Here is a 72,089-nt window from a genome sequence, read left to right as displayed (position 1 = left end):
TGCATGTTAACCCCATCTAGGTTTCTGCTTCTCAGGACTGACCATCAGATGGATTCATTGCCTGAAAATCTATATCATTATATTTCAAGTTCTGATAACAACTAACATTGCACATTTCCTTTAACACATGAAAAGTGATAACCTTGTTACTTGGTCATTTGGACCCTTAAATTCTTCTCCAGATTCAGCTTTTTGAATCGGTTTTCATTCTATGTAAGTGATTTGGGCAATGCTGTAAAATGACATGTTTTGTTTGGTCATAGCTCTCGAAAGCAGAAATTGCATCAAAATGTTATTCATTTGTCAAATCTTGAAAAAGTTTCACATCTTCGGGGTAATTCTGAAGCTTGTTTCAGTTGGCACAGGAATCCGTAAGAAGGTAGAAAGCACCGACTCTTATCTGAAAGGTGTAGGGAAGTAAAACTATTAATAACCAAAGTTCAAGCTTCTTTGGTAGACCTGTTCTTGAGCAAATTTCTCAGTCCCCGTGGAAGATGGTCCTGAGCTTCCTGCTTCCCAAGAGCAGGAAAAACGTCTGGGAAGGGGACATCGTCTACACCATCACAGCTGAATAGCTCCTCACAGTCCTTTGCCCACAGACACACAGGCTCTCATGTGTACCAGGGACCCTCCTGAAGGTCCAGCCTGATCTTTTGATGTAATATAATAGGATATGGATTTACAACACCAAATAAGAAGTAACTTTGCAAAACAGCAATCAAATAAAAAACTAATCAAGTCTCTGGATCTAACAGCTGGTTTATAGAAAATATTGTCAGCAGAACAATAGAAACAGTCACAGGGATTCAACCAGCCAAGTCCAAGATATGAAAATTCTATAAGACCATCTTGTTTCTTCAACACATTAAGTACAAGGACAAAAATTAGAAGGCAGAGCATAAAAATGAAACCAAGCTGTCCAGATCTGAACTGAGCCATGAGCGTGGAATGGAGCAGAGAGAGTGAGCGCCGCTGAGGGAAACAGGTGGGGGCCAGATGGGGAGAAGTGATCCTTTTAAGTCCCCAGACTCTGTGATACCACAAGGAACCCTGAGAAGGGCTGGGCTGCAAGAGGGAGGAGCGTCCCTTTTCCATCCCTCCATGGTCAGCTCCTGACCCTCAACCTGATCCCCCCTCCAACTGTGTGAGGTTTAGGGACAATGGCAAATTCTCCAGACCACACAGTGTGTCCACTGCTGCCGTGTGCATTGTTTGACAAGCATTTTGGGGGCAGCTACTGTGTGCAGAGAATGGGGCTGGGTAGAGGGCGAGGTGTAAGAGCACAAGACAGTTTCTGCCCTCCAGGGCTTTGCAGTCTAGCCGGACCCACAAGATGGTTGTTAGCAGAAAGCGAATAGGCAATGCTTCGGGGTGTGTGGTCAATGAATACGGGGCATGGCCTGGTCAGAGGCCTTCTGTCAAGAAGGCAGGACTTAGCAACAGGAGGGGTGAAGAGTGGGAGGATTTGAAGGAGTCGTCCTAAATCAAGGCTCTGCTTTCCAGAAAGTCCAGAGAGTGAGGGGAGCAGTGTGAGGAAGGATTGCCACTTTGGGGGATAAAAGTCAAAAGTAGAGAGTAGGCTGGGCTCTCCAGGACCTGAGTGGGAACAGCTTCCCTGTTCACCGCCCTGGGAATCCACAAACCCCACTAAAACACATGTGGAAGACAGACAGACAGACACACCTGAACAAAGAAAGAGGCAAAGCCCTACGCATCCGGTTCCCAAGATTTGGAAAAGGATGAAAAGGACCTGAATGGCTTTCTTCACCAAGACAGAAACGTTCCTAGCAGGACCGACGGGACATAGCAGAGCAGGATGATGATGAATTCAGTGAGAGAGAAGAGACTGTGCGCTCCGAGAACCGTCCCACAGCTGTGTTTGCAAGCCGGGGCAATAGCAAGGATGTCATCCAGAGACGCCTGGGTGGCTCAGTGGGTTAAGCATCTGACTGTCGGTGTCAGCTCAGGTTTGGATCTCAGAGTTGTGAGCTGCAGCCCTTCGTTAGGGGCCTACTAAAAAAAAAAAAAAAAAAAAAAAGGAATCTTAAAAAAAAGAATGTGTATCACGTAGGGGTCAGAGACAGGCATTGTGTGACACCAGGCCTGAAGCCATTCCCTCCTCCTGACCCTTGAGGTCTTGCTCCTCGTTGGGGATGGGACCCCCAGGAGCAGAAGCAGGAGGGAAAGAGGGGATTGTGGGCTCGGGACTCACCCTCGTGTTGTATTGGCGAAGCACAGCTTGTGTGGACTTCCGTGGTGACACCATGACCAGGAATTTAACAGTTCCAAATGGCAAAGGCCCTCCCCCCAGATGGTCACATGCAGCTGCTTGAACTGTTTCTGGGCAGTTTGGGACTCTAGGGTTGTCTGTTGGCCTACAGGGTCCAAGGGCTCCAGCCTTTCTCTGCAGGGTTCTCAACTGCCAAGGAGACAAATGCAGATTGAAAAGTGAGCAGGGACACAACGTTCAACCTTGCTCACCCACTGTTTTCTCTTACTTTCACTGTCCAGGGGCAAACTCTTTCCCCAATTCATCATTTAACAGACCCAACCTGGTTCTCCGTTTTCGTAATTGCAGAGAGGACTATCCTGCTCGTCAGTACTTTGGTTCACTCACCGGCAAATCATGGATCTCCTTCCCTATCCCACACACATCTCCATTTATTTTTTTTAAACAGTTGCATAGAATGTCCTATGGTCTGCACTCAACACTTGGAAAATACTTTCTTTTTTTTTTAAGATTTTATTTATTTATTTGATAGAAAGAGATCACAAACAGGCATAAAGGCAGGTAGAGAGAGAGGAAGGAAAGCAGGCTCCCCACTTCACAGAGAGCCCAATGCGGGGCTTGATCTGGACCCCAGGATCATGACTTGAGCTGAAGGCAGAGGCTTTAACCCACTGAGCCACAGAGGCACCCCTGGAAAATACTTTCTTAAGGAGACTGGTTCCCTTTCTCCCTGACTTCATCAGTCTAATTCATTGGAGAAAACGCTGGTATGTAACAAATCCATTCTATGTCATGAATAACTGCTCACCTATGCATTTAATCAGGTTCCTTCTCTGTATCCTCTGTCAGCAGGGACGAAATACTCACTGAGGTCGGTTCCTGTGACCTGTGATTCAGCTGAGGAAATGCACTTGGCACAGAGCCTTGGGCCACATTGAATGAAGAGATGAGGTCAGCAAGGGCTGCCAGTTTTCCCTGCCTGCTGAGTTCCTGTCCTCAGCCCTGCCACACTGCCTAGTAGACACTTAATCAATACATGTATATTCAGTAAATGTCCCTTTTCTGGTCTTTATGAAAAAGGTATTAGTCCAACATCATCAATAGTTGCTAAAATCATGGGCTGAAAGGTTTTTAGGGAACAGGATATTCACATAGAGAATAAATTTTGACCCACATTTAAAAAAAGATTTATTCATTTATTTTAGAAAGAAAGCACACATGGTAGCCTGAGTGAGTAGGTCAGAGGGAGAGGGAGAGAAGCAGACTTCCCAGTGAACACTGAGCCTGACTCAGGGGGCTCCATCCCACAACCCTGAGATCAGGACCTGAGCCAAAACCACGAGTCAGACACTTAATGGACGGAGCTACCCAGGGCCCCTCCACCCACATGTTTAATATGCAAATGTCACACAACTAAACTCAGCTTTTATCACCATCATCGTCATCATTTTTGTGAGTCTTTGTATCTGTTGACATTCTGGAGACTGGCTTGGGACTAACTCAACTGGCTTCCTTTTACCCTGGCTGAACAAAACCTCCACCTCCTTATGTGTGCGGCTGTGAGGTTGCCACAGTCTGCATTTTAAGCTCTCAGTCCAATGGTGGCCATGACCAAGACCGCCTTAATGTTCTAGTTACCAGCCCAATTAACCTTATAATAATCTCCTTCCTGGCTCCAGGGTCCTGATCTCCCTCTTCTTAGAACATTTTATTTATTTTTATTCTTTCATTTTACCTTTTAAGTAGGCCCATGCCCAACAGGGAGTCCAACTCAGGGCTTGAACTCATGACCCTGAGATCAAGTCTTGAGCTGCTATCAGGAGTCAGATCCTTAGCTTCACCAGGATCCCCTAAAAACCTTTTTTTAAAAAAACTTGTAACTGTAAATTCTTTATCCTCTTAACAGCTTTATAACCCATGACTATCTTTCTTAAGGCCCTGGGAGCCATCTTTTTCAAATGTGAACATCAAAGAAGATAGGGTCCTCATCTCCCAGTCTCTGCAGGAGGAAAGGAGGCTTTGTCTGACAAGAAGACCATCAACTGGGAGGCTTAAGCAACAGAAACATTTTCTACTTCCTCTTTTTTTTTTTTTTTGAAAGAAGTTTATTTATTGAAAAGTTTTAGTACAGGATCAGGATTGGATGATCTTAAACTCCTCTGTTCTAAACCAATACAAGCACTGCAAATGATAGACTCCTGAATCTAGTGGGCATCTAAACAGAGGTGAGTTCTAGCAGGAGTATCTGCAAGTTGATTAATGCACTTTCCATTGGAGGATGAGCAACGTTGTTGTATGTGTATTTCTGTGGCTCCCTCTTCTGACTGGATAACACATGAGTCCAGCCCCATTCAGCAGAGTTGGACAGAATTGATAAATCTGGTGGTTTTCCTTAATGTTTGCACACAAGCAGCAAGGGCTACGCATGTTTTAGGATTGGGACTCTCCTGAAGCCACCTTCATCTTTTTGAACTGAAACCATCAAATACTTGAGGTCTACATTGCCACTGTGTGGGGCCAAGTCTAGTAGGATTAGCTAAATATATCAGAACTACCTGAAAATGAAAAGGGAGGCTAAGGGGCACCTGGGTGGCTCAGTGGGTTAAGTCTCTGCCTTCGGCTCGGGTCATGGTCTCAGGGTCCTGGGATCGAGCCCCACATCGGGCTCTCTGCTCGGCAGGGAGCCTGCTTCCCTCTCTCTCTGCCTTTCTCTCTGCCTACTTGTGATCTCTCTCTCTCTCTCTCTCTGTTAAATAAATAAATAAAATATTTTTTATAAAAAAGGAAAGGGAGGCTAAAAGAAACAATCAGTTGTTAATTCAGTAATGATAATGCAGATTTTTATCTGAAGATAATTTTGAAACTACCTCCCTCTCTTAGCCTCAATCTTAAGAAGAAATAATATTATGTTTAAATCAACTTCTCTCAGTCATGTCAACGTGTCTATGCTTGTATGCTGGCGCTGTCTACCTGTGCATGATTGTAACTGCATTTTCATTGGTCTGTGCATAGAAATTCCAAGAAACAGATAACCCTCATTTATGGAAACTAAAAATTACATATATCTGAGTAGGCTCTTTACATGAGCAAATCAGCTGTTCCTAGATAGAGTCAATCTATACGACGTAGTTGACTCTACCAGACTAGAATACCACTGTTTGTCTCAAAAATCATTTTAAGGAACAGGAAAATGCTGGTCTCTACAAAGACCAAAACGAACATTTTCTCCCACTTCTAGAGAATGGACGACCATGATCAAGATGCAGGCTGATTGGTTCTCCTGAAACATGTCTCCTGCTGTGTCCTCACATGGCCTTTCCTCTGTGTGCACCCACTTCTGATGTCCCTTACCCTTCTCAGAAGGCACCAGTCCAACTGGATCAGGACCCCACCCGTATGACCTCATTCATCCTCACTTACCCCTTACAGACCCTGTCTCCAAATACAGTTACCCTGGGGGTTAGGGCTTCAAACTAGGACTCTTCAGGGGACACAGTGGAGTCTGTAATAGTGACTAAGTTTGACGGGAGCCACTAACCACAGAGTGGTCTAATTACAGAGAAGAACATTTACAAGCTCAGGACATAACTCCGTGTGCTCAACATATCCTGTTGCTCAACCTCCAGGACTTTGCCACTAGCTTCCTCACCTCTTAAACACCCCCTGCCCCTTGTTTCAGTGGAGCAGAGTTCAGGCTGAGTACGGGCCTCTCTCCTCTATTACGGCAGCCTTCAAGAAAGTCTTCCTGGTCTGTTCAATGGTGTCTTGTGCACTTTGGCTTTCACAATTGGTATGTACAGATGTAGTCGGGTTCTCTTTCCTACTAACATCCACGGTAAGTTTCTGCATACCTTCCTTCCAAAAGTTACCCTGTTTGTTATGGGTGTCTGTGCTTTATTTAGCAGAAATTACCTTGTTCCTTCAGAGCTGTAAGGGAATTATGTTTTGTTGGTGCCAGAATAATTTTAGTACGTTTTCCCCCAACATTTATAAGATAATTTGAAAAACATACAGAGAAATTGCTAGAATTTTATAGAACACTGTATACTGATCCTCTAAGATGCTACAGTTAACATTGCACTATACATGCTTTATCACAGATTATCAACCCGGTCTTTCTTCCCTTCTTCCTTCAAGGTATCCTATTTTCTGCATCTCAAAGTGGAAATCATTACAAAGTTGTCTCAAATGCTTCAGCCTGCATGTCCACAACTAAAGTTCTTATCTGCCTCTGAATGTGACCAAAAGGAATTAGTGAATCTTATGATAACCAGGTTGTCATAAGTCATTAATATCAACAAGGAACTATGACATACTCACCCTAGTAAAAAATTAGTTAATGCTAGTCTATTCCTTTCCAAGTTCACTGAGATCCTTCTAATTTCATGTTCACAGTGTTTCTGTGTAGATGTAATCCCCTCCTGTTGGCTTCTGAAACATTGGGAGGGGAGGTTGTGTGGAACAAGGCCAGACGTCTGTGCCCCACAGAGAAGGGGAAGGGTAATCCAGGGGAGAACAGCACATCAACACAATTGCACTGTATACCCACGCCTTCCAGTGTGGCCTACTTGCTGATTCCACCCTCGTGCTCATCTTTGCACTGATTCTGGCTCATCTCTTTGTCTAGATTATTTTATTATTTTTTCTGTCTGAACAAGTGGTAAAATTCCTGTAGGGCTCAGATAGTGTCACCTGTGTTTTCCCAAACATTTCTGATGGAATTAATTTCCTCTCTTCTATGTTCTAAGAGTTCTGGCTGCTGTGAGAATACCATCCAGTGTTCTAGGTGCATGGACATCTGGCTGGTTCTCACCCTGGGTTCATTAGTTCTCTTCCTCAGAGAAAATGGAACATTCTTATTGCTTTGACTCTCTAGGGGAAGATCTTAAACATTCTAGATGTTCAGTGAATGTTTAAGGAATTGATGTACTGAATTACTTTGAACATAGCAGGTGCTGAGGATAGCCTCTCCTTGGTGTTAGGGAGTTGACAAAAGCCTTCACTGGATGTCTCTCAAGCCTACAATCCATGGCCCTAACCATGTCTCTGCTCTCCTGAGCACCCGCTCCCCTGCTCACCCTTCCTCACTGAGTCTCCTCTTGATCTGTAACTAACTAGGTATACAAGAGCTCCTGCTCTTTCTTCCGAAATTTCATATCTTGGACAACCTTGGCTCTGAAGGGGAGAGAAGAGCCCTGGTATTTCACTTTTCCTTGGAGTCCCTACTGGCAGTTTCCGCAGATGCGATGAGGCTCCTGTGACAGTTTCTTCAAAGCTCTTCAGGCTTTCCCTGAGTCATATAACAATGTGCTCCAAGTGTCTATCTACTTCCCCTTTGCAAAGCCACCCGCACATTTCATTACACTTTCCGGTACAAAAATCTGTGAATTATGATATTGAATTGCACTGAGACTGTAAATTGTGGCATTCTTTAACTCTGATAATGGGGGCAGGTCTGACATGTGCAGAGACTGGGGAGATCCTAGTCCCAAGTGGAGTTTCCTTAACTGGACCTAAGTGCAGGTTTCTCTCCTGAAGACCTGAGGATCATGTGAAGACCAGAGAGTTCAGCTCAGTCCAGTAATAATCAAAACAATGAGCAGACGGGCTCCTGGGTGGCTCAGTGGATTAAGTATCTACCTTTGGCTCAGGTTATGATCCTGGATTCCAGAGATTGAGTCCTGCATCGGGGTTACTGCTCAACAGGCAGTCTGCTTCTCCCTCTGCCCTTCAACCCACTTGCGCACTCTCTCTCAAATTAATAAATAAAAGCTTAAAAAAATGGGCAGTCATTGTTTCACTTTGTTTCTCTGTTGGACCACAGGGAGCTGTCTCTTAGCTACAACCCTGGCCATTGCCAGCTTTTACAGTGAATATTGAAGGCACTCTCCATTAATCCCCTGTCTTATCCTATTGGTTCCGGGTATATGGAAAAAAATATTTCCTTGTGTTTTCCTCAATCCCAGTGCCATCCAAGTGACTCCTGTTGGAGGCATTCCTTCTGGATTCTGACTCCCACTCCTGTTGTATACTGCCCCCCCCCCCCGCCCCCGTCCACAGGGATAGTCCTGTGAAGACAAGGATGACCCAAGTAAAGGAATGGTGAGAGCCTACCTACAAAATGGCTCCCAGTGATTCTGGCCTCCTGGTACTAATGCCCTGTGTAATCCCCAGCCACACTGAACAGGGATGATGGGTGCAGCTTTCAGCATTGAATGCTTATGCTAAAACATGGCTTTCAAGTCCACATCACAAAAGACATTGATGTTTCTGCCTTTCTCTCTTGGTTCTCCCACTCTGGGAAAAGCCAAGTGTTGTGACTTTTTTTTTTTTTTAAGATTTCATTTATGTGTGGGGCACCTGGGTGGCTCAGTGGGTTAAAGCCTCTGCCTTCGGCTCAGGTCATGATCCTTGGGTCCTGGGATCGAGTCCCGCATTGGGCTCTCTGCTCAGCAGGGAGCCTTCTTCCCTCTCTCTCTCTGCCTGCCTCTTTGCCTGCTTGTGATCTGTCCCTCTGTCAAATAAATAAATAAAATCTTTAAAAATGGATTTTATTTATTTGAGAGAGACAGCAAGAGAGAGAGAGTACCAGCAGGGGGAGGGGCAGAGGGAGAAGGAGAAGCAGACTCCATGCTGAGCAGAGAGCACAACACAGGGCTCCTAGGATCTTGGCCTAAGCCTATGGCAGTCGCTTAACTGACTGAGGCACCCAGGGACCCCCCAACTGTCATTTCCCTGAAGTAGCCCTATAGAGAATTCCTTGTCATGAGAAGCTGAGGTCTCCTGCCAACAGCCATAGAAGGGATCCAGCTTGGAAGCACCATTCAATCTATATGCCCTATATCCCCACCTGTAACCCCAGTCAAACCCTCTGATGAGAGCGACCTCAGTTAACACTTGACTGCAGCCACATGGGGGACTCTGAGCCAGAACCTGCCTGTGCTCCTGCTCCTGAATTCTTGACCCACAGAAACTATGGAGGAGATAATAAATGGTTATTGGTATTCTAAGCCACTAACTTTTGGGGAAATAACAACACATATAAAGAAATGTAATGTAATAGAATAGAATTAATATAAGGATATAATTCTTCCATGTACCCTGAACCAGTAGGATAATACAGGGGATCAATAGAGTGTGCCTTCAATAGAAAAGATCTGGCAATTCCCAGGGTCCCAGCTAAGAGGCAGCTCCCGGTGTTTCAGGAGAGAAAGAAAATGACACAATGACTGCCACATGGTTTGTTTGGGTTTTTAAATAAGATTTTATTTATTTTTTTGAGAGACAGCGAGAGAACAAGAGGGATGAAGGACAGAGGGAGAAATAGACTCCCTACCAAGTAGGTAGCCAGATGCAGGACTCGATCCTGGGACTCCAGGATCATGACCTGAGCCCAAGGCAGATGCTTAACTGAGCCACCCAGGTGCCTGTCTGCTCATTGTTTTGATTACTACTGAGCTGTGCTGAACTCCCTGGTCTTCACATCATTCTGGGGTCTTCAGGAGGGAAATCTGCACTTCTTGAAGGACCTAGGGAAACTCCACTTGGGGCTAGGCTCTCCCCAGTCTCTTCACACCTCAGACCTTCCCCCACTTTCAGAGTTAGAGAATGTCACAATTCACAGTCTCAGTGCAATTCCATATCACAAGCCTCTCCTCGTGGCAATCAGGGTATTTGTCCCTATATATTTTTTCCAAAACAAAACAAAACACCTTAAAATGAATACACTTACTTTGCTTTAGTAGGATGTACTTGGTTCTCCAAAACCTAAAGGAACTAATATTTCTATTGAGGGAGACTGACAGTATCATTTTTTTGACCACACTGGTCAGAGACGTTAAAACACAAAAGAAGCCATGCTTGATTCTCTCCAGGAGGGGAGTGAAGACTATATGGGAGATAAATCCTGGGAATTGATGGGAATTATGGAAATTATAGGAATGGGAATATAATATTTAGCCAGGAGGGACAAGGGGAAAGTGATATCTGGGGAAAGAATGAAGACAAACTAAAAACCTTACAGGCATCTATGAGTGAAAAAATCTTGAATGAGATCTGGATGACTGGACCATGAGTCACTGTGGAAGAAGATCATATAGCAAAGAGAGGTGTCAGGAGAACAGGTGGGAAATATCTGGAGTCATAGATGCTGCACAGAGAAAATCCACAAGATATTCTACCAATAATCCATCCATCCATCCATCCATACATACATACATACAACCATATATTCATTCGTACATCCATCCATACATCCACCCATTCATCCATCTGTCCATCCATCCATCCGTCCATACATCCACACACCCGTTCATCCATCCATCCATCCAGCCAGCCAGGCATCCATCCATCCATACATCCATACATCCAACCACCCATCCATCCATACATACATACATCCTTCCATCCATCCATACACACATCCACACATATATTCATACACCCACACATCCATACATATATACATACATACATACAACCATACACCCATCCATATATCCATTCATCCATCCATCCATCCATCCATTCTACATTTCCTAACATATATTTTCTCTCTCCCCACCCCAAGCACAAAAGGGGTAGTTTGTAGCATTCTTAGCATTCTAGGTCCAGACCAAGAGACTGTTCCATGACACATGCAAGGTGCTGTATGAGCCGCTCTGCCATCGGCATACATTCCAGCAGATTTAATGGTGCCTGAAGTATCAATGGTAGATAGGGATGCTATTGGTTTCTACAGATTTTTTTTTTCATTTCTCACATGGGAACAGGTTTTATTTAGATTGAAAGTTTTTCATTTAAATTTTTAGTTTGAGATAACTATACAATGAATTCATAGACAGTTCTTACAAATACTATAGAGGTGTCTCAGGTATTCTTTACCTAGTTTCTCCTAAGGGTAACAAATTACAAATACTGTAGTGCAATATCACACCCAGGATATTGACATGGATATAATGCACATCTTATTCCAAGTAAAGATGATACTGGAGCCTTTGGCAAGCCTCTAGGGGTAAGGCACAGTGTAGGTCTCTCAGGATGGGGAGCAAGGCCCTGCCATCACCTATGTATAACTACTCTCTTTTTGAAAAACCAGTCTTGGCCTGCCCAAGGCCCTCATGGGTACTGAACACTGACCCTGGGCTGCCGAGTCACCACATGACCTGATCTGCCCCTCATGAGCTGGATGCCTTCTGGCCCATCAGCCTGAGGGTGGGTAAGCACAGCAGCCCTCTATCATCAAATGGAAGCAGTAGGTACATGATCTGGCTTGATCAGGCCCTGGGGCACAAGCAAGTTCCCTGAAGAAGTTGGCTGAATGCTCGTGGTCCCCACTCCTACCCCACAGCTTCCTCTCTCTCAGTCTATATCTATGGCCTCATGGGAAGCTCCCAACTATCAGTGACAAGGGAATAGAGGATAGGGGCCTGGTTTCCAGATACTTCTGTATGATCCGCAGGTCCTGCCTGAAAGGGAAGAGCTTCAGCATCATAGCCCTTCTCCAGACTATTCCCGAAGGACAGTGAGTGAGGGAAATGTTCTCAGTGGGCACAACACTGGGTGGTGCCCCAGGTGGTACACTTGGCTGGGAAGGAGAAATGCACACATATGCAATTCGATGCCCATTTCAATGGTTTGGCTGGATGGCCAGGGACTTGGAAAATCCAATTGGAAACTTGTGACATAGAAATTTGGGGGAGAAGTATGTGGATAGAATTCTCTGAGAATAGAAGGATATTTGTGTCCCACCGGAATGCTCCCCAAAGAGTGACCTCAGAGGAGGATTTTAAGAATCAAATAGCTAGGATGACAATTCTGGGGCTATCAGTCAGCCTGTTTCCCCGGGACAGCCCTCATGGCCTAGTGAGCTCAGAACAAAGGGGCAGGAATGGATGTCAGGCACGGGCTTAGCAGCACAGACCTGTGTTTACCGAGGCTGAGCGGGCCATGCCCTCTGCTGAGTGCCCAGCCTGCCAGCCCCAGAGACCGACGCTGTGCCCTGATGTGGCACCGTTCCCCAGGGTGACCAGCCTGCTGGCAAGTTCATGACCCTGGACCACTTTCATCACAGTAAGGCAGAGCATTCTTCTTTTTGAAATAGATACTTACTGCGGATATTGGATTGTCTTTTTTGCCTGCAATGATTTTGCCAAAACTACCATCCATGAACCTAAATAATTCTTTCCCCACCCTCACTGTCTCCCCTACCCTGCTGCTCTGATCAAGGAACTTGCTTCACAAGAAAAGAAATGTGGCAGTGGGCCCATTGCTCATGGACTTACTGGCCTTCCCATGTTCCTCATCCTTCGGAAGCAGCTGGCTTGGCAGACTGGTGGACAGTCGCAGTGCTGGCTAGGTGGTAATGCGTTGCAGGGGTGAGGCCGAGTTGTCCAGAAAGAAGGCTGTATATGCTGTGAGTGCAGCTCCTTTCCCTGGGATTAAGCCCTGGACCCTCTCCTCTTAGTTCCTGGATGGCCTCCTCCTCCATTTGGCATCTGACAGGGAGCCTGTGCTGTTCTCACCGAAATGGGAGTAATGTCAGCCACAGGTGTGCCTGCCCTCTGCCCTCCCCCACCCTCCTGACCTGGCAAATAATCTGTGTGGAGTCAGGCTGACTTTTCTAAAACTCTCCAGCATGGAGAAGTCTTAAGAAGTCCTTCCCACCAGGCACTCTCCCTCTCCTGCCTTCCTGCTCCCATCCCCTGGCAGTATTTTTTCAAGTTGAAATATCTTGAAAAATCAAGTCCTTTTTCTCAGATGCTAAAGTCACTGAAACAAACAAACAAACAAACAAACAAAACAAACCAAGGCAGAAGCAAGGCTGGGAAAGACTGATGACTAGGCAGGAGCCAACAACAGGGTTTTTTAACTGCTCCCATATGGTTTCCCCCCACCCCTCCACCCCTGCCACAGTCTTAACCCCATCCCCTCTCCCCTCCCTGTTTCTCCCTAACTGCTCCCAGAAGGAATGTGGTAGACACTTTCCTCAGCGATTTGAGGAGGCTGTGAGGAAACCCTGTCACACCCACTCTGGGACCCCAGCCAGCATCAAAGAACCTGCTTACTCCTGCCAGGCCATATTTCCTGAAATACATCAATCTTCTCTCCTGCCCTTCTTTCCTTCTTCACCCCATTCTCCTCCCAACCTCTCTTTTCCATCTTCATTCCCACTTTCCAAATAATCATCCCTTCTTGGGGCCAGAAAGTATAAACTTCCAGTGATAAAATAAACAAGTCATGAGATGTAATGTATAATATGGTGCATAAATATAGCTAATAATATACAAATATTGACTCATGCACACCTCAAAATAATTTGTTATATGTCATTAATATCTCAATAAGAAACTTTGGCGGTAAAGAAAAAAGGGATGATTCTTTTTTTGGTGGAATAGCGGTGGGATGACAGAGTCTATGACTTTTATTATGGGCTGAATTGTGGTCCCCCAAAAGTTATGCTGAAGTCCTAACTCCTGGTCTTGGGAAGTTGATTGTATATGGACATAGGTCCTTTGCAGCTATATCCACATGAAAACGAGGTCATTAGGGTGAAACACCATTGAGTAGGGCTGTTGTCCCTCTAAGAAGGGACCAGAGACAAACATGGAATAAATCACGTGGATTCACAGAGGCAGAGAGGGAAGCCGGCCCTGTGACAACAGAGACAGACATCAGAGGGCAGCCGACCAGAGCCCAAGAATGTCAAGCATGGCAAGAAACACCCAGAAGCCGGGAGACAGAACATGGCTCTGAGGATGCCTTGCTCTCAATGTTCCAGCCTTCAGAACGGGAAGGGAAGAAAATCCTGTTTTGTATTATTTTTTCTTTTTGAATTTATTTTTTATTGAGATATAATTGATATATAGCATTATATTAGTTTCAGATGTACAAGATAATGGTTGGATATTTGTGTATATTGTGAAGTGGTCAGCACAATAAGTCTCGCTTCAAGATCCACTCTCTCAGTGACTTTGAAATATACAACACAGTATCATTAACTACAGTGAACATGTTGTACACTATAACCACATGATGTTTTTAAAAAAGATTTTATTTAGTTATTTATTTAAAGATTTTATTTATTTATTTGACAGACAGAGATCACAAGTAGGCAGAGAGGCAGGCAGAGAGAAAGGAGGAAGCAGGCTCCTTGGTGAGTAGAGAGCCCGATGTGGGGCTGGATCCCAGGACCCTGGGACCATGACATAAGCCGAAGGCAGAGACTTTAACCCACTGAGCCACCCACGTGCCTCATAAAGATTTTATTTACTTACTTGACACACACAGAGAAAGAGATCACAAGTAGGTAGAGCAGCAGGCAGAGAGAGAGGGGGAGGCAGGCTCCCTGCTGAGCAGAGAGCCCTATGTGGGGCTCCATCCCAGGACCCTGAGATCATGACCTGACCCAAAGGCAGAGGCTTAACCCCCTGAGCCACCCAGGCACGCCCCACATGACTTTTTAAGTTCATAACTAGAAGCTTATACCTGTTGGCCACGAGCAGGGAAGATACTGATGGTGGAAATGAAGATGGGAATGATAGGGTGGTCAGGACAATGGGTGAAAGAGGAGCAGACCCCCAGTACCCAAAAGGATTGATATATTCTAGAATATACGGTAGGAGGTGGGCGGGTCCTGGGGCAGAGTCAATTCCAGAAGTCAGAAAACTTCAGAAAGTGTTTGAGTGGTGCTGTGAGGAGCTTCCCAGGGCGAATGGGCTGGACTAGCCTCTCCAGTGTCCGTCCTGGCCTCCTGCTCTGGTTTTTCCTGCCGGTCTGTGCTACAGCAGGCCGCAGCAGTGAGTTCAGAGGCGGAGCCCGGGCGTGACAGCGGGTGTTGGGGGGTGAGCGGTAAGACCGGGGAGCAGAAATAGTGTCCGCGGAGGGGTTCTGGCATCTTTTTCTAACCCGGACTCCTCAGTTATTCTCTGCGGGCCGCTTTCTGCCTGGAGGGTGACTGTGGGCGGTTGTCGCCTGGGCCAGGAGAGGGGCCGAAAACAGAGGCAGCTTCTGGGCACCGGGCGGGCTCAGTGGGTTAAGCGCGGGACTCTTGATTTGGGCTCAGGTCCTGCTCTCAGGGTCCCTAGATGGAGTCTTACCTGGGGCTCTGTGCTCAGTTTGAGCTCTGTGGGAGATTCACTCTCTCCCTCTCCCTCTGCCCCGTCCCTTCACACTTCCTAAAGTAAATCAATGAATCTTTAAATAAAGGTGGGTGGGTGGGGGAGGAGGCAGGGGAAGAGCAAGCTGAGGGATAGTAAGATACCTCAAAAGTTCAGCCAGGCGCTGGGGGCCAGTAGCACAGCTGAGGGAGAGAGGGCCCCGTTGGAAATCTCTGATCCTCCCCAGCCTCTGGAGCCTCCTCTCTGAGCCCAGCCAGACCTGAGTCGCCCTGCCCCTAACTCTGGGCATGACTCAGGGCTTTTCCAGGGAGGGGACTGCCATATGACCCCCTGCCTCAAAGCCATTCCCAGGGTTCTCCTGGTATGAGTCACCTACCCCACTGGGGTGAACCAGTCCAAGTGGGATGGACTTGCCTGCACACTCGGGCAGCGGATTACCCCCTCCCCACTCCCCGTGGGACTCCAGGGGCTCCTTCACCAGCACCTCCCAGCTCAGGGTGCACAGCTCTGATGTCCTCTGGCCAGAGACCTCCTTGCTCCCAGTCCCAGGAGCATACGTGCCCCCAGCCTCTTTGACAGGGTGTGACTTTCCCTCCTGTGTCATTGCCTCCCTGGAACTCTAGGGGTCTCTTCCTGATATTCAAATCAAGATGTCACAAAGGGCACAGAGCCTATTTTCCCACAGGGCTCTGTGGTGTGGATTCTAAGGGTCCTGGGGCCCAAGGAGCTGGTCCAGCGGCACCATCGTCCATGGATTGTCTGTGGCTGTTTGTCGGCTACAACAGCACGATGGGTGGTCACAACAGAGTCCTATGCAATATTCAGTAGACACTGAAAATCTTTTCACCAGGCTGGCATTTCAATGAAAATCAAATAGGGTTAATCACATCCTTACACCCTGAGAGAGGCTTTAAGGTTGGTACTCATCTCTGTCCTTGCATCCAGGATAAGATACTTTTCTATTTATTTATTTTATTTGTAAAGTGCCCTCCAGACCTCTCTGTGAGCATTGTTGCAGAAATGATTTTAGTTTTGTGTTTGGCATTTCTTGCTCTATCTGTTCTGTCACATGCACTTCTCTGAGCTTCTATCTGCCTTGGCAATGCCTGCTGCTCTAGTCTGTGACGTGTGGACCACCCTTTCCAGGCTTTCAAGGCCCATCCTAAGGGCAGGTTATCAGGATCTCCAGGGCCCTGCTGAGTCCTGTGACCCAGGATCCCGACCTCTCCCTCACCTGACTCTGGATTCTGTCCTCACCCTGTCCCCAACCTGCCCCAGCTCCTCAGGAGCGGCCCCCTCCGTGCCCCTCATCTTCCTACAGCACACTGGCCTGTGTCCTGACAGTCCTCTGACATGTAGACCTCTTCGTGCCATAGCCAGGCTGTCCTGTGCCTGCAGTGGGTAGAGACCGAGTGATGCTGGGTGTCAGCCCGGTAGGCGCGGGTTCCTATCTGGGGCTCTGTGACTTCCTGCCAAGCGGAGACATCCTGATCCAATCCCAACAGGGGAAGAGCGCCGGCCTCCAAGGCTACGGGGAACCATATTACAGGGACAGTCCTTACTCTGCCAGCACAGCCCTACAGGGATGCGACTGCTGTCACCTGGATGGCAGTGGGGTGCCTGCTGCTCTTTCTCTTCCAGCCCCAACCTCCACCTGTGTCTTCCCTTCACAGATGTTCTCTTGCTTTCCTACAATTTCTCCATCACATCTCAGCCCGGGCCTGGACAACTGAGGTTTCAGATTCAAGGCCAGGTCAATGGAAATGAGTTTTCTTCTTACTTGTATGGGAGCAAGCGGGTCAAACCCATTGGTCCTTGGGGGATGAAGCTGAAATCACAGCATTCTGGGGGACACAGAGGGAACCTCTGGAAGACCTGGGGGAAGAGCTCAGAAAGAAACTGCTGGACATCAAAGCGGAGATCTTCACTAAGAGCGGTGAGTCTGAAGGTCCAGGGCAGAAGGAGAATACGCTGGCAGGGCTGGGAGCTCTGGTGATCATGTAAAACTTCAAAGGGGTCCCAAACACATGGCCTAGCAGCTGGGATGGGCAAGGAGGCCAGAGCAGGACCAGGAGGGCAGAAGGGGAGCCGAGGAGTGTGCAGCCGGTGGGGAAAAGGATTGGTCAAGACCAGAGACTGACCTGTTTCCCCTGGTGGGGGCGGGGGCAGATTCTCCCAACATGCAGGGCAGGCTCATGTGTGAGTGTGGGGCCGACGGACACACCAGAGGATCCTGACGGTTTGCCTTCAATGGACAGTTAACCCACCTCTTTGACCTGCAGAACAGAAAGTGGAGAGTCGTTCCTCCTGGAGGCCAACAGTTCAAGGGCACAATAGACAATGACGAAGAGCTGACCAAGCTCCTCATGGGGACCGCAAACGGAGACTGTAAGAGCTGGCTCCAGCAAGTATGGGAGCACTGGGATGAAACGCAGGAGACCACAGGTAACTCAGAAGACTGGATGGAGTGCTGGTTCTCTTGACATGACCACGACCTACCCCACAGTGTGGGGTGTGTGTGAATGTGTGTGTGTGTGGACAGAAATTGATCCATCCATGGCAGAACAATGGCTATAGGAATGTTCTAGAATTCTTCCTTTCCCTTCTCACCTCCTGGAATCACTTCCTCACTGCATACACTTTTGTGTTTGGGTATTTCTTGGATTTCTTGCTGGCCCCAAACGGGAGCATCAGCCTGTTTCCAGAGATGGACTTATGTTCCTTTATCTGAGAATTACTGTCTTTTTCATGTCACCTGGTATATTGCCAGAAATCTTTCAGTGCCCCCTGGACTGTCAGCTCCTGAGAGGTGGTCCCGGTCACCATCCTTATCCTGCATCACCTCCTGCCTGTCACAGCAGGAGCGACTTCTTACATTGCAAATCCTGCTTCCCCTTTTGGCTGGAGCAGCCCTAGGGGACAGGGTGCATCCCCTCCTCCCTACCCAACATCAGGACTGGTCACAGCAGCTGCCACAAGGACAGTGATAGACACTGTCTGCCTGGTAGGATGGACCTACAGGAGCTGAGGAATCTTCCCCAAGTTTAGGGTCCCGATTGGGGCTCTGATCCTTGTGTTTTCATTTCAGTGGCACCAGCCACGCGACAAGGTATAGCCCCAGGCAAGGCCACGGCCATTGGACCCTGCACCTGGATCTTCCCCCTGCTCCTCAGCTGTGTGGTCATAATGGGCATCCTTGTCGGAGAGCACTAGATCAACAGGTAGTGAGAGCAGATTGAGAGGGAAGGGAGGGGCAGATGGCCTGGTGTGAGCACAGGGAACGGTGAATTCCCAGCCTCACCCCTGCCCACTGCCTGAAACTTCTTGGAGGGCAGTGGGACTAGATGAATGAGATCTCATATCACGTGTTGGCAACAGCTTGGACAGGCTCAGCTCTGTGCTCTAATGTGGCCTCACTCACTGATAAGGCCACTGGGAAAGGGGAGGGGCCCACACCACTGCTTAAGGCCTATTGGTGCTAAAGGGATTGAGGGAAGTCAGGCCTGGCTCTGACTGGGTTCTCCATTGGAGAAAGTCAATTTGGGCCCAGGGTGGGTGGTGTGGGGACAGTGGGGAAACACAGCATGGGCCGTACTCCCCCTTTGAGACACAGCAGCATGGCAGCTCCATGGGACATCTCAAGGAGAAGGGGACTCCATCTGGGCAGTTACAAGGACAAGGGTCAGGGTCTAATCCCAGGTAGAGGGAGTGGGAAGACCTCTGCAGACCAACTCAAAGGGCTGGACAGTAGTGCCGTGTTCCCCCAGAACGTGGCTTGGGTCTTCACATGTGAGGAAGCAAGTGGGCAGTAGAGACCATGCATGATGGGACTAGAAGGAGGCCAGTTCTCCGTGCAACAGTGGGAACCCTGACTGAGGCTTGTGCCGTCCCTGGCAGCCAGCTTCCTGCAGAGCTCACATCCTGAGCCCCTGAGCAGCCCCTGCTTTGAGCAGAGCTGACCTGGGGGATGGGCTAACTGAACTCCCCTGTGAGCTCCCAGCTGAGTGGACCAGGAATGGGTGGGATGGGGGAAGGATCATCAGACTAAGAACTCTGTGTGCTGACTGCAGGAGGCTAGGAGGGAAAGGAAAAGAAGGATCTTTGCCTATAGGGTTCCCCAAGGTTAGAAGTGTCAAATGCAGGCCCCTGTATTCTGTCAGATCCCCCAGCAGGTCCTTTAGGACCTGCCATGAGAGGGAGCATGGGTACCCGAGTCACGTGAGCACATTGGTTTCTTACTCACTTTGGTCCTGAGCCCAGACCATTGATAACAGGGCCTGGGGCTGACTCTGTGATTTGGTTCAAGAGGGAGGAGGTTTCTAAAGGTGACTGGGCCCAGGGCTGGGACATGGCTTGGGGAAATGCATGCCCCTGGGTGAGGTCTGGGCTCTGGGGTGGGGAGTGCTATTGAAGGGCAGCCCCAGGACAGGGGACCCAGGATTTCCTCAGCCACAGAGACAAACACCTGTTCTGTTCTTAGACTGCCAAGCACCAAGAAGCCCCTCAGCGTGGGGACCAGCTCAGCGACTCTGCCTCTGGGCCAGATGCCTTTGGATGAGCTGCTGTTCATCATTAGACCAACAGCACTTCCAAGTTTACAAATCCAGAGACCTCAGTTCAGCCACCTGGTGCAGGACAGGGAACCTCCCATGTCCCTTCTTGATTTCATGCCTCTCCTGTTCAGCACATTCCACTGGCATATTCTATGCCATTTTCTCTCGGTGCTAAGTGAGGGAATTCCTGCACTGAAGTGTTTAAATACTTGAATGGGGAATCTCTACAAAGAAAACATTTTCCATGTTGTCCTTTGGTTGTGCCATATTGGATTCTTCTCTGTAAGAATCCTTGCAGACAGTATCACCAAAAAGATATTTTTTGAAGCTCTAGAATCTCAGTGATTTTTTTTCTATGTACTGAGAAGTAGGCTCATTGACTTTTAAACAGAATGACGTATTGTGATTGTTTTCTTCAGTAAATTATGTCCAGGTATGTATATTTAAATAAATACTATCTTTATCATACAATATAGTTAATTTGGAATTTTATTATTATTTTTAATTTTTTCAAAGATATTATTTATTTGAGAGAGAGAGAGAGAGAGAGAGAACAAGCTGGGGGAGGGATAGAGGGACAGGGAAAAGCAGACTCCCCGCTGAGCAGGAAGCTGGTTGTGGGACTCCATCCAAGGACCCTGGGATCATGACCTCAGCTGAAGGCAGACATTTAACTGGCTGAGCCGCACAAGTGCCCCTGGAATTTCTTTTATATCCCAAGAGAACTCATGGAATTGTGTTCTTCCTCCACTGTATGGGGAAAATAAAAGTGGTGATTCTGCTAGATCTGTTGTGGAGATAGAGAATTGAAAGATCGCTCAGAAATCCGCTTTCCAGCAGCCAACTGTCAGTCTCAGACATGATCCCGACAGGCCACATACAAACAAATGTTCTGGAAATGAAGCAGTTGAGAATCTTTCTGAGTTTCCTGGATCCCCCACCACTGTCTCTCCTGTCATCCCTCCCCACTGACTCACCTCCTTCAGAGCACAGTGGGTCTTCACAGCAGAAATAGATCTGCTTCTAACAGTTGATTTATTCCCTCATGAGCAAAGGATTGGTATCCAGAATATAGAAAGAGCTCCCGCAAATAAATATGTGTAATTCTGGCTCTCCCAAGATCTGTGCAAGTGCTTAGAGCAAGTCACAGACAGTAAATCAGCCTCAGAAATCACTGAACACATCCCAAGTTATCGAGATAACATGAAGAACAACGGGCTTGCTTTATACATGCATCAAACTAACAAGATTTTTTTTTGATATTTTATTTATTTATTTGACAGAGATCACAAGTAAACAGAGAGGCAGGCAGAGAGAGAGAGGAAGCAGGCTCCCTGCAGAGCAGAAAGCCTGATGCAGGGCTCGATCCCAGGACCCTGGGATCATGACCTGAGCTGAAGGCAGAGGCTTTAACCCACTGAGCCACCCAGGCACCCCAAACTGAAGATTTTAAAGAGATCTATAGCAAGTGGTGGACAGGCAATGGAATGACAAGAGTTCTCTTCTGCGTTGGTAGGAATTTAAATGGAATCCCTCATTTGCCATATAGTTCACCCTATCCAGATGATGGTTGGTGTGTTTATCCTACTGCATGGCAATCCCAGTGTTAATTCGAGGCCGAAAATATATGGGAACCAAAAAGGCAATAGAGATGTACGATTGTTTACTGTGGTGCTATGTGTCATAGCAAAAAATTAGCCATAGGATATCCAAATGAGGTACAATATATACAATGTGTTAGGAGATTTCTGTTTCTCTCTAGTTAAGACTAAATAATCTGAACTCTTGTCAAAATATGACACAAAGGTGAGCCAAAACACAGGATGAACAAAGCTTTCAAATATATATTGAGAACTTCTGGACAACATACTCTCCCAGTGGCCTCCTACATCTGAATCTCTTCACCTGCATTTACAGATTAAGCTAATCCACCAACAAGGCAAATAAAACACTCTAACCCTCATCTTCAGCACATCTAGGAAATGGAAAATGCCCAAGTCTGCCGATCTCTTTGGCTGTATTGGACATTGCTGGAACAATACGAAGCAGAGTCTAAGAACGAGGAGACATTCAGGTACCATGAGACCTACTAGGAGATGATCCTGTGGTGACCCAGGGGAATGTCCTGGTGTAGAGGAAATACATCCTAAAATGTCAACATCAGGGAACATCACCAAAACTGGGAGGACATCAGTGTGACAGCTGAGATACCAGCCAATAGGATCTAGCAGTACATTAGAAGGATTTTTCACCATGACCAGGTGGTTGGTATTCCTGGGCTACAGGGGTGGTTCAACATCCACACACCAAGCAATGTGATACACTACCTTCATAAAATAAGGGACAAGAATCCCATGATCCTCTCAATAGATGCAGCAAAAGCATTTCACAAGGTACAGCATCCTTTCTTGAAGAAAACTCGTCACAGTGTAGGGACAGAGGAAACATACCTCAATACCATAAAAGCCATATATGGAAAGCCCACAGTGAATATCATTTTCAGTGTGCAAAAACTGAGAGCTTTCCCCCTAAGCTCGGGAACAAGGCAAGGATATCCACTCTGACCACTGTTGTTCAACATAGTGCTAGAAGTCGTAGCCTCAGCAATTGGCAATGAAAAGAAATAAGAAGCCATCTGAATCGACAAAGAAAAAGTCAAACTCTTACTCTTCACAGATGACATGATACTCTATATGGAAAACCCAAAAGATTCCACCCCAAAATGGATAGCACTCATACAGGAATTCAACAAACTGGCAGGATATAAAACCAAGGCATAGAAATCAGTTGTATTTCTATGCACTAACAATGAGACAAAGGAAGCAGAAATAAAAAAGGTGATCCCATTTATAGTTGCACATAAAACCCTAAGAAATGTAGGAATAAACCTAATCAAAGAAGCAAACTACAGAACTATAGAAAACTAGGGAACACTCATGAGAGAAATTGAGGGAGACAAAGAGTTGGAAAGACATTCCATGCTCATGGATTGCAAGAACAAATATTGTTAAGTGTCTGTGCTACCCAGAGCACATTCACATACACATTCAGTGCAGTCCCTATGACAATACTATCAACTTTTTCCCCAGAGCTGGAACAAGTAATCCTAAAATTTGTATGGAACCAGGAAAGACTCCAAATAGCCAAAGCAATGTTGGCAAAGAAAATAAAAGCTGGTGGCATCACATTCTGGACTTCAGGCTCTATTACAAAGCTATAATCTTCAACACAGTATGGTACTGCACAAAAACAGACACGTAGATCAATGGAACAGAATAGAGAGCCCAGAAATGGGCCTTCAACTCTATGGTCAACTAATCCTTGACAAAGCAGGAAAGAATATCCTATGGGGGGAAAAAAAGGCAGTCTCTTCAACAAATGGTGTTGGGAATATTGGCCAGTCATGTGCAGAAGAATGAAACTGGACCATTTTCTTTCTTTCTTTTTTTTTTTTTAAGATTTTATTTATTTATTTGACAGAGAGAGATCACAAGTAGGCAGAGAGGCAGGCAGAGAGAAGGGGAGAAGCAGGCTTCCCATTAAGCAGAGAGCCCGGTGCAGGGCTCGATCCCAGGACCCTGAGATCCTGACCTGAGGGGAAGGCAGAGGCTTAACCACTAAGCCAGCCAGGTGCCCCAAAGCTGGACCATTTTCTAACACCCTACACAAAAACAGCCTCAAAATCGATGAAAGACCTAAATGTGAGACAGGAGTCCATCAAAATCCTAGAGGAGAACATAGATAGCAAGCTCTATGAGCTCGCCCGCAACAACTTCTTATAAGACATGTCTCCAGAGGCAAGGGAATCAAAGGCCAATCTGATCTACTGGGACTTCATCAAGATAAAAAGCTCTAGGTTTTGTTGTTATTGTTGTTTTAAAGATTGTATTTATTTATTTCAGAGAGAGAGCACAAGCAGGGAGGAGGGACAGAGAGAGAGGGAAGAACATCCTCCCCGTTGAGCAGGGAGCCCCATGCAGGCCTCGAACTCAGGACCCTTGGATTATTACCTGAGTAGAAGGCAGACACTTAACCAACTAACCCACCAGGTACCCCATAAAAAGCTTTTGGATAGCAAAGGATCAGTCAACAAAACCAAAAGACCACTACAGAATGGGAGGAGATATTGTAAATGACAGATAAAGGGCCAGAATCCAAAATCTATAAAGAACTTACCACCTCAACACCCCAAAACAAACAATCTAATCAACAAATGAGCAGAAGACATGAACAGACATGTCTCCAGAGAAGACATCCAAATGGCCAACAGATGAAAAAATGCTCCACATCACTCAGCATCAAGGAAATACAAATCAAAACCACCATGAGATACCACCTCACACCAGTCAGAATGGCTAAAATTAACAAGTCAGGAAAGGACAGATGTTGGTGACAACGTGGAGAAAGAGGAACCCTCTTACACCGTTGGTGGGAATGCAAGCTGGTGCAGCTTCTTGGGAAAACCATATGGAGGTTCCTCAGAAAGTTGAAAATAGGGCTACCCTATGACCCTGCAATTGCACTAGTGGGGATTTACCCCAAAGATACAAATGTAGTGAACCGACAGGGCGAGTTCACCCCAGTGTTTATGGCAACAATGTCCACAATAGCCAAATTATGGAAAGAGCACAGATGTCCATCGACAGGTGAATGGATAACGAAGATGTGGTATAATACTCTCAGCCATCAAAAGAAATGGAATCTTGACATTTACAACAACAAGCATGGAACTAGAGGGTGTTCTGCTAAGCGAAGTAAGTCAGTCAGAGAAGACAAGTATCATATGGTCTTACTCATATGTGGAATTTAAGAAGGAAAACAGAGGATCATGGAAGAAGGGAGGGAGAAATAAACAAGATGAAACCAGAGAGGGAGATAAACCATAAGAGACTCTTAATCACAGAAAACAAACTGAAGGCTGCTGGAGGGGAGAGGGGGAGCAGGATGGACAAACTAGGTGGTGGACACTGTGGGGGAGGAGGGCACGTGGTGTAGTCAGCACTGTGTGTTATGTGAGACATGAACCGCTAGCCTCTACCTTGGAAGCTAGGAATACATTATATGTCATTTAATTGAGTTTACATTTTAAAAAATAGGAAAAAGAAAACAATATTAGTGATTTCTCCTCAACAGGGAAAGTATTACTACAATTCACACAGTGTAGGTATATTCTTTAAATGTCTTTTAAACTATTTAAAATTATTCATTAAGCTTCTATACTAGAATTGTTAACCCTTAAAAATTGAGAAGTAAACGGTAGTTCACTCTTATCCTAGCATTCCTAGCTGACTGGCAGATTTTAAATTCTCTTCACAATTTTTAGAAACACGTGATTTCTCATAGTACCTTTTCCAGTTTGACACAGGACATGCTTACCAACAGACCCACATATCTTGAGTTCCTCTGTAAAAGGAAACCAAAAGTAGATAAATCTATATTCCATGAATACATAAATAAATAAATGTAGGCTAGAACAGTTCATCCAGCTTCTGTTAGAGCCCTACACATATCGGGTCACATCTGATTCAGTCAGCTGCGTTCAGTTCCTCCAGGTGTAGTCGTTTACAATGTGGCTATTTAGTTCTCAAAGCCCAGAACTAACAGAAGTGTTTCCAGTGACTAACGGGGATGGGATACTTTATTATCTATCATACCTACAATAAGTCTAGCATTATGTGGCTGGTTTTATGCAATTTATAGGACAGGAAGATGATCGTGAGTGAAAGTGATGTACTCTCGCTGCAACACTCACTTTGTCTCAGAGCTAAAGTGTGGTCACTGAAAAAAAAATCCGTCATTTTTTTCCTCCTCTGCAAACCTGAAGGTAGCACTGCTTGGAAATAGGATTCTCTGTAGAATTTATGGGTTGCTAAGAGGTTCCATACTGGAGGAATAGCATTCCTCTGCTTTTACTTCCAGAGTCTGAGAACTTGCATTAAAAGTTGGCCACAGGCCCATAGGCTTCTCCTACACTTGCAGAGATAAGGGACTTGAAGCTACGTGCCTTCAAAAAGAAGGAGAGGATTGCCTATAAATCATCTCACCAAACTTGATTCTTATGAAAGATGGGGGTAAAATTCACCTAGTGCCCAAAAAGAATCCAGTTAACTTGTCACACCCATAGGCGCAAGTGTCTCTGTCTAGTGGTTTCCAAGCATCGAAAATCTTCCTTGCCCAGGGGGCAAGTCCGAGCTCCGCCCGTCCGCGCCCCGCGCGTCCGCGCCCCGCCCACTCCCGCCGATCCGGACCGAGGCGGTTCCAGTGGCCCCGGCACGATTCAGTCCGTCGCTGTCTCCACCTGGCAGCGTGGCTCAGCGAGTCGGCTCAGCCGGCAGCTCCGCCTTCGGCTGGGTCCTTGGCCCCTTCCTCTGCCTCTCCCGGCTCCGCCCGCGCCTGTTCTCTCGCCTCTGCCGCGAGTGTGAGAAGGGGAAGTTGGGCGACACTGAGCAGCTTCTCGCGGACAGAGGTCCAGTCCCTCTCGGCGGGAGACAGGCGCCCTCCCGCGCAGCCCCGGCCCGGCCGCAGCAAGCACGTTCGATTCCCGGCCCGCGGGTTCCTTCGGAAGCCACCCCGCGCCTCACCCGCAACTCCCCCGGCTCGGGGTCGCGATGGAGCCCACGGCCGCCACCAGGCTCCCGGGGCGCTCGCGGCTCCTGTTTCTGTTTCTCCTGCGGCTGCTGCGCGGGATCACGGCGGCGCCGTCCGGGTGGGTCGTGGGCGGGACGCGCGGCGGAGCAGAGACAGGTGAGTCCCGGGAACTTGGGAAACTTGTCGCCGGCTTGGGCCGCCCCCCACCCCCACCCCACGCAGTCGCCGCCGCCCGCGGGCTCCTTTCCCGCTCGGCGGAGTCCGCCGGGACTTTGTCGCCCTGTGGGACGGAAAAGAGGGGACCTGGGCGAGGGGACCACGGACTGCCAGGCTCTGGGCGCTGGAGCGGGGGGGTGGGGGGAGGGGAGGTGGAGAGGCCGCGGCGGGGAGTCCGCTGTCGCCCCCATCCCCCGCCTGCCCCCCTCGGGGAGCGGGAGCCCAGCCCTGGAGCCCCGGGCTGGGTACAGGACAGGGCGATCGCGCAGGGCCTGGACCCCCGCACACCTGCTCGACTCTGGCACTGAAGCAACTTCTCCTTGAGTCACCACCCCCGCCCCTCCAGAGCTCCCCCTGGATATATTTTGCGGACCTTTTTGGGGTTTTCTGTTTGGGGAGTTTTTTGTTTGTTTTGCTTCTATTTTATATCATTCTGACTTATGCATTACTCTGAGCCTTGTGATCCCTTCCTCTAGTCTCTGCTCAGATAACTAGTCAGTGCAAACTTTACTTGGACTCATCCCTGGAGCTCATTAGGGCCATCTCCTGGGCCCTACGGAATCCTGCGACCCATGGTCTTGAACTCTCCCTTCTCGGACTTTGGATTCTATCCCCACTGCCCCCGCCCTGCCCCAGCTCCTCAGGAGCAGCCCCCTCCCTGCCCCTCATCTTCCTACAGGACACTGGCCTGCGTCCTGACAGTCCTGTGACATGCAGGCCTCCTCTGCTATGGCCAGGCTGGCTTGTGCCTGCACTGGGTAGAGTGACTGATGCAGCGTTTGGCCTGCGTTTGGTTGGTGCGGGTTCCCATCTGGGCATTTGTGGCTTCCTGCCAGGCAGAGGTATCCTGATCCTATCCCAAAAGGGGAAGGGCCCCAGCCTCTACACTAGGGGGAGCCGCTGTGCAGGGACAGTTCTTGCTCTGTCTTGCACACATTCTATTGCTGTCACCTGGATGGCAGCGAGGTGCCTGCTGCTCTTTTTCTTCCAGCACCACCTCCACCTGTGTTTTTCCTTCCCAGATGCTCTCTTGCTTTCCTACAATTTCTCCATCACATCTCAGGCCGGGCCTGAACAACCGTGGTGTGAGATTCGAGGCCAGGTCAATGGAAATAAGTTTCTTTCCTATGCCTGTGGGAGCAAGCGGGTCAAACCCATTGGTCCTCTGGGGATGAAGCTGAAGGACACAGCATTTTGGGACACACAAATGGAACCTCTGAAAGACCTGGGGGAAGAGCTCAGAAAGAAACTGCTGGACAGCAAAGCGGAGATTTTCACTAAGAGCGGTGAGTCTGAAGGTCCAGGGCAGAAGGAGAACACGTTGGCAGGGCTGGGAGCTCTGGAGATCATGGAAAACTTCGAAGTGGGTCCCAGCAGCCAGGGCAGACAAGGAGGCCAGAGCAGGACCAGGAGGGCAGAAGGGGAGCCGAGGAGTGCGCAGTGGGTGGGGCAAAGGATTGGTCAGGACCAGAGGCTGACCTGTTTCCCCTGGCGGGGGCGGGGGCAGATTCTCTCACCATGCAGGGCAGGCTCATGTGTGAGCGTGGGGCCGACGGACACACCAGAGGATCCTGGCAGTTTGCCTTCAATGGAGAGTTAAGCCACTGCTTCAACCCAGAAAAGAGAAATTGGACAGTGGTTTCTCCTGGAGGCCAACAGTTCATTGGCACATTGGACAATGACAAAGAGCTGAACAAGCTCCTTGTGCGGACGTCAAACGGAGACTGTAAGAGCTGGCTCCAGCAAGTATGGGAGCACTGGAATGAAACCCGGGAGACCACAGGTAACTCAGAAGACTGGATGGAGTGCTGGTTCTCCTGAAATGACCTTGACCTACCCCACAGTGTGGTGTGTGTGTGTGTGTGTGTGTGTGTGTGTGTGTGGAGAGAGAAATTGATCCATCCATGGGAAATTCTTCTTGGCAGAATTCTTCTAGAATTCTAGAATTCTTCTAGAATTCTTCCTTTCCCTTCTCACCTCCTGGAATCACTTCCTTGATGCATACACCTTTGTATTTGGGTATTTCTTGGATTTCTTGCCCCAAACAGGGGAGCATCAGTCTGTTTCCAGAGATGCTCTTACGTTTCTTTATCTGAGAATTACTATCTTTTTCATGTCACCTGGTGTATTGCCAGAAATCCTTCAGTGCCACCTGGACTGTCAGCTCCTGAGAGGTGGTCGCTGTCACCATCCTTACCCAGCATCACCCCCTGTCTGTCAGAGTAGTAGTGACTTCTTATATTGCAAACCCTGCTTCCCCTTTTGGCTGCATCCCCTCCTCCCTTCCCAACATCAGGACTGGTCACAGCAGCTGCCACAAGGACAGTGATAGACACCGTCTGCCTGGTAGGATGGACCTGGACCAGCAGGAGCTGAGGAAGCCTCCCCCAGTTTGGAGTCCCAACTGGGGCTCTGATTCTTGCGGTTTCATTTCAGCGCCACCAACAACACAGCCAGATGTGGCCCAGACCAGGAACATAGGGAGCCCCAACGTCGTCATCATCATCGTCATCGTCATCATCGTCATCGTCATCATCGTCATCATCGTCATCATAAGTTACATAATCATCAAAAATCGACGCTCTCGGTAGAACTTCTTTAGAAAGACAGATAGTGAGAGCAGTTTGAGAGGGAAGGGAGGGGCAGATGGCCTGGTGTGAGCACAGGGAACGGTGAATTCCCAGCCTCACCCCTGCCTACTGCCTGAACCTTCTCACAGGGCAATGGGAAGAGATGAGTGAGACCTTATGTCACGTGTTGGCAACAGCTTGGACAAGCTCTGCCCTGAGCTCTGATATGGCCTCACTCACTGTTAAGGGCACTGGGAAAGGGGAGGGGCCCACACCACTGCTTAAGGCCTGTTGGTGCTAAAGGGATTGAGGGAAGTCAGGCCTGGCTCTGACCTGGTTCTCCATTGGAGAGAGTCAATTTGGGTCCAGGGTGTGTGGGGTGGGGACAGTGGGGAAACACAGCATGGGCTGTACTCCCATTTGAGAGAGAGCAGCATGGCAGCTCCATGGGACATCTCAAGGAGAAGGGGACTCCCTCCTGGCAGTTACAAGGACAGGGGACCAGGGTCTCATCTCAGGAAGAGGGAGTGGGAAGGCCTCTGCAGGTCAACTCAAAGGGATGGACAGTAGTGCCATGTTCTGCCAGAACATGGCTTGGATCTTCGCATGTGAGGCAGCAAGTGCCCAGTAGAGACTGTGCATGATGGGACTAGGAGGCCAGTTCTCCGTGCAACAGTGGGAACCCTGACTGAGGCTGGTGCTGTCCCTGGCAGCCAGCTTCCTGCAGAGCTCAGATCCTGAGCCCCTGAGCAGCCCCTGCTTTGAGCAGAGCTGACCTGGGAGATGGGCTAACTGAGCTCCCCTGTGAGCTCCCAGCTGAGCCGGACCAGGAATGGGTGGGATGGGGGATGGGATCATCAGAGTAAGAGCTCTGTGTGCTGCTTGCCAGGAGGAAGGGAAAAGAAGGACCTTTGCCCACAGTGTTCCCTAAGGTTAGAGGTGTCAAGTGCAGGCCCCTGTATTCTGTCAGATCCCCCAGCAGGTCCTTTAGGATCTGCCATGAGAGGGAGCATCAGAATCTGAGTCATGTGAGCACATTGGTTTCTTACTCACTTTGGTCCTGAGCCCAGACCATTGGTAACAGGGTCTGGGGCTGACTCCGTGATTTGGTTCAGGAGGGAGGAGGTTTGTAAAGGTGGCTGGGCCCAGGGCTGGGGACATGGCTTGGGGAAATGCATGCCCCTAGGCGAGGTCTGGGCTCTAGGGTGGGGAGTGCTGGTGACTGACAGCCCCAGGACAGGGGATTCAGGATTTCCTCAGCCTCAGAGACAAACACCTGTTCTGTTCTTAGGCTGCCAAGTCCACCAAGAAGCCCCTCAGCGTGGGGACCAGCTTGGCGACTCTACCTCTGGGCCAGCTGCCCTTGGATGAGCTGCTGTTCATCATGAGACCAACAGCACTTCCAAGTTTACAAATCCAGGACCTCAGTCTGACCACCTGGTGCAGGACAGGGAACCTCCCATGTCCATTCTTGATTTTGTGCCTCTCCTGTTCAGCACATTCCACTGGCATACTCTATGCCATTTTCTCTCGGTGCTAAGTGATGGAATTCCTGCACTGAAATGTTTAAATAATGGACTGAAGGATCTCAACGAAGACAACCTTTTCCATGTTGTCCTCTGGTTGTGCAATATCGGATTCTTCTCTGTAAGAGGACCATGTCCTTGCAGACATTATCGCCAAAAAGATGCTGTTTGAAGCTCTAGAACTTCAGGGATATTTTCTGTGTCCTCATTGCCTTTTTTAAAAATTATTTTCTAACAACGTTATTTACTTTATTAACTATATTTATTTTACCTTATTAACATATTTATTAACATATTTTAGTTACCTTAAAATCAACCCATTAACCTCATTGACTTCTAAATGGAATATTTTATAATGTGATTATTTTCCCGGGCCTGGGTGGCTAAGTTGCTGGGGCATCTGCTTTCAGCTCAGGACTTGATCTTTGGGTCTGAGGGGAGTCCTGCCTCTGGCCGCCTGCTCAGCAGGGCATTTGCTTCCCCCCCTGCCCTTCTCCTGCTCTTGCTCACGCATGCTTTCTCTCTCTCTCAAAAATGAGTAAATAAAAAAAAAAAAGTTTAAGAAATATTTATAATGTGATTATTTTCTTCAGCAATTTATTTCCATCTGCATATATTGAAGGAAGCATATCTCTTATAAAAGATTAATTAATCTGGAATTAGTTTTATATCCCGTAAGAACTCTGGGAATTTTTTTCTTCCTCTACTGCATGGGGAAAAAATAAGTGTGATTCTGCTAGATTTCTTGTGGAGACACAATTTAAGGATGGCTCGGAAATCAACTTTCAGGCAGTCATCTGTCAGTCTCAGACATGATCCTGACACTTCGGAATTTAACAGATATTCTGGGAATGAAGCAGTTGAGAATCTGAGTTTCCCTAGGTCCCTTACCTACAGCACTGACTTTCCTGTCATCCTCCTTCAGTGCACAGTGAGCCTTCACAGCAGAAACAGAACTGATTCTAACGGTTGATTTGTTCCCTCGTGAGCAAAGGACTGGTATCCAGAATATACAAAGAGCTCCTGCAAGTAAGTATAAATCTGGTTCTCCAAGGATCTGTGCAAATGCTTTGAACAAGTCACAGACAGTAAATCAGCCTATGAAATCACTGAACACATCCCGTTATCAAGATAACACAAAGAACAACGGGCTTGCTTTATACATGCATCAAACTGACAAGATTTTAAAGATGGTTATAGCAAGTGGTGGACAGAAAATGGGATAACAAGAGTTCTCTTCTGCATTGGTAGGAGTTTAAATGGAATCACTCTTTTGCCCTATATTTCATCCTATCCAGACGGTGGTTGGTGTGTTCATCCCACTGCATGGCAATCCCAGTGTTAATTCGAGGCTGGAAACTCATGGGGATCAAAAAACAATAGAGATGTAGGATTGTTTACTGCAGTGCTATGTGTCATAGCAAACAATTAGCCATAGGATATCCAACTGAGGTACAATATATACAGTGTGTTAGGAGATTTCTGTTTCTAAGACTAAATAATCTGAACTATTGTCAAAAAATGACACAAAAATGGGTCAAAACACCAGCTGAACAAAGCTTTCAAATGTATATTTGAGAACTTATGGACAACATACAGTCCCAGCGGCCTCCTCCATGTAAATCCCTCCACCTACATTTACAGATTAAACCAATCCACCAGCAAGGCAAATAAAATACTCTAGCCCTCATCTTCAGCACATCCAGGAAATGGAAAATGCCCAAGTCTGTCGGTCTCTTTGGCGGTATTGGACAATCCTAGAACAATTCGAAGCAGAGCCTGAGGATGAGAAGGCCCTCAGGTACCATGAGACCTACTAGGAGATGATCCTGTGGTGGCCCATGGGAATGTCCCGGTGTGGGGAAACTATATTCTAAATGTTGGCATCAGGACATCACGAAAACTGGGAGGACATCAGTGTGACAGCTCTGTCATATGGTTCAGGAAGAAATGTGTTCAGTACAAGACTCACAAGGTCTTAAGAAGTTTAGGCTTGTTTCAAAAATGTGTATGGTTCTGAAAAATGAGGACACAAGAAATACATCAGTTTCAGAATTTGATGTGACAAGTTAAATGACTCCAAACAGCTCCTGGTCATTTTTTTAAGTCAGGTCCTCCCTCTTTGTTCCCTTCTCCCTCTCTGTGCTCCAGTGTTCAGCAGCCTGTCCCTCCTGTCTGTCATCAGCATGGTGACCCCAGGCCTTTCGAGAGAGGAGAGTAGCTGCGGACTGGAATTGGGAGGCATGCACCCTTAGTCTCTAGACCCTAACCCTCACTTTGGTGTAGGAGATGGCAGGCACCTGAATCAGCTCTTTGGAGATTAGATCACCCTCTAAGTCATCTGTTGACAGTGTGTTACCAATGATTTTTCTGCTTGAAACTCATGGCTGCTAAGCGATTTCCCATACAACCTCCCTGGCCCTTTTCACCTCCTGAAATCTCTTCCTCTCCCAAACCCTAAGGTTCTCACCATCAGCCCCCAGGCTTTCTGTTCTAGAACCTTCCTCTGTCAGGTATTCTGGATCACATGGGCCAACAGCCTGCGTCCTGTGAAAGCTGGGCACATATGTCACCTGAAGTTAAGTCTTCCTCACCCACCTGTTTCAGTCAGACTTCTCCAGAAAATAGAAGCAGTATGATGTGCAGATAGAGAGATAATGAGAGATTTACTCATGCGCCTGTGGAGGCCGTCAACTCCACATCCTGAAGCCGTCCTGAGACTCCGCGGTGCAGGTGGAGTGTGAAGGCAGTCTGTGGGAGAGCTCCCCGTCGTTCTTTGCGGGAGTCACTCCTGTTCTTTCCAGGCCTTCCACTGACGTGACAAGGCCCGGCAATGTTCTGAAGGACGTTCTCCTTTACTTGAAGCTCACCCATTTAAATGTCAATTTTATCCAAAATAGTCTCCAAGTGGACAGGCAAAATTAACCATCCCACATCCTTAGGCTAAATTAAGCATCCTCTCTCCCTTCTGTGGGGCCTCACAAGTGAGTCCAGAGTAAGATTATCACAGCCGGTACTCGCGTCAGCAGCACATATACTAAAATTGAAACAATAGAGTGAAGGTTAGTGTAGCCCCTGGGCAAGGTTGACATGTAAATTCATGAAGAGTTCCATATTTTGGGGTCATTGTTGCCATTTTAGTTCTTTGTTCTTTCATTCATCTATTCTTCTCTGGACAGAATGAGAAGACAGAAAAACTCACCTCAGAAAAGAGAACAAGAGGCAGTACCGACTGCCAGGGATCTAATCAGCATGGGCATTAGTAAGATGTCAGAACTAGAATTCAGAATTAAGATTATAAAGATACTACCTGGGCGTGAAAAAAGCACAGAAGACACTAGAGAGTCCTCCTCTGGAGAAATTAAAGAACTAAAATCTACTAAAAGGGGAAGGGAGCAAAAAATAAAATAAGGGAAATCAGAGGGGGGAGACAAACCATAAGAGACCCTTAATCATAGGAGACTGAGGGTTGCTGGAGGGGATGGTGGTGAGAGATTTGGTAACTGGGGGATGGGCACTAGGGAGGGCATGGGAGGTAATGAGAACCGGGTATTATATGCTGCTGATGAATCCCTACAGTTGCATCTGAAACTAACAACACACTATATGTTAATTAATTGAATTTAAATAAAACATGAAGAAAAAAATAAAATGACATTGGATATATGTATAATAGGGCGCCTAGGTGGCTCAGTCATTAAGCGGCTGCCTTCAGCTCAGATCATGATCCAGGGTACTAAGATCGAGCCCCGCATCAGTCTGCCCGCTCAATGGGAAGCAAGGTTCTCCCTCTCCCACTCCCCATGCTTGTGTTCCCTCTTGTGCTGTGCCTCTGTCAAATAAATTTAAAAAAAAAAATTAAAAATCAAAAAGACTAAAACCAGGAATGAATCATCTGTTCCGTTTAATTAGATCTTGATCCACCCTTTGGATCAGAGCCATAAAGGAGCAGCTGGGAGGCCTACCCAAAGAGAGGGACCTGGATCCTGGTTCCTGTAGCCTTGGGGAAGGTGACAGGCAAAGATACATCTTCCCTTGTCTTCAGCCTCTCCTCACCTTGGTAGCTCAACACAAGGTCTGAGTGTGACTGTCCTTGCCCTGCCACAGCCTTTCCTGGTCCAGTCAGGTGACAGCATCCCATTCTAACAGCAGCTCACTGCCCCCTCCCGAGCCACTCTGAGGCACCTCTGCTCAAGGCAGGGGCAGTTCAGCTGGCTGGGGCTCTGGGCTCTGCAGGAGGCTAGCTTCCAGGTGAGAGCACCAGGGCTGAGCTAGGTATCCCAGGGAACCCTGGAGCTCTGGTCTTTGAATCTCATCCTGGAGAGTCTCTCCTATGGGCCCTCTGTCTTAGCTGCCACCACCCCAGGAGAGCTGTGTGTTCTGCCTCCTTGAGAAAGAGACCAGGGGAGATGAAAAACAACAAGGAGGCTCAGAAAAGGGAATAGTAAGAAGTAAATCTCTGGAAACAGAACGAGGCCTTCAGGTTGGGGCCAGGAAGAAATCCAGAGAGAGAGAACTAAAGGTATGTGCAATAGGGAGAGATGCCAGTAGGTAAGAAGGGAGAAGAAGGATACTAGAACACATTAGTGGGCCCTTGTACTCCTAAGAACAACTCATCATATATACATCATTTACACACACACACACACACACACACACACTATGGTGGGTTCCACCAATCTCTTTTCAAGAGAACCAGCACTCCATCCAGTCTTCTACTTACCTGGGGTCTCCTGCATCTCATTGCTGTAAGAGCCATCTCTTACAGTCTCTGTTTGCTATCTTCGTGAGGAGCTCGGTCCGCTCTCTGTCACTGTCCAACATGTCCTTAATCTGTTGGCCTCCAGGAGGAACCTCTATCTACTTTCTATTCTCTGGGTCAAAGAGGCAGGTTAACTGCTCATTGAAGACAAACTGCCAGGATACTGTGGTGTGTCCATCAGCCCCACACTCACACATGAGCCTGCCCTGCATGGTGAGAGAATCTGCCCCCGCCCCCACCAGGGGAAACAGGTCAGTCTCTGGTCTTGACCAATCCTTTGCCCCACCCGCTGAGCACTCCTCAGCTCCCCTTCATCCAGTGACACATGAGCTTAGGTACTGCTATGAAGGGGCCCTGCAAGTGTAATTAACATGGCGACTCAGTTGACTTTAAGACAGGGAGATTATTCTCGATCATCTGAGGGGCTCAGGGAATCCCATGAGCCCTTCAAAATGAAGACTTTCTCAGACTGGAGGCAAGAGAGATGTGGCAGAAGGAGAGGCAGAGAGCACTGGTGCCCTGTTGCTGGCCCTGAGATGAAGGGGGCCATATGCAAGATGGAGGCCCCTACAGGAGTTAAGGAGGGCCTCCACCTGGCAACCAGCAAGGAAGTGGGGCTCTCACTCCAGAAACTCCACAAAACTGGATTTCCTCAGCAATCTGAATGAGCAGATTCCTCCCAGTGTCTCTGGCTAAGAGCCCAGCTGGTCAGTGCCTTGACATTGGCTTTGGGAAGCCCAGAGCCTGAAACTGAGTCAGTGTGGACATCTCATTTACATAGCTGTGACACAAGAAGTAGAGGTGTTGATTTAAGTAGCTAATTTTGTGATGATATGTTATGGCTGCAATAAAATCTAATACATACACTCTCCTCCTTGAATGAAAATTCGACAGCATATAAAATTCTAGGCCCAAAGCTCTTTCACACCAACACTTGGGAGGGATGACTCCTTGGGCCTCCTGCAACCAGGATGGCTGTTGGGAAGATTGCTGTTGATCTATTATTTCCTTCTTACCTTTGTAGTTCCTCAGAGTTCATTTGCGGGCGGGAGCCGGAAGGCTGCTCATTTGTCATCTCTGTCTGCTTGATCTTGTACTACACTAGAGTGACAGACACAGTTTCATGGAGTTGGATGAAGACTTTCAACACTTTTTCAAGCACTAGACAGATAGATACGGGGCTGACAAGTTCACTGGTTTTCTTTTGTTCAGGTACCACTAGGCTTCCTTCCTTCCACCTTTTATAAGAATCAGGTTTATTGAGATATAATTCATAGGCAATGATCCCCTTTTCTTTGAAGGCACGTAGCTTCAAGTCCCCTATTTTTGGAAGTGTAGGAGAAGGATATGGGCATCTGGCCAAATTCTGATGCATGTTCTCAGGGTCTGGAAATAAAAGCAGAGGAATGCTATTACTCCAGCCCTGGAACCTCTTAGCAACCCATAAATTCTACAGAGAATCCTATTCCCAAGCAGTGCTACCTTCAGGTCTGCAGAGGAGAAAAAAAATGTGTGATTTTTTTTTTTCAGTGACCACACTTTAGCTCTGAGACAAAGTGAGTGTTGGAGTGAGAGTACATCACTTTCACTCACGATCATCTTCCTATCCTATAAATTGCATAAAATCAGCCACAAAATGCTAGGCTTATTGTAAGTATGATAGATAATAAAGTATCCCATTCCCTTCAGTCACTGGAAACACTTATGTAGGTTCTGGGCTTAGAGAACTAAATAGCCACATTGTAAACAACAGCACCTGGAGAAACCGAACTCAGTTGGCTGAATCAGGTGTGACCAGATATGTGTAGGGCTCTAACAGAAGCTGGATGAACTGCTCTAGCTTACATTTTATTTATTTATTTATTTGCGGAACATAGATTTATCTACCTTTGGTTTCCTTTTACAGAGGAACTCAAGATATTTGGGTCTGTTGGTAAGCATGTCCTGTGTCAACCTGGACAATTTACAATGAGAAGTCACATGTTTCTAAAAATTGTGAAAGGATTTATAAATCTGCCAATTGGCTAGGAATGCTAGGATAAGAGACAGTCCACCACTGTTTACTTCTTAACTTTCACTAGAAAATTAGGTTTCTAATAGTTAAGAATTCTAATGTAGGGGAGGAGACAAGATGGTGGGGAAGTAGGAGGAGGCGCCTTTTCAACCTATACCCTAAAGTGAGCTGATTACCTACCAAAGAACTCTGGTCACCCATGAAATCAGCCTGAGATTAGAATTATACACGTCTGGATTGCTATGGGGCCAGAAGATGCCAGTGAGCAGGTAAAGCAGAGTGGGAACGTCGGACTGATATTGGAAGATAAACAAAAGGGAGAGGGAGCCACCAGAAGCGACCCATTGGAACGTAATACCGCAATACGAGAGTGCCCTGCAACTGGGAACCAGCATTAACTTGGAGTCTGGTTGAAAGCACTCAAAAAGAGCAAAGGATCATGGGGGGAAATTGTGGGACATGGGCTTAAGTCCCCGGACGCAGGACAGCCACCCCTGGCGCTGAACCAGAGAGTGCGGCAAAGAAGCCAGGTCTTGGTCCCTGAGCCGCCAGGACGCCTGAGAGCGTCTGGGTGGCAGCTCCTGTGAGGGTGAGTGAGCCTCGCCAGCCGGCAGAACCACAGCCTTTTGCACTTCCACACGCGAGCCACGCTACCAGAGTCTGAGTCGCGCCCCACACCCTCCCGTGAGAGAGGCGCGTGCAGGCACCAGCCAGAGCTCTCTCGGACCTGAGAGGCTGAGCACTCCCAGCCCGGGCCAGCGGGAAAATCTCAGTGCACTATCACTGCTTGGGACCTCTCTGGTGGTCTGGAGCTGCCTAGACACCTGTGGCTATCATGGTTTTGGGTACAAGCGGGAGTTCCTGTCACCCCAGAGACTGTAACTGGGAACGTGCTCTGCCAGTGGCCGAGGGAGAATGTATGTGCTCTGGAGCACCCAGAGGGGAACAGACTGAGGCTTCTCTCTGAGAGGGAGGTCTGGGTGCAGTTTGCTTTCCTCTGCACCTCTAAAAACCATCAAAAGCTGCCCAGGGGAGAGAAAACAAATGAACAAACAAACAAAAAAACCTCCAGAGAACAAAAGCCTGGAAAACCGGTTTCCTCAGAGCCCGCCCCCTTGATGGGGGCAGGATTTAACTCTAGCAAGACTCCCTGAAAACCACGTGGCAGGCCCCTCTCCCAGAAAGCCACCAAAAGAAACCAAACCAAAACAAAACAAAAAAACCACAAGAGGACAACCACCACTACTTCATAGATACAACTTTTATTTTTAATTCCATCCCACTATTCTGGTTCATTTTTTAAATATATATATAACTTTTTAACCTATTTACCATCACAGTAAGATGTCCAGTACATCAAATTCCATAATAACATTTTAACCTGAACTTTTTGATACATATACCTGTGTTTTTTTATTTTCTATTTTTTAATTTTTTAATTTAATTTTTGTTTAGTTTACTCTTTTTTTTTAAATATTCATATAGAGATATGCTTCATGGTAATCCCTTTTCCCCAATCAATGCTATCCCTGTAGGTAAACCAGTTTTTAATTCCCCTTTATCTTAGGAAAGTTGAGTACTTTAACAAAGATATCAAGATACATCCAGGAAGAATCAAAATAAACTTCCTCACCCACACTGAAAATTTATAAGCACTCTCCCATCTTTTTCTTCTGGCAGCATTTCTGTGTATTTGTTTCTGTCCTGGTAGTATATAAATCTTATATTTAGGGTTCTTTTTGACAAGGTTCTTTGTTTGTTTGTTTGTTTTTACTTATTTATTTTTTCTCTTGTCATCTACTTTTGTCAGTCTTTCTGTTTGTCTGTTTTTGTTTGTATACTTCATAAATCTTACCTTGGGGCCCATTTTATTTTATCTCTCTTTTTTTCCTCCCCTTTTCCCCCTTTTTTCTTTCTTTTGGGTGGGGACTCTTGATTGCTCAGAAGCATTCCAGGGTGCACCTTCCCTGCACCATGGTTGATACATTCAGCTACACATCCATTCAGCAATCTCACCAAAATGACTAGGAGGAGAAATGCCCAACAGAAGAAAAATTCAGAGACTGGGCCTTCTGCATCAGAGCTCTTGGACATGGACACAGACAGTATGTCGGAAAGGGAATTCAGGCTAACAATTATCCAGGCAATAACTAGGTTGGAGAAAGCCATGGATGACAAAATGGAATTGATTAGGGCAGAAGTGAAAGCCACCAGGGATGATGTTCACAATGTTCTCAATGAGTTCCAATCTAATCTAAATTCTCTAAAAGCTAGGGTAACTGAGGCAGAAGATAGAATTAGTGACATGGAGGACAAAAGATAGAGTAAAAGGATCAGGAGGAAGCCTGGGACAAACAGCTTAGAAGCCACGAAAACAGAATTAGGGAAATAAATGACGCCATGAAATGTTCCAACGTCAGTATTATTGGAATCCCTGAAGGGGAGGAGAAAGAAAGAAGTGGAACAAATTGAGAGGAACAAATTCTCCATGAAAATTTTCCCAATCTCGTGAATGGAACCAGCGTTCATGTACTAGAGGCAAAAAGGTCTGCCCCCAAGATCATAGAATCTAGAAAGACCCTCACGACACGTGATAGTGAAAATGATGAATCGTAATTGTAGACAGGAGCTCTTGAAAGCAGCTAGGGCAAAGAAATTCCTTATGTACAGAGGAAAGCCCATCAGAATAATGTCCATGAAGACGTTATGTCCATAAGACCTGTCCGTGGAAAACTGGCAAGCCAGAAAGGGCTGGCAAGATGTATTCAGGGCACTAAAGGAGAAGAACATGTAGCCAAGAATACTTTATCCAGCAAGACTAACATTCAAAATGGGTGGAGAGATAAAGAGCTTCCAAGACTGGCAAGGTTTAAAAGAGTATGCAACCACCAAGCCGACACTGCAGGAAATATTAAGGGGGGTTCTATAAAAGAGGAAAAATCCTAAGAATATCATTGAACAGAAATACGTGGAGACAATATATAGAAACAAAGACTTCGCAGGTAACATGATGTCAATTAAAACATATCTCTCAATAATCACTCTCAACGTGAATGGCCTAAATGCGCCCATAAAATGACACAGGGTTGCAGATTGGATAAAACGACAAGATTCATCCATATATTGTCTACAAGAGACCCATTCTGAACCTAAAGATACACCCAGACTGAAAGTGAAGGGATGGAGAAGCATCTTTCATGCCAATGGGACTCAAAAGAAGGCTAGGGTAGCAATTCTCATATCAGATAAATTAGATTTTAAACTAAAGACTGTAGTGAGAGATACAGGACACTACCTAATTCTTTTTTTTTTTTAAGCTTTTATTTATTTGACAGAGAACACCAGTAGGCAGAGAGGCAGGCAGAACAAGAGAGAGGAAGGGAAATAGGCTCCCTGCTGAGCAGAGAGCCCAATGTGGGGCTCAATCCCAGCAACCTGGGATCATGACCTGAGCCGAAGGCAGAGGCTTTAACCCACTGAGCCACCCAGGCACACCGACACTACATAATTCTTAAAGGGACTATCCACCAAGATGATCTAACAATTGTCAATATATATGCCCCCAATATGGGAGCTGCCAATTACATAAGAAAACTGTTAATCAAGATAAAGAGTCATATTGCTATGAATACATTAATAGTAGGAGATCTTAACACACTACTCTCAGTAATAGACAGATCATTCAAGCAGAAAATCAATAAAGAAAAAGAGCATTGAATGGCACATTGGACCAGATGGACCTCATAGATATACACAGAACATTCCACCCTAAAACAACAGAATACTCAATCTTCTCAAGTGCACATGGAACCTTCTCCAGAATAGACCACATATTGGGTCAAAAATCAGGGCTCAATTGATACCAAAAGATTGAGATTATTCCCTGCATATTCTCAGATCACAATGCTTTGAAACTGGAGCTCAACCACAAGGAAAAGTTTGGAAGGAACTCAAACACCTGGAAGCTAAAGATCACCTTGCTTAAGAATGCTTGGATCAACCAGGAAATCAAAGAAGAACTTCAACAATTCATGGAAACCACTGAGAATGAAGACACTTCGGTCCAAAACCTATGGGATACAGCAAAGGAGGTCCTAAGGGGGAAATACAGAGCTATCCAAGCCTCCCTCAAAAAAATAGAAAAATCCAGAATACACCAGCTGTCTCTACACCTTAAAGAACTGGAGAACCAACAACAAATTAAGCCAACTCCACACACAAGAAGGGAAATAATCAAGATTAGAGCAGAGATCAATGAGATAGAAACTAGAGATACAGTAGAACACATCAATGAAACTAGAAGCTGGTTTTTTGAAAGAATCAATAAGATCGATAAACCATTGGCCAAACTAATCCAAAAGAAAAGAGAGAAAGCCCAAATTAATAAAATTATGAATGAAAAGGGAGAGATCACAACTAACACCAAAGAAATAGAAACAGTATCAGAAATTATTATCAACAGTTATATGCCAATAAGTTAAGCAACCTAGATGAAATGGATGCATTCCTCGAAAACTATAAACTTCCAAAATTGAACCAGGAAGAAATTGACAACCTGAATAGACTGATATCTAGTAACGAGATTGAAACAGTGATCAAAAACCTCCCAAAAAACAAGGGCCCAGGACCTGATGGATTCCCTGGGGAATTCTACTAAACTTTCAAAGAAGAAATAACACCTATTCTCCTGAAGATGTTTCAAAAAATTGAAGCAGAAGGAAAACTTCCAGACTCTTTTTATGAAGCCAGCATTACCCTGATCCCTAAACCAGGCAAAGACCCCACCAAAAAGGAGAATTTCAGACCAATATCGCTGACGAATATGGATGCTAAGATTCTCAACAAGATCCTAGCAAATAAGATCCAACAGCACATTAAAAAGCTTATCCACCATGACCAGGTCGGATTCATCCCTGGTTTGCAAGGATGGTTCAACATTCACAAATCAATGTGATAGAACAAATCAAGAAGAGAAGAGAGAAGAACCACATGGTCCTCTCAATTGATGCAGAAAAAGCATTTGACAAAATCCAGCATCCGTTCCTGATTAAAACGCTTCAAAGTACAGGGATAGAGGGAACATTCCTGAACTTCATAAAATCTATCTATGAAATACCCACAGCAAATATCATCCTCAATGGGAAAAAGCTCACAGCCTTCCCATTGAGACCAGGAACATGACAAGGATGTCCACTCTCAACACTCTTGTTCAACATAGTACTAGAAGTCCTAGCAACAGCAATCAGACAACAAAGAGAAATAAGAGGTATCCAAATTGGCAACGAAGAAGTCAAACTCTCTCTCTTCACAGATGACATGAAACTTTATATGGAAAACCCAAAAGATTCCACCCCCAAACTACTAGAACTCATACAGCAATTCAGTAATGTGGCAGGATACAAAGTCGATGTACAGAAATCAGTTGCTTTCTTATACACTAACAATGAAAACACAGAAAGGGAAATTAGAGAATCAATTCCACTTACTATAACACCAAGAACCATGAGATACCTGGGAATAAACCTAATCAAAGAGGTAAAGAATCTGTACTCGAGGAACTACAGAACACTCATGAAAGAAACCGAAGAAGACACAAAAAGATGGAAGACCATTCGCTGCTCTTGGATTGGAAGGATAAACATTGTTAAAATGTCTATACTGCCTAGAGCAATCTATACCTTTAATGACATCTGTTCAAAATTCCACTGGTATTTTTCAAAGAGCTGGAGCAAATAATCCTAAAATTTGTATGGAATCAGAAGAGACCCCGAATTGCTAAGGAAATGTTGAAAAAGAAAAACAAAACTGGTGGCACCACGTTGCCTGATTCCAAGCTTTACCACAAAGCTGTGATCACCAAGACAGCATGGTACTGGCATAAAAGCAGACACATAGACCAAGGGAACAGAGTAGAGAGCCCAGATATGGACCCTCAACTCTGTGGTCAAATAATCTTTGGCAAAGCAGGAAAAAATATACAGTGGAAAAAAGACAGGCTCTTCAATAAATGGTGCTGGGAAAATTGGACAGCTATATGTAGAAGAGTGAAACTTAACCATTCTCTTACACCATACACAAAGATAAACGCAAGATGGATAAAAGACCTCAACATGAGACAGGAATCCATCAGAATCCTAGAGGAGAACATAGGCAGTAACCTCTTCCATATCAGCCACAGCAACTTCTTTCAAGATATGTCTCCAAAGGCAAAGGATACAAAAGCGAAAATGAACTTTTGGGACTTCATCAAGATCAAAAGCTTCTGCACATCAAAGGAAACAGTCAACAAAACAAAGAGGCAACCCATGGAATGGGAGAAGATATTTGCAAATGACAGTACAGACAAAAGGCAGATATCCAGGATCTATAAAGAACTGCTCAATCTCAACACACACAAAACAGATAATCATGTCAAAAAATGGGCAGAAGACATGAATAGACACTTCTCCAATGAAGACATACAAATGGCTATCAGACGCATGAAAGGATGTTCATCATCACTAGCCATCAGGGAGATTCAAATTAAAACCACATTGAGATACCACCTTACACCAGTTAGAATGGCCAAAATGAACAAGAGAGCAAACAAGTGTTGGAGAGGATGTGGAGAAAGGGGAACTCTCTTACACTACTGGTGGGAATGCAAGTTGGTGCAGCCACTTTGGAACACTGTGTGGAGATTCCTTAAGAAATTAAAAATAGAGCTTCCCTATGACCCTGCAATTGCACTACTGGGTATTTACCCCAAAGATACAGATGTAGTGAAAAGAAGAGCCATCTGTACCCCAATGTTTATAGGAGCAATGGCCATGGTCGCCAAACTGTGGAAAGTACCAAGATGCCCTTCAACAGATGAATAGATAAGGAAGATGTGGTCCATATACCCTGTGGAGTATTATGCCTCCATCAGAAAGGATGAATACCCAACTTTTGTAGCAACATGGACGGGACTGGAAGAGATTATGCTGAGTGAAATAAGTCAAGCAGAGAGAGTCAATTATCATATGGTTTCACTTATTTGTGGAGCATAAGAAATAACATGGAGTACGTGGGGAGATGGAAAGGAGAAGGGAGTTGAGGGATATTGGTGGGGGAGATGAACCATGAGAGACTGTGGACTCTAAAAAACAGTCTGAGGGTTTTGAAGAGGTGGGGGGGGTGTGGGAAGTTGGGCCAGCCTGGTGGTGGGTATTGTGGAGGGCACATGTTGCATGGAGCACTGGATGTGGTGCATAAACAATGAATTCTAGTACGCTGAAAAGCAATTTTAAAAATAAAAAATAAAAAAAAGAATTCTAATGTAGTAGCTTAATGAATAATTTTAGTAGGTTAAAATATATTTAAAAAGCCTACCTAAACTGTGTGAACTGTAGGAAATCTTTGTATCCGAGGAGAAATCACTAATTTTGAATTTACATGCAGAGTGTCACCATAGGAAAACATGTAAGGTCTGGAGAATTGTACCCTTAGGGCTTCAAATGAGGACTGAAAATACATATTACCAGAGTTATCATGGGGTGCTTAGACATTTCCTTGCAATGCATTTTTCTGCCTAGAAATTGCATAATCGAATGTTCAGCTCCAGGTGGCAGATACCACGTGGCATAGCAAGAGCTGAGCAAGAAAACCACGAAAATTTTCTGTTAGAAATCAAATGATTTCAAATTATTTTCTTGCAAAGCATTCTGGGTAAGTTTCCTGCTCCTCCCTACAAACTAACAAGCGAAGAACAGCAACAAGAATGACAAGAGTTACGTCTCTGATTGCCGCAGTAATGGATGGAAATGATCAATAGAGGGAATGTATGTTTATCTGTAATAAAAAGGAGAATGGACATCAAATGAAAAGGTAGTAATATATATTTTTCAAGAAGATATTTTGCTTTATTAGCAGGCATGTGCTAAACATTTAATTTACACCTGTATTTAACGAATCAGATCATTTTATTTTCCAGTTTTTCTGATTTTTTTGTTTGTTACATTTTCTTTTTTCTCCCACAATATTGAATACCTTAAAAAATTACTCTTGTCAGACAATGCCATCCATTCTAATTACTGTCAAAATATTTATTAACTCTTTGTAACAGTAAACCTTGTCTCAAATGTGTGTGTTTGCTTTCTGTTTGGTTTCTGCTCAGAGAACATTCTTATCTGATGTTATTTGAATTCTCCTTTACCTTTTGCCTTTGTTATGAGAATTCTTCTTGGTCTCCATTCTGAGCCCAAAAGATTCATCTTGCAAAAAAAAAATTTTTTTTTTAAGAGAGAGAGAGAGAACATGTGAGTGGGATGGAGGGGAGGGGAGGAGGGGGAGAGAGAATCTTAAGCAAGCTCCATGCTCAGTGTGGTGCCTGACAAGGAGCTTAATCTCACGACCTTGAGATCATGACCCCACTCAAAATCAAGAGTCAGACGCCCTCCCAACTCAGCCACCCAGGGACCCCTCACCTTTGCAATTTTAATAGCCTCTCTGCTTCCCATCCTAGAAAACATTAAACCAGCCACTGGTACCCCACGACTGTGTTCAAGTTTACTGTAACTGATGCTCATTTTCCCACAAAGCCAGGGCTAGTCATTTGTGGGATTTGTGGGGTGCCATTGGTGGGAAAGCAAAAGGGCTGGGCCATAGTAAGAGTAGTCAGGGACATGCCCTGGAAAAAGAAGAGGAGGAGAGGGAAGAGGAGGAAGAAGAGTAAAAGGGCAGAAACCTGTGGCAGAACTACAGGAATCCTAAACAGAGGTTTCGGGGGGCGGTGTGTATGATAAACTTTTTTCTAAGAATTCTCTGACTCATTACCATCCCCGTGGGCTCCCTCTAGGTATGGGGGAATCTCTTGATGTTTCTTTTTTTTTTTTTAAATATTTTATTTATTTATTTGACAGAGATCACAAGAAGGCAGAGAGAGAGGAGAAAGCAGGCTCCCCACAGAGCAGAGAGCCCGATGCAGGGCTCGATCCCAGGATCCTGAGATCATGACCCAAGCCGAAGGCAGAGGCTTTAACCCACTGAGCCACCCAAGTGCCCCTCTCATAATGTTTCTTAAAGACACTGTTTAGGCCTTTCTCTCAGAGCTCAGGATTTTGGAAAAAAGAAAGAGGTCTTTTGTATTTTCTACTCTGCCCCTGAGGAAAAGGGCCCTCAAAGCTACTTGCTTAGGTGGGGAGAAGGGAAGGGGGAAATACAGAGAAAAATCTAATGTTTATCTTTATGTTGCTATAATAGAGCCCACTCCACTGACATAGGTCAGGTTAGATTTTATTCTCTTGGAGTTTACCCTGGATAAGACCACATGAAAAGCATTCATCGCTGCTATTCCTATGTGCCCTAACTGGTTAAGATTCAGGATGAATTTACCCATCTTCAAGTGAGAAGTAGGACATTTTAGGTTCAGAGCTTTGGCTCTCCATCTCCAAAGTGAGAGGAATATATAAATCCTTTTTAATAAGCACAACTGAGTTTACATGAGAAGGAAATCTGTAAGGGCCAAACATGAAAAAAAGAACTGAAAAGCAGAGTGGTAGGCCCATGGTGGACACTGTGGTTTTTCCCAGAGGTTGGTGGAAGGGTAGGGAATTGACACAAGAGGTTGAGATTTTATGCCTACTCAGGGACCAGAGGTTAGGCTATGGGCTTTATCAAGGCGAGGAGCTGGAACTGAGGTGGCATATAGGTGAGATACAGGACAAAGGTGGGTTAGAAAAAAATCTGCTCAGGAGCACAAGGACATAATGTAAAAGGACAGAGCAGGCACATTCCTCTGTGTTGGCCTGGGTCCTGTGTGTAAAAATAAAATAAACAAATAAAGGACTCCCCTAAGAATTAATAAGCTGTCCTTACTTGGCTTTCAGTTTAGAATTCACTCTGCCTGACCGATCCAGGAATCTCCAAGCCACAAAATAACCTAAAAATAATTTCTGGCTATCAGAGATCCATGTGTGTCTAGCAAAATCACACATAATATTCCTCTAGAATATACATGATAATACAACCTCCAATAGGCTACGGAGATTTCCCAGAGATGAAGTTCTGCCAAAGGGAACTCATGACTTAGTGGATGTTAAATCATATCATGATAGGAATCTCATGACATTAGTCCTCAATTTCTGGAAACAGAAGAAATCCCAAGCAGGATATAGAAAAATAAATTCACTCGAAGGCACAATCTGGTGAAATTGCAGAAAATCTTCAAGCTCTTCAAGGAGAGAAAAGAGAAAAAATTTAAAAGCAACTATTGATACAATTACCCTCAGTGGGAAGACAATCAAATTGAGAAGAGAGTTCTAAGCAGTTTTGAAAAATTCTCAGCTATTATTTCTCTAGATCTGACTTCTTCCCTTGTTTCTCTTACCTCTCCCTTTAGGATGGCAGTTAATTGTGTGCTGAGCCATTTCACGGTGTGTGCTCTCTTTCTCACTCCCTGTATTTTCCCATTCTTTGGTCCTTCTGTGTCTTATTCTAGATGATTTCTTCTGACTCACCTTCCAGTGGACAGTTCTCTCCTGAGGCACGCATGATCTGCTCTGAAAGGCGTTTACTGTGTTGTTAATTTCAGCTACTGGATTTTATAGGTATAGATTATTCCATCGTTGAAATAGCCTGGGTCACTTTTATATAATTTCCAGTTCTAAGTTGACGTTTTCCAATCTCACTTTTAAGAATTTCTTTAAGCACAGCGAGCATAGTTATTTCAACACTCTTGCCTGATGATTCTAAAACCTGAGGCTGCAGGATCCAAGACAGTAGTTACTAACCACATTTGGCTATTGAACACTTGAAATACGGCTAGTCTGAATTGAGATGTACTCTAGTATTTTGGAGATTTAGTAAAAAAGTGTCAAATATCTCATTATTAATTTTTTATTGATTACATGTTGAAATGAAAATTTAGGTTAAATAAAAATTTGAGTTAAAATATACTGATTTAAATAAAACAGTTTTAAGAATTAATTTCACTTGTTTCTTTTTACTCTTTCGGTGTGGTTACTAGAACATTTAAAGTTGCCTATGAGACCCCATTTGTGGCTTGCATTATAGTTCCGTTAAAGCACTAATCTAGATCTGCGGTGTGTTTCCTGTTTCTGTTGTAGGTTTCTGCCAGTTCTCATTCCTGTCTTATTTCCCCTGGTGCTTGGCTCTCTTCATCAATATGCTGGGCATTATATTTTGGAAACAGTTGCTGAAAGAATGAGAAGTCTAGGATGATTATTTCCTTTCTCCAGAAACGACTTCTATTGGGCACTTGGTAACTCTGAATCCAGAATCCCTTTCATTACATTGTAGGAATTGAAATATTTTTGGCTGTGTAGATGCTTTGAAGCTGGACTGTAGTGTGTTGGAGGACTGGTTTACTGCAGTCCACCTTGGCCTCAGGGCCAGTGTCTCAGGACTCCCATCCAAAGAGGAGGTAGGGGGTTCCTCAGCGGCCCCACCCTTGGCAAGCCCTGGATTTCAATATGCCTTTGCTTTGCTTTGCCCCAGGAGTCTGTCTGAAGCCTGCAGAAGCCACAAAAACCTACCCCTTCTGTGTTCAAAAAGCAGCTGGTTCCATGACCACACCACGACTGCCACAATTAGGAAGCCACCAAGATAAGGATAAGAAATTAGTGCAACCAGGAGGCCACTGCCATCAGACACCACAGCTGGGGCTGCTGTCTCCAGAACCACACTGTGCCTGCGGCGATCTGCAAAAATGGGTGCCATGGGCCCTGCCCTGTGCTCCTCAAAGCCACTGACCAGAGCCCAGGACCTTGGCTAATGCAGGCTCACAAGCAGGAACCACAGAAACCCAGCCTCTGCTCTAACTCTGTGACATTTGTCACATCCAGGACTCTGGTTGTGGAGGAGTCTGGGAAATAGAATTTTTGATTTGTGAGTCTTTGTAGCCTAGGAAGCCTCACCAGAAAGAAGAGGGGATGGATGTCAGGTGCTGCTCCCCTGTCCCATGGAACCTAGGTACGTGCACTCTTCATGTTATTTATTTATTTTTTGGTGTTGCTTAATGAGTTTAGTGAGTTGTTATAAGGTGAACACCCATGTATCCACCCTCCGGGTTAAGGTAGAATTTTGCCAGCCACCCCTGTGGGTCCCCCAGTACCCCATCCCAACCTAACCTCGAACTTGTCCCAGAGTAACCACTTCCTTGTGTTTGGATCTGAGTGCAAACATTCACAGGCATCATCGTTTAATGTTGCCCATTCAGAAAAAAACATTTGTGTCCACATATTTTTAAAATACGCAAAATACACTGTGTCTTGTTTTTTGGTATATCATACATATAAAGTGTATGCATATCCCCACATCTGTATCTATAGAATTACATATGTACATCTATGTGCACATTTCTGTAAAGGCCGTAAGATCTGTAGTGGTTTCAAGCATAGGTTCAGGAATCAGGCTACCTAATTCAAAACCTGTGTTTGTGTGACCCCAAGCATATAAGTTTCCTCCACCCCTCTTTCATAGCTTTTTTCCCCCTCTTTCTGTAAAGTAGGTATATTGATAGGAACTACTTCAGACCATTTGCGGTGGGGCTCAAATGAGAGGATGTGTGTGAAAGACTTAGCATGCTCATGATAAGTGCTGAGGACATTTTAGCTCTTTTTATTGCATGGTAACAGAGGATCTACATGATAAACCCACTCATTGTATCATCTTCACAAGTCATTTAATTTCTCAGGGTCCTGATTTTTTTGTTTTTTGGATAAGGGAGCTGACTTTCCTCCAAGTCCATTACTGGAGAGCATAAGGAACTGGGAGAGGATATTTATCAGCATTTTATTATGTAAGTGGGTTTGAGAGGCACCTGGGTTGCTCAGTGAGTTAAGGGTCCGCCTTTGGCTTAGGTCATGATCTCAGGGTCCTGGGATCAAGCCCCACATCGGGCTCTCTGTTCAGCGGGGAGTCTCTTTCTCCCTCTCTTCTCCATCTGTGTGCGCCCCCCCTCAGATAAATAAATAAATAAATCTTAAGGAAAAAAAGTAAATATGTTAGAGAGTCTGGCTTCTAGGCACTTTCTTTTCTTTCTTCTTTCTTTCTTTCTTTCTTTTTTCTTTCTTCCTCAAAGTCTTATACTTCTAATTTATCTCTAGATGCTACTTAAGAGAAACAGTATAAAACCACCGCCACTAAGCTCTTTGAAACAGGACCCAGAAGCCAATGATTTTGGTAGCTAACATCAAGAATAACACCAGAGGGCACTTCTGCTAAACGGTGAGGTGGAAGACAGTAAGGTTGAATGCTGCCAGTCTTTCTAGAGGGTGAGAAAAGAGTGTGAGCAGATCCTGTAAGTGAACATGGTCTTCTGTGACAAGCAAGTGAAGAAATGCTCTTTTGTCCTCAGCTACCTGCATGTGTGTGGCTTGGGAAAGTGGTTGTGGATGGTTTTGTTACCCTCATCTGGACTGTTCTTACGAAGCTGAAAGAGTCACATTAATAAAACAGAACAAACAAAAACAAAAAGACTTTATTTTTTGCTGTGGATTCTCATGCAATGAGAAGTGCTTCCAGGATTCTCATATTTGGTGAATGACAAAATGTCCTTATTTACAGTGTCTGACAGCACTATAGGCTTTGGGAATACTTACTCCAGAAATGAATTAACCTTGTGGTAGGATACACACAGTGATTTGAGTCCCCAAAGAAAGTTTTTTTCAAAGAAATGCACATTTGACTGTAATAAATATTGGACGTGGATAATTGGGGTGATAATTGAAAATAATTAATTAAGATTATATGATTTAATTGAATCATTTTTAACTCTCACAGAGATGATACTTCTAAAAAACTAGAAATATAAGCAACTCCATTGTAGATTACCTTTCAGTATCTGTTTCTGTGATAAGGGTTTATACACTGTCCTATACTCTTTTTTCCCAGTTAACATAATTTTAAGGGAACAAATAAATGTCTATACAAATGACCTTTAATAATACACTAAACTGACCTCCAGTTCAGAAATAATGAAAATCTAGGCAAATGAAACATCTCCCAGGTTAAAAAAATGTTTCCATTAACTATTGCCGACCATTAATCTCAGTGCTGCACGTTCAGAGAATTGTAACTGTCACTGTAGCTTTGACATATGAGAGTTGCCCAAACTGAGCAGATGCCTATCTATGCACTGGGGACTTCCATGAAAGGAAGAGTTGAAGGACAATTTTAGAAATCCTTTTGGTTCCTCAGAACTATCAGAAGAAGCACGGATGCTCTTCATAAGCAGGTGACGATAGACTGGCTGGGTGCTGAGTAAGGGTTGGAGTGGTGGTTCATGTTTGGTCTGAAGTCCCAGCTGTTGCGAGCTACGCTGAAGGTCAGTGGGATGCTTGCTCATCAGCATGTAAATGACTTTCATGTAGACAACTCTTTACCTGGTACCTGACTTGTCCTCTCTCAGGAGATACTCTGGTCCTGGGCCAGGCTGGTGTGGGTAAAGTGGATGGTGGGGTTCTCCTCATCTGGGAGCTCATATAAATCTAAAAATCATTGCTTTTAATGGCTCATGCCTTAGTACTCATTACCAAACTTGAGTGTGATTTCACACCCTTTTATTAGAAGTGTAGGCATAGGATGATAAGATGTGGAGATGGAGGTTGAAGAGATTTCTAATTGCCTGCCTCGCACATTGGGGTGTGTGTTAGTACACTCTTGAGTGACAGGGAGTACCAAAAAATCCATAGGGAAAGGCCATGTGTCACCCTGGAGAATCAGTTTTAGCCAGAAATTTGTATGGGATAAGCTCCCTAATATTAAAAACAAATCTGAGGATATGTGGAGCAAAATGCAGACCTGTACATGTATTTTTTTCTTCAGTAAAATCACAGAAGTCCAAAGAAGCTTCTATCCTGCAGAGGCCTGCTTTGGGCTAGGTTTCTTGGTCCTTAGGTATACAGCAAATGCTTGTCACATTTTTCTGCCATTAGTGATACGTTAGGGGAAACATTAGGAATTCTTGCTAAACAATCTCATTTGATATCCAAGGAAACTAAAGCACAAAAAGAAAACTTCTAGTTTATAAATGTGGTTTGGGCTTTATACACCTTCCTTCTTGATTTAACCTTGGCTATTCCTTCCCACTCCCAACCCCAGTAATAGCCAATTAAAAAGTCCAGAAAAATATGATATGGTGGGAATGAAGAACATTGTGCTGTCCATAATTTAGTCCCTGCTCTGCCACTAACCAATTGTGTGACTTAGACAAGAGATTTAGTTTCTCGGTCCCTCAGCAATAAAGACATGCACTTAAAAATAAAGAAATCAAGATACCCATTGTATTTGCCTGGCATGATTGTTAGATCAAACCGGGTAACAGATGTGTAGCTTAAAGTGCTGTGAAAAGAGACACAGTCTGCTTTTCAACAAATGGTGCTGAGAAAACTGGGTATCCATATGAAAAGAATGAAGCTGGACGCTTACCTCACACCATACATAAAAATTAACTCAATTTCAGATCAAAACCAACAGAACTCTGGGAAGAAAACATAGGACAAATGCTTCTTAACATTGGATTTGCAGTGATTTTTTTGGATAGGACACCAAAGGCATAAGTAATGAAAGAAAAATTAGACAAACTGGACTTCATAAAAATTTAAGAAATTTGTGCACCATAAAATGATATCGGGGTGCCTGGGTGGCTCAGTGGGTTAAAGCCTCTGCCTTCGGCTCAGGTCATGATCCCAGGGTCCTGAGATCGAGCCCCACATCGGGCTCTCTGCTCAGCAGGAAGACTGCTTCCTCCTCTCTCTCTACCTGCCTCTCTGCCTACTTGTGATCTCTCTCTGTCAAATAAATAAATAAAATCTTAAAAAAAAAACGATATCAAGAGAGTAAAAGGCAACCTGCAGAATGGGAGAAAATATTTGCCAATTACATAAATGATAATTAAAATCCAGAATACGTAGAAAACTCCTAAAACTCAACAACAAAAGAACAAACAAACTTATTTGAAGATGGGAAAAGTTTCATAGAAAATGATAGGTTAAATAAGGATAGAAAAGGTAATTTTCATAACCTTTTATTTATATATGCTACAAAAAAGAGGAAGAAATCAAGGATTTGCATTTCTCTTTTTTTATTGTGTTGTGTTGGTCACCATACAGTAAATCATTGGTTTTTGATGTAGTGTTCCATGAGTCATAGTTCTGCATTTCTATTAGTAATCCTGACATTTATCAAACTATTCCACAGACCTTTTTACATCATCTTAGAGGGTCAGAGTTATTTACCTGGTATTGGAATCCCAGCTTTAACTGTTTAACATTTAGTGCCAATGTGGTCTTTCTGGATATCATTTCTAGTATCTTCATTAAATTCTACCATGAGACATGCCACTGCTGGGGATTTGCTGGATTTTATCCATGAACACAAGGATTACTCCAGCTAATGGGAAAGGAAGGCTGGTTATCTGTTGTGCCCCAGGAGAAAAAACCAAGTGGGAATATAATATTGGCATACAACACATGAGCAAGTGAACTTTCTAGTTTGGGAATAAAACTCCTCAGACCCTGAAGAAAAAATGAAAATGGGCCAAGGGTTTGAACAGACATTTCTCCAAAGAAGATACACGAATGTCCAGGAAGCACATTAAAAGATGTTCAACATCACCAATCAAAACTACGACGACAAAGCACCTCACATCCATTAGAATGGTTACTACCAAAAGAACAGGAAAGGGCACTTGCCTGGCTCCATTAGAAAAAGATGAGACTCTTGGTCTCAGGGTTAGAGTCTGAGCCCCATGATAGGTGTAGAGATTCCTTAAAAAGAAAATATTAAAAGAAGAAAACAAAAGAACTGAAATCAAGTGTTGGCGAGTGTGTGGAGAAATTGGAACCCTTGTGTACTGTTGGTAGGAATGTAAAAATGCTCTATCTCCTGTAGAGACCAGTACGGTAGTGCCTCAAAAAATTAAAATTAGTGTTACCATATGATCTGCCAAATCCATTTCTGAATATACACCCACAAGAATTGAAAGCAGGGTCTCAAAGAGGTGATTGTATGCCATGTTCATAGCAGCATTATTCACAATAACTAAAGCATGGAAGCAACTTATGAACATTGATAGGTGAAAGAATAAGCAAGATGTGGTTCACACACACACACACACACACACACACACACACAGAGTGTTGTATAATTCTACTTACATGAAGAAGGTTAGAGCAGTCAAAATCATGAAGACAGAAAGTATAATGGCAGTTGCTAGGAGCTGGAGGGAGGAAAGAATAGGGATCTAGTGTTCAATAGGTGTGGAATTTCAGTTTTAGAAGACAAAGAGTTATGAAGATGGATGGGGGGATGTTTGCACAGTAGTGTGAAGGTATTTAACACCACTGAATTGTCTACTTAAAAATTAAGATGGTAATTTTATCTGTATTTTAGCACAATTAAAGAAACAGAGAGGAGGAGCGCAAAACTGGAATCCAGCGAAGGCACTCTGTTAAGGGATGGATGCGTGTTCACCACGAGTAATTCTGATTTCAAGACCGCTGCTTGCTGGGGCGCCTGGGTCACTCAGCATCTGCCCTCAGCCCAGGTCATGATCCCAAGGTCCTGGGATCAAACCCTGTGTTGGGGGGCTGGGTTACCTACTCAGTGGGGAGTCTGCTTCTCCCTCTGTCCCTCCTCCTGCTCCTGTTCTCTCTCTCTCTCTCAAATAAATAAATAAAATCGTGAAACAAAAAAGACTGCTACTTTGCCTGCATAGTCTATGACTTAAGATTCATCAGTTTGCTTCCACTGCCAAGCTTCGTATTATTCCTCGGTTACTGGCTAATTCTGAGCCATGACAGCTAGAAACAGACACCCAGGCCAGTGGCAGGAATGGATAAGAGCAAGCAGGAATCTCCATCAGTTTACCCCCTACTGATGGGAACCAGGATCCTCTGGAGCATGAGCCCTGGGAGGGCTCAGTGATTTTCAGGCATTGTGCTCCCCATAGCTCTCTAGTCCCCTCTGGAACATCATTAGATTGGGGGGATGGCTTCTCTCACTTTATACCTAAAGAAATTGAAGATTACAGATGTTATGTGTTCTACTCATGGGTCCATTCTATTTGCACTGCGTTCCCCAGTTCAATGGCTGATGAACTCCCCCACTTATGACCCAGCTCCGTGTCATTTCTCTGAGGAACCTCTGCTATGTGCTCTTGCCAGGTGGCACACATGCTTCCCTCATTTTTCTCCCCAGTGTTTGTGCCACTGTCTCCTGAAATGGCTTGAGAGCTGTGCCTGTATGACTCCATGTCCCTGTCACCTAGCACAGCCTGGCATGGAGAATGTTGTAAAATCCATGAATAAATGAGTAAATGGATGCATGGACAAATAAATAAATATTTTAAAATAGTAGGTCCCCAAATGAAAAATTCATTCTGGTTTATGATTCTCTCAAACTTTTATCAAGTCTTCCTCTCTTTGGTTTTGGCCCCATCCCAGCTGGTAGGAGTTCAAACATCACTGAGACAATCCTTAGAAAGGGGAATTTGTCCAGATCCTGCTGGCTCCAGCCCAATCAACCCTTTTGAAGTTGTTGCTGAGCCTGATGCTAGAAAGTTCCTTGATGGAACAGCATCTGTGAAGAACACACAATTTGAGTCTGAGCAAGCCGATGTAAAGCAGTTCATCTGTTGGCAATTGTTTTCAGCCCTCCCTAATTAATTTTGTACTAATTAGTTCTGTGTGCTCTTTAGAAAGACAGCAAATTCTCTGGAGATGGTGTTGGTCTCAGAGAAGATTTTGACAGCCCCTAGGAGTTCTCAACTTGTGTGGTATAAAATAACTGGGATGGGAAGGTGACTGCTTCTAGAAAGGCCAGGAAACATCCTTGCACGTGAGACTTAGTTTGCAAGGTCATGTATGGCAGTAACTTGACTTCTCTGCCCCAGTCATGCTGCAGAAGGGGCGGGTGTGGGGGGAGGCAGGGCAGGGGGGAGAAAAACACAGCTCTCCATCCAAGACTTTAGCTGATGGCAATGTGCGGGAGAGGGATATGCTGGGTGCGGAGATGCCCTTTAATATTTTTGAGGTGTGGGTTCCTTCTAATCCCAAAGTTGGACGATTCAGATGGAAGGCATTGTCTCATGGCTGGGTCTCTGTCAGGACCAGAGGCTGATGACCCGACAGCTAAGTAACTGGGATGCGAGTTCCCCTTGGCCTGCTGGCAGGTCACACAGAGCTGTTTCTAAGTACGCCCGCCAAAAGCTCCCCTGTGACATCTGTTTGATATGGTTGGGTATAATGCGCTGGTATTTATCTTTCCCAGGTGCATTGTCTGCTTGTGACCCAGAGGCCAGGGCTGGGTCACTCATTTCACTTACTGGGCCCCGCCACGTGCCCAGCTCTGTGGTTATATGTTATTGGTAAGTGTCCCTATCTCGGACGTACATTTTGATTGGGTACGTGGTCCCCAAACTCTGTGATGACTGCTGTAATGGGCAAGGATTATACAGGCAGAGTAGAAAACACTGTTTCCTCAAAGAAGCCCGTTCTGATTTCCCACAAGTTTGACTCACTCTTACAAGCCTCTGTGTTGCACTAGATACGACATCCACAGAGTAGGAACCATGGCCACCCTGCTCAGCACTGTGCTTCCAGCACTAGCCAGTGATTAGCACATCACAGGTGTTTAATGAGTGTTAGTTGAATGAATGAGGGGTCATGGAAAACCTTAGGGAGGTGGTGGCATCTGAGGTAGGTTTTGGCACATCAGAGGGCTTTGCCAGGAGAACTGAATGGGTATTTTATAAAACAACCACACATGATTTGGTGAATGGCCCTCCTAGTTAGCACAGGGAAAATCTCCAGGCTTGCAAGTACTTTTGATGACAATGAAGAATAGGCAGTTGGAGTGTTTTCAAAGGCACTCTGAGGTGCCCAAAGGATTTGTGATGGTTCCTTTCACAATATGCTCAGGAAACCGATCTGTAATGAGAATAGGGCTTGTTGAGCAGGGGGGCCCAGTCAGGGTGGGATGGCAGAGCTTGCTTTTCCTTCATTCTTGGTCTGTCCTCCTCTGAAGGAGAGCTGACACCCCTCTACTTCACCCCAGCAGACCGCGAAGAATTGAAACTTGAGAGAAGTCTTCAAAAGATTGCTGTTCCTTTGCTGAGTACTATTTATTTATTTGAGAGAGAGATAGTGAGAGAGAGAGAGAGACAGAGAGAGCACTAGTTGGGGGGAGGGACAGAGGGCGACGGGGAAGAAGACTCCCCAATGAGCAGGAAGTCTGATGCAGGGCTCAGTCCCAGGACCCTGAGTCAGGACCTGATTGCTTAATCGACTGAGTCACCAAGGAGCCCCAGTGAGTACCTTTTAAAAGGTCTTCCTCTGGGGCATCTGGGTGACTCAGTGGGTTAAAGCCTCTGCCTTTGGCTCAGGTCATGATCTCAGGGTCCTGGGATCGAGCCCTGCATCGGGCTCTCTGCTCAGCAGGGAGCCTGCTTCCTCCCCCGCTCTCTCTGCCTGCCTCTCTGCCTATTTGTGATCTCTGTCTGTCAAATAAATAAAAAACATCTTTAAAAAAAAACATTTAAAAAGGTCTCCCTCTGCCTTCTAATTGGAATGAACATATTGGTGACAGGACACCTACCAGTTAGAGTGTAACTTAGGAGTCTTTAACTCAGGATTGAATTCCATCCAAGAGCTATTTAGTGAACACCCATGGTGTTAAAGACCACGTGCAAGCCACTACAGAAAGAACAAGATAATGTTCTTGTTCTTGAGCCGTAGCCTCTGTCTTCAAAGAACTTATATTTAGTTTAAAAATAAATAACACGAATAACATAAACAACTAGACTGCAATCAGAACACGAGAGCCTGCAGAAATCAGACAAGGTGCAGGGCAAGGCAAACTTGGAGTAGGCATGGGATGACGAGTCAACAGGGTGGGGCAGGGCTTCCTGCCAACATAGAGAAATGATACTGTAAGCAGAGCATGTTTGAGGGAGAGCTTGTAATAGCTCCTTGCAGCAAAGTGATGGAAGGTCCAGTTCGAAAGGGAGACTGGTGCCAAACCATAAGAAACACCAAATGCCAGATCCAAGTGACTCCAAGTGTTCAATATCTTCCATAGATGGCACATTGGATAGGGGTAGAAAAGCGGTGGAATTGTCAGGAACCTTCTTTGTCTACCGGATTTGCAATACATAATTTTCCTCAATTTTTAATGCACACAGTCCACTCCCCATTCATCTGAGCAGAAGGGGAGTTTGGGGGAGGTTTTTCTCACCCAGCAGCAGGAAGAATCCCAATTAAAAAAATCGGTGCATGATCATTGGAGAATTGGCTTTTGCTATGATCACACAGTTTGAATTTCGTATCTGGTTTCTTCTTTTTTTTAACAACAACACCAAAAAAATTTAAGTGAGGGCTGGGAGACAGAAAGGAAGGGCATAGAGTTGGTCTCCATAGGAATGTGGGTGTGGGAAAGAGATGGCCTCCTATTCCAGGGCCCTACATGCTCTGTGAGCTAGTAGAGCTGTTTCAGTGAAACATGGATTTAGACCCCTGGCAAGAATGAGCTGGGAATCCAGTTCCCACTTGTAGAATGATTTCTGATAGATGGCAAGTTCTGGTTTCTAAAAATGGCAAGCAGAGGCTTCTGTCTAGCTCGGTCGGTAGACCATGTTACTTTGATCTCAGGTTTGTGAGCTCGAGCCCCATGTTAAGTGCAGAGATTACTTAAAAATAAAAATCTTAAAAGATAAAAATAAAAATGGCAGGCAAACGAACTTCTAAATGCCACCTGTTTAGAAGTTGAGGTTATAATAATGATAACGATTTGGGGTTCAAAACAAATTTTAAATTTTTTTTTCAAGATTTTATTTATTTGACAGAGAGAGAGAGAGAGAAAGAATGAATACAAGCAGGAGGAGTGGCAGAGGGAGAAGCAGACTCCCCACTGAGCAAGGAGCCCAACACAGGGCTTGATCCCAGGACCCTGGGATCAAGATCCAAGCCGAAGGCAGAAGTTTAACTGACTGAGCCACTCAGGTGTCCCTAAAATCTTGATTGTTGAAATACTTATAAACACAAATTAGGGTTGGCCAGAACATTCAACAGAGGGGTATGTCTGACAAGGAAAATCTAGTGGTCTGACAGAGTTGAAAGAAAAGGTAAGCAGGCTCCCCGCTGAGGGAGCAGAGAGCCCAATGTGGGGCTCCATCCCAGGACCCTGGGATCATGACCTGAGCTGAAGGCAGAGGCTTTAACCCACTGAGCCGCCCAGGTGCCCCAGAAGACCGAATCTTTTTTTTTTTTAAATTTTTTATTTATTTTCAGCGTAACAGTATTCATTGTTTTTGCACCACACCCAGTGCTCCACGCAATCCGTGCCCTCCCTAATACCCACCACCTGGTTCCCCCAACCTCCCACCCCCCCCCCTTCAAAACCCTCAGGTTGTTTTTCAGAATACAGAATCTTAACCAGCCAAGGCATCCAGGTGCCCCAGGGCTGGGATTTAAACCCAGGTATGTCTAACCGCTTGTGGGTGGATGTAATAATATGCTGTTAATTGCTCACTCTATTCAGTTAGATGATACTATTGAGAGTGAATAGTGAGAAAGGTCAAATTTTAGGACTTTTATCCCAGGTCTGATGAGCCACGATCATACCACTGTATCATCTCCTACCTAGGAATTGACAACATTTGTGTGCTTATTATATTACATTGATGTTATAATGAGGGATGAGTCAGTGGAATGGCCATCCTGCTGTGATCTCAGGGGAGACTGTGGGACAATATAATTCTCAGTGAAAATATATTAGAAATGATAAACTGACATGTGGAATTTTACTCAGAAAACCACATTTTAAAGCTTCTGTACTCATAGGTCATCAACAGGTACCTTCATAACTCCTGCAACTGAAATCAGGTGACTTAAACATAGTATTTACAAAATTCTTTGTAATTTGTACTAAGGAATATGCCTGGATTTACTAAGGATCACAAAATCAAGAGGATGATGGAAATTGTGAAGTTACCGCAGGCACCTACTAGAGCCAGAAAGCCATGACTTAAACCAATCATAGCTGTCACAAGCTAACGCTGTTCAAGAGAAGGGACTGCAAATACATTTATTTTCATTAAGGCATCCTTGACACACCTTTTCACTGAGCCCTGCAAGCCATCTGTCTCTGCACAGTGCAGACCTTGTCCAGGATGTAGTGTGAAATATCCCTGAGTGTGGCCCTCCTCTCTGTCCTCATGGCCACAGCCTTAGGTCTCTGTCACCTTTAACTCAAGCACTGCCAGAGCCTCTACTCAGGACAGGATGTGTCTGTAAGGGCTCCTCCTCCAAGAGGCCGGCCCAGGTTTGCTGGTAGCCCAGGAGGCAGCCGGCTCCCTGCTTTCTGCGGTCCTTCTCCAGGTTACTCAAAAGGACCTATCCAGGCCACCTGCATATGACCAGTAATGTGGGCTGTCCTCCATAAACTCCCGGCCCCAAGAGAATGAGAGACTGGAGGAAGGCATGTACAATTCATTGTAGGCCAGAAAATGAAATTAACCTTTCAAGTTGATTGCTATGATTGTCCACTTGACTGTGGTGGTGGAAGGCCCGCTCCCATCCAGAATCTGAGGGGAGCAAAAGGAAGAGGAGTGGCCAGTGAGAGACTATACTCATGGAGAAAGGGATGGCTGCCTGGAGCTGTGGGGACCTGTGTCCCAATAGGATGGGGACAGGGACTACTGAATTTAAGCCACTGGGGCTGGTGGAGTGCTGAGGCCACTGAGAACCTGGGCTGTCCTCCCCATGGCAAACTGAGTTCAACCCCTTTGGATTTTGTGGACCAATTAAAAATTCAAAGTCATTTTTGGGGCCAGTTTAGGGTTGTCAATTTTTTATTTTGACAAAGACATTGAAAGAAATGGCCATTTACGAAGTCCGTTGCCTTCACTTCATTATAAAGTGAGGAAGTGTGTAAAACCACAGAACATAAAGAGTTTAATACCTAAAAAGGACAGCTCTTTAAATGGAATAAATTCAGCCTTTTAAAAAATGGACTGCTTTGTCCTTATTTCTCTCATTTTTGTCATGAATGAATGAAAGGTTTATTATGGGTGGGTACTGTTCCTTCCTCTGCTGTCTTTGGGGCTACATTGGGTTACCCTCCTTCTTGACTCCACTGGTCCAGAAGCCTCAGTGGGCTTTTGAGGTCTTCATATTGCCCTTGACTCCCAACAGGCCCCCTTCCTTTTGGGTAGCTGGGATCACCTGTGTCCATAATTGTCATGCCCAAACCCATTTGTACATGCAATTAACTAGTACCCTTGTTTTCCATGTATTCAGAGTCTTTCTGCCCATTGTTCAGAGCACAGTGGAATGTCCATGCCTGTCCCAGGTGGGGCCACGTGTTCATGAGGCACAATGGGCATAGAGCCTGCAAAAGTGTTTCAATTTGATTGCTCTTAAAATCATAGAACACATACTGGGGAAGATATGTGCTATGGTGACTACTGTGAAGTGTGTAAACCTGGCGATTCACAGACCTGTACCCCTGGGGCCAATAATACCTTATATGTTAATAAAAAAATAAAAAATTTAAAAAACTCAAAAATCAAAAAAAAATCACAAAACAGAAAAACACAATGCATATGATAATAACACATAATCTAGCCTGTATTACATTAATCTCTATACCAACACAGTCATAAAGTGTAATTTTTTTATGGGCCCAGGAAAGTCATAATGCAGATCTGTAAGTAGCCAACCCCAATTTCTCCAGCACCCATAGATCTCTTCCTGAAAGTATTGTATAAGCAGGTCTTAAGGGAACTGTAGCTGTTTCTTGTGTCTGCAACTAAGACAAAAGGTCTTTGAACTCAATGAGGCTTGCTGCCGAATTCATCACCTGACTGGTCTTACATGCTGAGTTAAAGCACACACTAGATGTGTGACCTTCACCTTTCTGTGTCTCACTGTCTTCATCCATAAAATGCAGCTAATGATTCCTGCACATCACCAGTTACTATAAAGACCAAAGAAGCCACAGTGCCAGGGACTCAGGAAGTCCCCTCTCCAGTAATAAATCTGGCAGTGGGAAGATCACATGGCTGAGAACTCATGTCCTACTTTTTAAAAATAATGAGCCAGCAAAAAAGGCATGGAAGGTATTAGAGAAACCCTGTCTGGAGAAATGAAAACCCTTTCTGGAGAAATAAAAGAACTAAGATCTAAGCAAGCTGAAATCAAAAAATTTATTAATGAGATGCAGTAAAAAATGGAGGAGGCTCTTACAGATAGGATAAATGAGGCAGAAGAAAGAATCAGTGATACAGAAGACCAAATGACAGAGAATAAAGAAGCTGAGCAAAAGAGAGACAAACAAATACTGGACCATGAGGGGAGAATAAGAGAGATAAGTGATACCATAAGATGAAACAACATTAGAATAATTGGGATTCCAAAAGAAGAAGAGAGAGAGAAGGGAGCAGAAGGTATATTGGAAAAAATTATTGTAGAGAATTTCCCTAACATGGCAAAGGGAACAAGCTCAAAATCCAGGAGACACAGAGAACTCCCCTCAAAATCAATAAGAATCGGTTCACACCCCATCATCTAATAGTAAAATTTACAAGTCTTAGTGACAAAGAGAAAATCCTGAAAGCAGCCCGGGAAAAGAAGTCTGTAACATACAATGGTAAAAATATTAGATTGGTAGCAGACTTATCCACAGAGACCTGGCAGACCAGAAAGAACGGCATGATATATTGAGAGCACTAAATGAGAAAAACATGCAGCCAAGAATACTATATCCAGCTAGGCTATCATTGAAAACAGAAGGAGAGATAAAAAGCTTCCAGGACAAACAAAAACTGAAAGAATTTGTAAGCACCAAACCAGCTCTACAGGAAATATTGAAAGGGGTCCTCTAAGCAAAGAGAGAGCCTAAAAGTAGTAGAGCAGAAAGGAACAGATACAATATACAGTAACAGTCACCTTACAGAAAATACAATGGCACTAAATTCATATCTCTCAATAGTTATCCTGAATGTAAATGGCCTAAATACCCCAATCAAAAGACACAGGGTATCAGAATGGATAAAAAAACAAAACCCATCAATATGCTGTCAACCAGAAACTCATTTTAGACCCAAAGGCACCTCCAGATTTAAAGTGAGGAGGTGGAAAACAATTTACCATGCTAATGGACATCAGAAGAAAGCTGGGGTGGCAATCCTTATATCAGATCAATTAGATTTTAAGCCAAAGACTATAATAAGAGATGAGGAAGGACACTATATCATACTCAAAGGGTCTGTCCAACAAGAGAATCTAACAATTTTAAATATCTATGAACCTAACATGGGAGCAGCCAACTATATAAATCACTTAATAACAAAATCAAAGAACCACATCGACAATAATACAATAATAGTAGAGGACTTTAACACCCACCTCACTGAAATGGACAGATCACCCAAGCAAAAGATCAACAAGGAAATAAAGACCTTAAATGACGCAATGGATCCGATGGACATCACAGATATATTCAGAACATTCTATCCCAAAGCAACAGAATACACATTCTTCTCTAGTGCACATGGAACATTCTCCAGAATAGATCACATCCTGGGTCACAAATCAGGTCTCAACCACTACCAAAAGATTGGGATCATTCCCTGCGTATTTTCAGACCACAATGCTCTGAAGCTAGAACTCAATCACAAGAGGAAATTTGGAAAGGACCCAAATACATGGAGGCTAAAGAGCATCCTTCTAAAGAATGAATGGGTCAAGCAGGAAATTAAAGAAAAATTGAAAAAAATTCATGGAAACAAATGATAATGAAAACACAACCGTTCAAAATCTGTGGGACACAGCAAAGGCAGTCCTGAGAGGAAAATATGTAGCAATACAAGCATTTCTCAAGAAACAAGTCTCAAGAAAGGTCTCAAATACACAACCTAACCCTATACCTAAAGGAGTCGGAGAAAGAACAACAAAGAAAGGCTAAACCCAGCAGCAGTAGAGAAATAATAAAGATTCGAGCAGAAATCAATGAAATAGGAACAAAACAAAAACAAAAACAAAAACAAAACCAATAGAACAAGTCAATGAAATTAGGAGCTGGTTCTTTGAAAGAATTAATAAGATTGACAAAACCCTGGCCAGACTTATCAAAAAGAAAAGAGAAGGACCCAAATAAATAAAATTATGAATGAAAGAGGAGAGATCACAACCAACATCAAAGAAATACAAACAATTAAAAGAACATATTATGAGCAACTATACGCCTGCAAGTTTGACAATCTGGAAGAAATGGATGCATTCCTAGAGACATATAAACTACCAAAACTGTAACAGGAAGAAATAGAAAACATGAACAGACCCATAACCAGTAAGGAGATTGACGCAGTCATCAAAAATCTCCCAAAAAAGAAGAGCCCAGGGCCAGATGGCTTCCCAGGGGAACTCTACCAAACATTTCAAGAAGAATTAATTCCTATTCTCTTGAAACTGTTCCAAAAAATAGAAATGGAAGGAAAAATTCCAAATTCATTTTATGAGGCCAGCATTATCTTGATCCCAAAACCAGACAAAGATCCATTCAAAAGAGAGAATTATAGACCAATATCCTTGATGAACACAGATGTGAAAATTCTCACCAAAATACTAGCCAATAGGCTCCAACAGTACATTAAAAGGATTATTCACCACAACCAAGTGGGATTTATCCCAGGACTGCAAGTTTGGTTCAACATCTGCAAATCAATCGATGTGATACAATACATTAATAAAAGAAAGAACAAAAACCATATGATACTCTCAATAGATGCTGAAAAAGCATTTGACAAACTACAGCATCCTTTCCTGATCAAAACTCTTCAAAGTGTAGGGATAGAGGGCACATACCTCAATATCATCAAAGCCATCCATGAAAACCCCACTGCAAATATCATTCTCAATGGAGAAAAGCTGAGAGCTTTTCCCCTAAGGTCAGGAACATGGCAGGGATATCCACTATCACCACTGCTATTCAACATAGTACTAGAAGTCCTAGCCTCAGTAATCAGACAACAAAAAGAAATTAACGGCATCCAAATCGGCAAAGAAGAAGTCAAACTCCCACTCTTTCCAGATGATATGATACTTTATGTGGAAAACCCAAAAGACTCCCCTCTAAATCTGCTAGAACTTGTACAGGAATTCAGCAAAGTGTCAGGATATAAAATCAATGCACAGAAATCAGTTGCATTTCGTTACACCAACAACAAGACAGAAGAAAGAGAAATTAAGGAGTCAACCCCATTTACAATTGCACCCAAAACTATAAGATACCTAGGAATAAACCTAACCAAAGAGGCAAAGAATCTATACTCAGAAAACTATAAAGTACTCATGAAAGAAATTGAGGAAGACACAAAGAAATGGAGAAATGTTCCATGCTCATGGATTGGAAGAACAAATATTGTGAAAATATCTATGTTATCTAAAGCAATCTACACGTTTAATGCAATCCCTATCAAAATCCCATCCATTTTTTTCAAAGAAATGGAACAAACAATCCTAAAATTAAATGGAATCAGAAAAGACCTCGAATAGCCCAAGGAATATTGAAAAAGAAAGCCAAAGTCGGTGGCATCACAATTCCAGACTTCAAGCTCTATTACAAAACTGTCATCATCAAGACGGTATGGTACTGGCACAAAAACAGACACATAGATCAATGGAACAGAATAGAGAGCCCAGAAATAGACCCTCAACTCTATGGTCAACTAATCTTCAACAAAGCAGGAAAGAATGTCCAATGTAAAAAAGACAGTCTCTTCAACAAATGGTGTTGGGAAAATTGGACAGCCACATGCAGAAAAATGAAACTGGACCATTTCCTTACACCACACACAAAAATAGACTCAAAATGGATGAAGGACCTCAATGTGAGAAAAGAATCCATCAAAATCCTTGAGGAGAACACAGGTAGCAACCTCTTCGACCTCAGCTGCAGCAACTTTTTCCTAGGAACATCACCAAAAGCAAGGGAAGCAAGGGCAAAAATGAACTATTGGGACTTCATCAAGATCCAAAGCTTCTGTACAGCAAAGGAAACAGTCATCAAAACCAAAAGACAACTGATAGAATGGGAGAGGATATTTGCAAACGACATATCAGATAAAGGGCTAGTATCCAAAATCTATAAAGAACTTATCAAACTCAACACCCAAGAACAAATAATCCATTCAAGAAATGGGCAGAGGACATGAACAGACATTTCTGCAAAGAAGACCTCCAGATCGCCAACAGACACATGAAAAAGTGCTCCACATCACTCAGCATCAGGGAAATACAAATCAAAACCACAATGAGATACCACCTCACACCAGTCAGAATGGCTAAAATTATCAAGTCAAGAAATGACAGATGCTGGCGAGGATGCAGAGAAAGGGGAACCCTCTTACACTGTTGGTGGGAATGAAGCTGGTGCAACCACTCTGGAAAACAGCATGGAGGTTCCTCAAAAAGGTGAAAATAGAGCTACCCTACGACCCATAATTGCACTACTGGGTATTTACCCTAAAGACACAAATGTAGTCATCCGTAGGGTCACATGCATCCGAATGTTTATAGCAGCAGTGTCCACAATAGCCAATCTATGGAAAGAACCTAGATGTCCATCAACAGATGAGTCAATAAAGAAGATGTGGTATATATACACAATGGAATACTATGCAGCCATCAAAAGAAATGAAATCTTGCCATTTGCAACGACGTGGACGGAACTAGAGGGTATTAGGCTTAACAAAATATGTCAATCAGAGAAAGACTATTATCATATGATCTCCCTGATATGAGGAAGTTGAGAGGCAACTTGAGGGGTTTGGGGGGTAGGAAAAGAATAAATGAAACAAGATGGGATCGGGCGGGAGACAAACCATAAGAGACTCTTAATGTCACAAAAGAAACTGAGGGTTGCCGGGGGTAGGGGGGTAGGGAGAGGGTGGTGGGGTTATAGACAGTGGGGAGGGTATGTGCTATGGTGAGTGCTGTGAAGTGTATAAACCTGGCAATTCACAGACCTGTAGCCCTGGGGCTAATAACACATTACATGTTAATAAAAATTTTAAAAAAATAATAAAAATAAAATAAAAATAAATAAAAAAATAAAAATAATGAGCCATGAGTAAGAACACCAAAATTTACCAACCTCCAATTCTTTTCAGAGGATTAGTTCATTTGTCTTTTACCCAGTAGAAAAATATAAAATAACTACATTCCCAATCCCCCTCTAACCATCTAGAAAAATATAAAATAACTACATTCCCAATCCCCCTCTAACCGTCTCTTTCCGACGGAGATGAGCGATGGCTCACCCTCATTCTGAGGAGGAACTCAGTATTGGGGGCGCCACTGCACTGTTTTTTTTTTTTTATTTCAATTAACTGTCTTACAGGCTTGTCGCTCTCTTACCCGAGGTTCCTAGTAAACACCACTGCCCTCGAATGGCTCCAGCAAAAATTCATCAGGCAGAAACAGCTGCTGAGAGACCTAGATAATATCTCCATACAATGTCTCATGCGATCCTTGTAGCAACACTGTGAGAAGATATTGTTGTCCTCTCACAGGCAAGTTGAGAGCAGTTAATTCCTTGGATCCTAGTAACTCATGGTGCTGGAATGAGACCCCAGGACTGGTCCAGAGTTGGAGCGTCTCTACTCAGCCACACTGCTCTCAGAGCCACAGATCCATGAACTTAGAGTTGAGACCATATTTATTTACTCCTATTTAGGCAAATCAAAATCCCTAGGCAAAACCCACAAATGTAGGTATTTCCTTAGGAAGTCTGAGACAAAGGTCTATCAAGGATGCAGTGGAGAAAGAGGTTAATTGTACTTAGGGGATCTGGCCTTGGGGATGGGCTCATGTGGAAAACTAGACAAATTCATCCTGCATCTCCAATTGCCAACTGTGAGGAGTATTTTCTTAGCAGCCCTCACTCCTTGGGGAGAGGAAGCCAGTGCTGTAGGAGGCAGGAGGGATCTGGCATTAGGGAGAGGGCAGTGCACAGGAGACTTAAGAAGACACAGTTGCCACAGACTAGAATTTTCAGGGGATTTGTCCTGCCCAAGTCAGTGTTTGAAATGTGAATTTCTGTTTTCTACATTTCAGGGAGGAATTCACTGTGATTTCTCAGACTGGTTCACTTTTCCTAGACGTCAACGTCTGGAACACCAGAGAGAAACACTTCACTTCCACATGTCCTACAGTAGGCTCTAACGAGAGTGGCAAGTCAGAACAAACAAGACAAAGATGGCATTTGCTCCTGTAAATAAGTTATTTCTAATAACCCTTTTAGAAAAGTTAACGTCTTAGGAAAAGATTTTTCCCTTTTCTGAATGACCTATTGTGTTACGCATACACGCATAGCCTTGCATTCACAGAAGGAGTTGGAAGCTGGATATGAGTTGTTTTAATTTCATTTTCAGTCACCATAGAACATGCAGGCATGTTCTGGAAGGAAGGTGGAAATACCAGCTGGAAAAGTGGCTACAGTATGGGCTTGCCTTCCAGAATGTTCTATGGCTTCCTGCGACCACCTGCCAACTAACACAAACAGAATTGTTCTTTGTCACTATTCACTGGCAGAGCACAGTGCATGTTGCAAAGTCGGGAAGAGGGAGCTCTCTTCAGGAAATGTTCTGGATCGTTCTAGGATAAGATCTGTCCATTTCCAAAAACAGCTGATTTTGTTAGAGCTGAACAGGCTATTCAGCTATGCTGCTTATCAGGCTTCAACAAATTCAAACTACCTTCCCAGAAATGTTTTATAGTTTCAGGTTGTTTTCTCAATATGAAAAGAGACAATCCAGCATAATGAAAAGATGAAATACCCACAAAAAATTCAGGGTACATGAAAAAACCCCTTTGAATACCATTTATAAGGATATCGTCTCTGGATAAAACACCTCCCACAATAAAGCCAAGGTCACAGTTGCTCCCTGAAGCTACTGCCAGAGAGAAGCTGAAGGGGAAGCTTTGGCACATTTGGGGAGAGTGGGGAATGTGAGAAAGTGTGGAATGAGCCCCATGTGACCTACAGAAATCCCACATTCCCCCAAGTCTGTGCTCCCTCTGGATCCTTTCTTTTTTAAATTTAAGATTTTATTTATTTATTTGACAGAGAGAGACACAGTGAAAGAGGGAACACAAGCAGGGGCAGAGGGAGACGGAGAAGCAGGCGTCCTGCTGAACAGGGAGCCTGAAATGGGGCTGGATCCCAGGACCCTGGGATCATGACCAGAGCTGAAGGCACACGCTTAAGGACTCAGCCACCCAGGTGCCCCCCATCTGGATCCTTAGGGAATCTGGTTGACCTGCTGGGCTGGACATGAATCCTCAAGTTTCAAAAACACTGGACTCACTGTGAATGTGGGTCCACCACTTCTCTAGCAGTCTGCAGTGCTGGAGGCAGATTTGTTTCCTCTGGCTGGGTCAGAGAGGAGAGGTCAGCCTTGCTCCTGAGTGTCCTGAGCACCCAGGGGACAGGCTCTGCAGATGCAGGTGCATCTAACAATCCAGCCACTGAGCCTCTGCCTGCTGAGCGCAGGCGGCGCTGGGCAGCCTGGACCCCAGTGCAGAGGGCACAGAGCAGGCATTCCCCACCTCACCCAGTGTTTGTGCATGTCCTTGGTTTTATCCTTAGTAACACGCTTAGGAGAAATTCCTTTTTTTTCTTTTTTTTAAGATTTTATTTATTTGGCAGACAGACAGAAAGTGAGAGAGGGAAAAAGCAGAGGGAGTAGGAGAGGGAGAAGCAGGCTTCCCACTGATCAGGGAGCCTGATGCAGAACTCCATCCCAGGACCCTGAGATCATGACTGAGCCGAAGGCAGATGCTTAAGGACTAAGCCACCCAGATGCCCCAGAAATTCCTAATTGTGTGATAACTGAATCAGGCCACATGCAGATTTAATGCTTCAGAACCTGCCCTCTAGAAGATTGTACTAAATTTTTTATAAAGATTTATTTATTTTAAAGGGAGCCCTCACAGAGGGAGAAGCAGAGAGAGAGAGAGAGAAAGTAAGTCTTAAGAAGATTCCCCAGTGAGAGGGGAGCCCGGAGCAGGGCTTGATCTCAGGGCCCTGAGAACACCACCAGAGCAGAAACCAAAACCAAGAGTCAGTGGCTTCACTGAAGCTGCCACCCAGGCGTCCACGACTGTACAAAATCAAATCCCACCCAAATTGCACCAGTCTTGTTTCTCTGCACTTTGTACAGTAATTACATTTTTTCACCTTGCTAACATGACACATGAAAAACTGCATTTCCTCACTTTCTGTACTACATTATCAGTATTAATCCTCATTTGTTTTGAACATACCTTCAATGAGTTAAGTTTCTTTTATCCTCACAACATGTCCGTGGGGGAAGGAAGTGGCAGAAAATTTAACTTGTCCATATGTATCGTGCTAGCTGATAATCCTTGAAAAACCCGGGCACAGGTTGCCAACAGTGGTGCATATTAAAATCTATTTACGTTATGCTGGGTAGAGGATAACTTACCTTGCAGGAAATCAGAGGCTGGGGACACTAGTGTGGGGGTCTTAGGGATGGGGATGGAGGAGATAGTTGATGTCTCAACAAACCGCATGCTGAGAGGGCCCTTCCAGACATTTTTAAAGTTCTGTCCTTCTCTTCCCACTTTCTCCACCCTGGACTTTTCAAATACTGTTTTCTCTCTTCTCCTATTCCCACCCACCTCCCCTCTAGCACCCATCATTTTGTTCTCTGTATTTACGAATCAGTTTTTTTGGGTGTTTGTTTCTTTAAAAAGTTTTTGTTTTTGATGGATATGTAATAACACACAAATATACTCCTGAAAAAAATAAAAGTTTTGTAAATATAATGTGTTCCTAATTTTGTTAAAAGTGAATAAATGTCCAAAAAAACCTACTAGAACTGATAAATGAATTCAGTAAATTTGTGGGATATAAAATTAATATTCAGAAATCTGTTGTATTTCTATACATTAATAATGAAATAGAAAAGAGAAAAATTAGGGAAAAAATCCCAATTGAACCAAAAAGAATAAAATATCTAGGAATAAACTTAATCTAGGAGATGAAAGATTTGTCCAAAAATTCTAAGATGCTGATGAAAGAAACTGACACTGACACAAACAAATGGAAAAACATTCCATGCTCATGGATTGGAAGGACGGATATTGTGAAAATGTCTATACTACCTAAAGCAATCCAAAGTCCCTATCAAAATATCAATAGCGTTTTTCACAACACTAGAACAAATAATCCTAAAATTTATATGAAACCACAAAAAATCCCAATGTTGTAGGATGGTCAAAGCAATTCCAAGAAAGAAGAACAAAGCTGGAGGTATCATAATCCTAGATTTCAAGACATATTACAAAGCTGTAGCAATCAAAACAGTATGGTGCTGGCGCAAAAATATTCACATAAATCAGTGGAACAGGATAGAAAATCAGAAACTAAAGCCACAACAATATGGTCATGAAGCAAGAATATACAATGGGGAAAAGATAGTCTTTTCAATAAATGGTGTTG

General features: G+C 44.6%; 1 protein-coding gene across 1 annotated transcript; it reads left to right on the top strand.

Moving 5' to 3' along the window:
* Window positions 1–26,509: 26,509 nt before the first annotated feature.
* On the top strand, window positions 26,510–29,296 carry LOC308344281 (UL16-binding protein 3-like; the record flags this gene model as incomplete). Its single annotated transcript, XM_080805877.1, has 4 exons — window positions 26,510–26,645; window positions 27,728–27,991; window positions 28,213–28,488; window positions 29,142–29,296. 4 exons carry the CDS (start codon window positions 26,510–26,512, stop codon window positions 29,294–29,296), a joined length of 831 nt encoding a protein of 276 aa, XP_080662003.1.
* Window positions 29,297–72,089: the final 42,793 nt, after the last annotated feature.

Source organism: Martes martes (genome assembly GCF_963455335.1).
Source record: "Martes martes genome assembly, chromosome: 6".
Lineage (NCBI taxonomy): Eukaryota > Metazoa > Chordata > Mammalia > Carnivora > Mustelidae > Martes > Martes martes.
This window is presented reverse-complemented; position numbering and strand designations above follow the sequence as displayed.